The sequence below is a fragment of the Dermacentor albipictus genome, chromosome 5, assembly GCF_038994185.2.
Source record: "Dermacentor albipictus isolate Rhodes 1998 colony chromosome 5, USDA_Dalb.pri_finalv2, whole genome shotgun sequence".
Lineage (NCBI taxonomy): Eukaryota > Metazoa > Arthropoda > Arachnida > Ixodida > Ixodidae > Dermacentor > Dermacentor albipictus.
In genome coordinates, this window is record NC_091825.1 from 76135613 (window position 1) to 76207701 (window position 72089).

At 45.0% G+C, this 72089-nt stretch overlaps 1 protein-coding gene across 2 annotated transcripts; it reads left to right on the forward strand.

Moving 5' to 3' along the window:
- Positions 1-4401: 4401 nt before the first annotated feature.
- On the forward strand, positions 4402-44134 carry LOC135899750 (tetraspanin-33-like). 2 transcript variants are annotated; one of them, XM_065429081.2, is made up of 5 exons: positions 4419-4469; positions 4557-4636; positions 4916-5240; positions 33490-33646; positions 42984-44134. In XM_065429081.2, exons 3-5 carry the CDS (start codon positions 4946-4948, stop codon positions 43333-43335), a joined length of 804 nt encoding a protein of 267 aa, XP_065285153.1. In that variant the 5' UTR covers positions 4419-4469; positions 4557-4636; positions 4916-4945; the 3' UTR covers positions 43336-44134. The 2 variants fall into 2 exon arrangements, with proteins under 2 accessions (XP_065285150.1, XP_065285153.1); XM_065429078.1 differs by having other exon boundaries at positions 4402-4636.
- The last annotated feature ends 27955 nt before the right edge of the window (positions 44135-72089 follow it).

Here is a 72089-nt window from a genome sequence, read left to right on the forward strand (position 1 = left end):
CCACAGCTATGGTCATATTGTTGCTTCGGCTGAATGGAGAAGATGAAATAGCCACAGCAAAGTATTAGAATATTATTAAAGAAAGCAGAATCCTCGCGGCAGGCGCACGATGGGGCATCTCCTTCTTTAATGCGGGTTTTAAGGTCTTGCTCCTGTTTTCGCTTTGCCTCGGCATCGTGGTATCGAGATGCACGTCTCGGCAACTGCAGTGTTCCCTGTACGCGCAGCTAGCGTGCCACAGCTTCAACTGCCCTCCCCGTATATTGTGGTTGGATTCGCGGGGCAGGAAATGCCTCCACATTCTAATATTTTAAATACTTGCCTTGCCCAGAGTCGGTACACAGCAACGATACCGCCGCTTTGCTAGGATAGTAAGCATCACGTGGGCCCAGTAAACCCCCCAAAAAATGTGCCTCTGAGTCAGGTACACGTTATTCCCAACAAAGCAAAGCTTTCACTTCATCGGTGGCAAACAATTATTTTCAAGTCTAACAAAATATATGCATTTTAGGGGTGATGTAACTGTGAGTAATCAATGTAGTTCCAGCCAGAGTTATAGTTGCTTTGCAGGGGGACAATTTTGCCATTAAATATTTAAATGACATGTATTGCTCTTCACCTATTCTTTTAACTTCTTGCGATACTCGCATTAGCAACTGCTATTCTTTCGCGGCGCGTGGAAATCAACAATTTATCTTGCATCAAAGAAAGCTGGCGGGCACCTTCAAGAAAAACAAATGTTACGGCAGCACTCCTCTGAAGACGGTTCTCGATGGTAATGTGAATAGCAATCGAGCAATGAAGTGACAGACCATGTTCCTGTAGTCAAGTTTATTTAAGTTCCATAAAGGTAATTCTGGGACGTGGAATGCTTCGGCTATATGGCACATACTCCGATATCATCCCACTTTGCTTGGGCACTCGCTTGCAGATTCAGCCGGCAATCTGGAGGCGTGACCACAAATGTATGACGCCGACAATGGCTACGATGGTGTGGCAACACCATGAGCACTGTGGCACGATGACTGTATCACGATACCTCTATGACGATGATGGCGTCACGAAAGCGGCATGAAGAGAGTGACGGTGTTGGCGTGACCACGATGGCATTATGATGCCGGTCTGACAATGGAGGCATGATAGCGACTGTCTGATGGTGGCGATATGAGAAGAACGCCTTAATCACGATTTAATGACGAGAATGAAATCCCGATGGAATCACAAAGAAAGAATGGCTGAGAGAACGACGAAGTCAGTTTCACGACGATGGCATGAAGACAATGGGGCGAAATTACTGAATTCAGGACGATAATGATACGACAGCGTGCCAACTACTCTGAAACGGCGATGGCGTAGTGAAGGCGCCATTAAAACAGTCAGATGACGAAGCTGGAGTGATGCCGATTCAAGCTTCGCCATGGCATCACGAATCAGAACCCATACCTAATGGCCCAAGCTAGTAGACAACTTCAACCACTTGATGGGAGAAAAAGTCGGGACGATGACAGCATGACGACAGTCACATCTCGAAGCCTGAATAACGACGATTGGACGAGTACGGCGGCATCAGTTTGGCTGTGTGACAACGAATGCATGACGACGATCACGCGACGAGGGCTGCGTGACGATAACGGCGTGACGATTATCAGATGGCAAAGCTGCAATGACGGCGATGCAACAAGCAGGACGGCATCCAAGGACATATACCTAGTGGCCCTAGCACATACACAAATTTGGCCCTTGGGTCGGTGTAAGAGGACAGACAGACAGACAGATAGATAGATAGATAGATAGATAGATAGATAGATAGATAGATAGATAGATAGATAGATAGATAGATAGATAGATAGATAGATAGATAGATAGATAGATAGATAGATAGATAGATAGAAAACTTTCTGAAATGCCTTTGCTGACGTCAAGGGGGGCGGAAGCCAGAATACAAGCCCCACAGTGTAGCCCCACCAGAGCTCCTGTTCCTGCTCTGATGAGGGGTCACGCGCCCGGTCGACGATTTCTCGGACAGCATCGTAAGCGGCATCTTTTCCGGCAAGGTCCGAATGACCGGGGGCCCATATTATTTGAACGTTGCTGTGACGGTATGGGGATTTGCTTGAGAGCATGCGCTTTGCTCGCGGTGAGATGAGGCCCCTGGTAAAGCTGACGATAGCCGTCTTGGAATCTATAACGTAGCAAAAGGCCGTAGTCGTTGCGTAGGCTAAATCGATAGAAAGTAGGCTCAAAACGGCTCTAGTAGGCAAATAATGCTATTCCCATTAAAACGCCTGTCGTGAATGCATCATTACATGCTTTCGTTCAGCACGTCTTGAGAAAAGTGTTATCGCTAAATGCGCCCTGTCTTGCCCAGCTGACGCAGTTGTGGTGTCCTATGCAGAAGATGCCTTGCCCTTTATTACTGAGGATTGCACGCCAAAGAGCCAAACTTTGAGCGCATGCATGCCAGGGCTTGCATGCCAAGACATTCCGCAATTTTTTTTACGGCAACTTCTAAGGCAACCCGCACTGCACGTTATGTTAAGGACACCACTGTGGAAGATGAAAACTGTTTTACTCATTGAAGAGCTTTAGGACTGGTGCTTATATTGCTTTTGATCGCGCAAACGAGATTATTGTGTCACATTACAACAGCGACTTGCGAGCTCTCCATTGCCTTTCACGCCATGATGCCCACGTATATCCTACATCACATGTGACGTAAAAGGTGGAATGTCTGCGAAAGCACCCCTTCTGTCTGCTAGGGTACTGGCAGAATGCAGTGGAGAGTAATCACCAAGGCAAACTTGGGGTGGGCGGCTGCGTTTCCTGCACTATATTTCGGCGGAAGCGCACTAAATTCAAAATTATTAGGTGTTCGCTGACATTTATCGTGCTTGAGAGCACTGCGATCGCTGAGCAACCGTGTGTGGGGATGTGTCTTTTCTAAGGCAGATAGCAGCATTTGCCTACTTCAGCCGATTTGAGCCTGCCTAGCTATCTATCATAGCTATCTGTCTATCATCTATCTATTCCCCTGCTCTGACCCAGTGACCCCAGTTGTATACTTGCATGGGACACCAGGGATGTGCTTCTTGTCGTGATGCCGTCGTAGTCATTCCATCGTCGTCATTACATCTTTGTGACCTCCTTCTTCTCCTCTCTTTCTTTCCTCTCTTCTATTTCTCTATCTCTCCTCCCCCGCCCCCCTCATTATTCTCCTGCCGTCGTCGGCATGCCTTTTACTCTCATCGAGTGGTCCAAGTTCTCGAAAAGCTTGGGCAACTAGGTTTTCGATCTTGGTCGTGATGCCGTCATGCACATTCCATCATTCGTCGTTTCAGACTTGATATCCTGCTCTTATCACACCGTCATCAACACGTCATCGCCGTCACACAGCCGTCGCCACGCTGCAGTTTTAATGCTGTCATCAATCCAGCAATTTCATACCGTCCTCGTCTTGCCGTCCTCACCATCTCGCCTTCATCGTTCCTGTGGCGTCAATTCTTCTTCGTCATTGTTTTGCATTCATATCGTCATTCAATCGCGATTATACCGCTCTTGCCATGCTTACACGGCGAGACAAGCGCTTACCTTCGTTGTCAGACTCGCCGTCGTGGTATTTCCATCATCGTCACACCAACTTGGTCATCCGATTATCGTCATGCCGTCTACGTCCCGCCATCGTCGTCAAACAGGTTTTGTAACGCAGTCATTCATACGCCATTGTCACTACAGGCTCGTCGTCACCTCGCTGTCCTTATTTTGTTGTCACATCATTGCCGTCATTGCGTCGCCGCCATTCCGTCGTAGTCGTGCCTTCGTTGCCATATCGTCGTCGTGATGCCGCCGTGGTCGTTACACTGTCGTGATTGCCACGTTGATCTTTAAGCAATGCCATGCCGTTGCCGTCAGCATTGTTTTCAGACAATTGTTTTCCGAATGACCACTTCTCTAAAGTCACCCCATTGTCACTATTTGGCCATTATCATACCACATTCGTCGATGGCTCTGCGTCATTCCTTGTTCGTCATTTTACCTTCATCATTCTTTTGCCATTTTATCGTCATTATACCGCCATTGTCATACTATCGTCGCCATTGCGTCTTCGTAAGCCTCTTGTCTACCATCTTGTCATGCATCTCTTGTCTACCATCTTCGTCATGCCACCGTCATCCTGTGATCGTCATCATTCCAGCTTCTTCAGCTATTATCATCGTCGCCATACGTTGAAGTTATGTATGTGATGATAAATATGTTGCTAAATGTGTTGTTGCTAAATAAATTTGTAAATGCCAAATTAGTTCGTATGATGCTAAGTACGTTGACCGCGAGAGTGATTCCGAAGCTTAAGCCTTAAGCCAACAACGGTTGTGGGGCAGGTGATTCGAAAGGATGGAATTAATGGAAGAAGAAGACAATTCTCACAAGGGTCGGCTAGCCGGTTGACTGCAATCTGTCAGAGCCCTGATATTGTACGAACACCTCTTAAGCTTAAAAAGCAGAAACCCGCGTGCTGACCAGCTTCATGCCACGCGAAATTAAGGGACGAGGCTATGCAGGTTCTCGCTCAACCCAGCCGCCAGTGCCGACCTGCAGCCCAGAGACTGAGGAGACGCTCCTGCTGGACGTGAATCCGGTGGTGAGTTGACACCAGCTTCAATAAAAAGCTACATAGCCGAATCTTGGTCAAGAGGAGGCAAATTATGAACACTTCCACATGCCTCTCCCTGGAAACGGAATCATTCGAACTTCAGCATTCAATTGAAAGGGGTTGCGTTAACAGAAAATTAAATTTGTGACGACTTTCTTCATAGCTGAAAGCTGCTACCTCTAAACCAATTCAACGGCATAAAAAATACAGGTTTACTCTAATAACAACTTTACTAATAGATCTTACTTGTGCTTCTGTCTACCCAAGGTGCGGTGCCCGCTGCTGCTTCTCAACCTGATGCTGTGGTTTGCGGGTGCTTTCCTCATGCTGGGTGCAGTTGTGATGTTAGTGGAGTCGTGGGACACGGAGGAGGACGAGCGCATCCTGCAACAACTGGATATTTCCGGAATGCTGCTGTCGCACATGGAAGTGCTGCTGTTCGCGTTCGGACTTTCACTGTTCACGATCAGTTCATGCGGCTGTGTCGGGGCGCTACGCGAGAACACCTTCCTGCTCAAGATGTACTCACACGCACTAACCCTTCTCATCGTCATCAGCTTCGTGCTCGGCGTACTGGTGTTCTTCGTGCCCGGTAAGGAAGCCAGATTTTGTTAGGCGTGGAGTTTATGAGTGAAAACTGCAAAGCGGTGGCTTTCTTTGGTCTTTCCCTTCGCTTTACGGCTGGTACGTTTCTGTGTGGCCGTTTACGTTACTTAGAGAGCCGCCTGCCCACGTTTATATATATATATATATATATATATATATATATATATATATATATATATATATATATATCGTTTTTATTGAATAGTTGCGAACGCAGATCCCCATCCTCAAAGAACGGTCCTCTTAGCAATAGGCAATGAAATAATGCATTTAATTACGAATTAAAACACATTTAAGAAGTTACCTCGTGCAAGCCAGCACTTTAGGGCGTTGCCATTTTTATACGTTTTAAATAGATATGCGCGCGCATTTTTTTTACCTTACAAAACAGAGAGAGAAAAAAAAAACTTGTTTTGTTGCGCCAATGTCCTCAGCTCAACTGTTGTCAGTTGTCCTTCGCTCTTTACGCTTGCTGGGTGTTCAATGCAAAATAGCTACATAAACATTCGTGGATGAGTGTTCATTCTGACAGCATACTGGCTTCTCACGGCAGTGATGTACCAGAATAATGAGACCCGAGCGAGACAGCTTTTTACGCAACTTTGTGGAACAACCCAAAACTTTTTTAACACTTCGCAAAAGCTTAAGCAATATTTCTGGGAAATTTACTGATGTGTCAGTGCAACGGCACATGTAAGTCCACAGGCCTGTGGGCCACATTTTGTCACATAAAACGGATACGCAGCTATTCGCGCAGGTGGTATGATTTTGATAGGCGGCCGATTTTTAGGAGGCCGGTAGGCCGTTGATGGAGCCTCGTCGTCACGGCACAATTATAACAATTGGCCACATCGAGTTTAATACCAGTGTCGGTGCTATCAGCATTGCCGGCTTCAGAGAAGCACGATTGAATACCGCGCACGAGAAAAGTACAGTGTACGCCACTCATGCTAAAGTGACATACAATTTTAAAGTGTTGCGACGGAAAGCACTTCTGTCACGGCGTCAGAACTTATGTCGCTGCGACAGAAAGTGGCGTATCTCTAACGCAACGACAGAAAATTAGTAGACCCGACAGACAGTTCCTGTTTCGACGTCAGAATCGCTGTTGCGATATAAAGTTGTTGTTGTGACTTAAAGGGACGCTGAAAGGTTTTCCAGAAAAAATCAGTGAAGAGCAGTACGCCGTGGTTTTACACCCTCTGAATTCGAATATCGCATCGAAATTGAGTGAAAGAAAGCGCAAACATAATTTATTTTGACGAAGAGTGCAGCAGCAGACACGCCCAGCTCGCGCGCCTCGTTTCCGCCTGTGATTGGTCGGGCGCCTCGTGACGTCAAGAATGGTTCGGCTTGCAGACAACGAGTGAACGCGACAGCCATCGCCTCGCTTGCAGCGCTGTCGCTGTCGCGTGCAAGATCACTTGTAAGGGATTTGTACTTGTACATACTACACGTACGTACATACTTGTACATACTACATGTGCGATCCGATTGCGAAGAGCCGGCCTCTCCAAGAAACAAAAAATGCTGGTGCAAGCACTGCTTTCCACGAGAACGAAGGCGAAGTGTTAGTATCTCCTTGTGTTGGAAATGTTCTTTGGCGAGTATGTTTTTTTGCTAAGCTGCATTCAGCGTTCCAGTGAGTACGTTTCCGGGCAAACAACAGTAGTGTTATGTTCCTGCATGCCTCCTCGTAGAACGTAAGCGGTGATGCGATCTTCAGCATTTGTGCCCTGCCCCAAAGCTGTCGGCAATCTACACAGATGGTTTAAACGCGGGAGAAGTTTACCGGCTGTTGTAGCACGTGTAGTGTAGAACCTTCATCAGCGTGCCATCCGCACGCTACTCCTAACCGGCGAATTCCGTCGGCTACGTGAGATGGTCGGTTTCTTATGTGTGCGAGAGAAGGGAGAGTGCAGCTTCTTGACGTGAACAGGCTTTCCAACACATGCAAACTTTACGCTTGCACTGCGTTATGGTAGCTGCATGCAGGCTGTTTCACAACACACGTGCGAATAGAAAATTCGCGGCGCTTGGCAATGAAACCTGCGTCAAGGGTGGGTGATAAACATGCACCTTCCGTTCAGCGTTCTAACAATATTTTTTTAGGAGAACCCAAAGCACGCATTATTGATAAACTTCGCTAGTAATCGTCACGGATGTTGTTAGAGCAAAACACTTGTTCTTGAGCGCTTGAAGATGTTTCGCTTCACAGCAGCCTCCCACTTAGCTGAAAGCTCCTTGTCTTGCAGGAACAAATGGAACATCGGAACATCGTCGCGGCCGCTGGTGTTCGTGCAAGCGTAGGTTGCACAGAACGCCGGCATGATCGGCCTACAAGTTCAATTGATGCTGCGCACGTCAACTACCACTCCTAGATACACACAAATAAAGGAATGTAGGGTCGAGCGAAGCAGATTAGGACGGCACGCACGCAGAAATAAGCCCGATCAGGCACGGTCGCGGAGACTGCGAAGGAGCGGAACAGCAGTGTTGACGTCACTAAGCCACGGTTTCCGGTCTCCGCTCGCATCGTCAGTGTCAGCAGCAGCGTGCGACGCTCGACGGGGGGTGGAGCTACAGCGAATTTTTACTGACTATTGCGTCGCTCCTAAGTGAAAAATCACCCCCAAAATCTTACCTTCATGGTTTATAAGGTTCCCGCACCCGTATATGAGAGTCTTATTGAATTCGACAGACACTTCAGCTTCCGTTTAAAAAAATCTTGTCGCGACAGAACGTTTCTGTTGCGACTTCAGAATTCTTGGCTGTCGCGACCGAATGTTTCCGTTCCGACATCAGAATTGGTGTTGTAACGTCAGAGTCGCTCTCACGATAGAAAACTGTTCTTGCTACTTCAGAACTCTAGTTGTCGCGACAGAAGGTTTATGTCGCGACTTCAGAACTCTTCGTTGTCATGACAGAATTTTCCTGCTGCGACGACAGAATTTCTGTCATAACGTCAGAATCGCAATCACGATAGAAAGCTGTTGTTACGACTTCATAACACTTGTTGCCGTGGCAGGACCTCTCTGTTGCGACTTCAGAACTTTTTCAGCTTCACGACAGAATACTTCTGTTGCGACGTAGGAATTTCTGTCCTAAGATCAGAAATATATGTTGCAACTACAGAAACATCAGGAACTTCTGTCGTACAACAGAAATTTCTGTAGTGGCGACAGGAACTCCTGTTGTCATTTTGAACTGGGAAAAACATATCTCCTGGGCGCCGGAGGGCCACGGCTGCTTGCCTATTGGCTTTCGCTGCTGGCCACTTCCGCTAGTATGGCGGCAACCGGGGCGGCGGCCTCCGACGTTGCCTTCGAGATTTAAGCTTGCTTACTCTCCGACGCCGGGTTGCCGACACGGTGAACGCGATGAAGCAGTGGGCACTGACGCCCGTTTGGTGATGGGAGCACGCGTCGCTTGCATTTATTTATTTATTTATTTATTTATTTAAGATACTTTCAGGGCCCGAAGGCATTACAGAAAGGAGTGGGTGAACATAACAAAACATTTGTGCAATATACAAAGACAGGTTCAATGTGGCGTTTCATGAATGCTGGTTTTGAAGGTGTCGGTATCCAGGATGGCTGCAACGGTGGCGGGAAGGTGGTTCCAATCTTTGCTTGTGCTAGGGATGAATGCACTACTGCAAAGTTTAGTACGTGAAGACGGCACACCAACTTTGAAACTATGGTCAGAGCGAGATGATATGTATGACGGTTGGGTGATGAGCTGTTCTTTCAACAAAGGGTTGTGGTGGTATATTTTATAGAATAGCGAAAGGCGGAAGCATCTACGACGGAAAGAAAGTTCTGGCAAGTTAAGTGTTATCTTCATTGAGGTAACGCTAGCATGTCGGGAGTAGTTTGATAAGATGAAACGTGCTGCACGATTTTGAATGGCTTCTATGCTGTTTATGAGTGTAATGTTAGCTGGGTCCCAAATGGCGCATGCGTATTCTAGTTTGGAGCGAACTAATGTTTTGTACAGAGTTAGTTTCAGTGACGATGGTGCGGATGAGAAGTTTCGGCGCAAATAGCCCAACATGCGATTGGCATTGCTACATATAATGTCGACATGCATGTGCCAGGAAAGGTTGCTGGTGATGTTTAGTCCAAGGTATTTGTACGACGAGACAACTGAGAGAGGGCTATTATTCAAGAAATATGTATGCAGATTAGTAGTATTAGTACGCTGTGATACCCGCATGCATTTACATTTGCTTAGGTTAAGCTTCATAGACCACTTGTTACACCATAACAGAACGTTATTAATGTCGTCTTGGAGTTTACGATAATCATTGAGGTTAGTAATTTTATTATATATAACGCAGTCATCAGCAAAAAGTCTAATAGTTGAAAATTTCACACAGGAAGCAAGATCATTAATATAGATTAGAAAAAGTAGAGGACCGAGAACCGACCCTTGCGGCACGCCTGACGTTACCGCGAGGGGCGCAGACGACGAATTGTTAGCGATTACGTATTGTGTTCTATCAGCAAGAAAGTTTTTAATCCAGTCCAGTACTAGCGGGTCAATGTTAAGAAGGCTAAGTTTATAGATTAGTAGGTTATGGGATACGGTATCGAAGGCTTTAGCAAAATCGATAAAGATGCAATCGGTGTCAAATCCTAAGTCGATGTTAGAAAAGAGGTCGTTAGTAAAGCAAGCTAGTTGCGTTTCGCAGGAGAAGGATTTCCTAAAGCCATGCTGACTGTTGTTAAAAAAAGAGTTCGTCTCAAGAAAATCAACTATGTGGGAATATATTATGTGCTCCAGAATCTTACAGGGAATGCTGGTTAGTGATATGGGACGGTAGTTTTCGGGACAATGTGTGTTACCTGATTTGTGAACAGGAACCACCTTCCCCACCTTCCAGTCGCTTGGTAGTGATGAGCAGTGTAATGATTGTTGGAATATCCTAGAAAGAATAATTGATGAATACAGTTCAGTACACTTTAGTATTTTTGAATTAATTTCATCTGAACCCGCCGAAGAAGATATCTTCAAATTACCGATTAGTTTTCTAATGCCCACCCAGTCTATAAGAATTGAATCCATTGGGGTATCATAAACTGTCGTAGAAGGTGGCAAAAGCATAGGTGCAGCGTCATGAAAAAAGGAAGCAAAGATATTGTTAAAAATTGTGCAACACTGATCACTTTGAACAGGGGTATTAGACTGGGACAATTGTATTGCGGCTGGTGTATTACCACGAACAACATTCCAGAATTTACGTGGGTTGACATGTAAGTATGATGGTAATGTAATGCTGAAAAAGGTTTGCTTAGCTTGGGAAATGGCGCTACAATATTCATTGTTGATGCGGTGATATTCGGACCAACGAATCGGGTTGTTAGAGTTTTTTGCGGAACGAAATAACCGTTTTTTCTTGTTCCGAAGACGGCGCAAGGCGGCCGTAAACCAAGGTGACTGGGGATTACAGTGTACTTTTCGTTGCGGAACATATTTTCGAATTAGGAATAACAGTTTGCATTTATAAAGGGACCAGTTTTCTTCAAGTGTTCGTTGGTCGAAATCGGGCATCACTGCATCCATAAAATGCTCCATTTCTTGCGTAATTGCGGGAATATCAGCTTTGGAATAATCGCGAATTGTCTTGACCTTCTTTGTGTAAGAAATGCGTGTTTTTAAATCAAACTGCAGCAATGAATGATCACTTATCCCAGGAAGATAAGTTAAGGAGGAAACTAGGTCGGGGGTAGTAGACAGCACTAGGTCAAGTGTGTTAGAAGATGTTGGAGTGACTCGGGTTGGTTTGTGGACCAGCTGTGTTAAGTTGAAGTCAAAGCACAAATTTAAGAATGCAATGGACTCGGCTGAAGTACGTTTAAAATTAACACAGTCAGTCTCCCATATTATATCTGGAAAATTAAAGTCCCCCAAAATGAATAACGGAGAGTTGGGAAACCGAACAATCAGTTTGTTAAGGACATCATGGAAATCTGCAGAAACTGTAGAGGACGAAGTTGGTGGTCTATAACATGCACAGAATATAAAGGGACGGCCTGAAATGCTCACGCGCACACAGACTAATTCTAGGGGTGATGTAATGTCAATAACAGATGAATTTAGGTTGTCTTTGATGGCAATCAAAACGCCCCCTCCTGACCGGATATCGCGGTCACACCTATAGATGTTATAAGCACTTTCGCAGTCGAATATTTCACTGTTCTTTATTTTCGCGGAAAGCCAAGTTTCAGTAAGGACAATGACGTCAGCGGAGCAAGAATCGATAGTTGAAGATAAAGCTGTTCGCTTGTTGGAAACGCTACGCACATTAGTGAAAAGAACAGACACGCTATTTTGACAAGGTCGACTCGAAGATAGCTATGCAGACTGAGAGGAAGGATTTATAGGACCTGTGGCATCGTTATTTACTTCAGTGGCGAAATCGGAAGAATGGAGTTCGCAGATAGTATCGGTGACAGAAGAATACACATAGGTTTTCTTGTTCATGACTAATTTATTTGTCCGCAAAGAAAACGATTGCCCGCTAGCTTTTCCGAATTCAATTAGTTTCTTTCGAGATTGGCGTGTAGCCCTGCAGAAATCTTCTCCCACCGATATTTTTGTGGCCTTTAGTAGGCCTTTCAGTGACAGGATCTTTTCTCTTGTTTTGAATGATGAAAACTTGATAATTATGGGGCGAGTCTTGCCGACCACAAAAGAGCCAAGACGATGTGCCCTAGCAATCGCTTCATCAGATATTTCTAATTTTAGATGGTTTTTAATAAGATCGCAAACGAGGATTTCAGTTTGTGCCCATGTTTCCGAAGCGTTATCAACAACCCCATAGAACAAAAGGTTGTCCCTCCGGGATCGATGCTCTAAGTCGTCAAGCCTTGATTTTAATTCAGAGTTTTCGGTACTAATGGCAGTAGTAACTATTTTGGATATGTCCGTGGGAGGCGTGGAAGATTGAAGTGTTTCCACAACTGTTTCAAGGGTTAGCAATCTGGTTGCGGTGTATCCGAGGCACGTCAAGCAATTTTAAATACTTCAAGAAACGCCTGTGCAACGTTGCGCAAAGGTTACGTGTAGGCGTTTGACAACGCTACGCTTGACTGCCGACGTTTTCCGCGATGCTGAAAAAGCATTCATGTTGAATGTGGACACGCAGCCACAACGAGGAGGAATACGGCGGCATGATCGTGGAGTCATGAGTTTAGGCCACAAAAATAACTACACGGTAAGCTTTTGTTGCAGTGGAAAGCGCGCATTTCCGAGAACGCTGCTACGATCAGAAAAGACTTAATGCCGCATGCGCTACGCGGAGCGCGCACTTCTCTAAAATAACTCGACGCCGCACAGAGTGACTAAGTGCATGCCACACGGAATGAGAAGCGCGCGTACATTTGCACAGGTGCGTCGTTGAGCCTTCAAAGTATGCTTCAAACCATAAGCATTTTCCTGCTGCCGCACGTGCGGCTTCTTCGTGGAATATGATTTTCTTGTACGCGCCATGCGTGAATGGAAAGCGCATGGCAAACACTTCATTTTCTCATCTTTTATTACAATAAAGCGTAGACAAAGGGGGAAGCTCTACTAAAACGCCGAGCTTGCTGCGATTTTTCAGATACATGTAAAAAAAAAAAACGAAAACGGTAACTTCTAATGGCTTCAACGTACGGCAACTGTAAGATGCGGCGAAGCATTTAAGGTATTGCTGTGAAGCGAGTGAGAATTTGCGCGCATACGCACTGTAAGCAACGCGTTATTATAAAAACTGTAAACGGCGCTTGGCCTCGCTTCTAGCCTTCATTTTTATTTCAGGTGCTTACCTGTGGCCTCCAGGCTGAAGCATGCAGTGTGTTGCAGTGAAGCGAGGTGAGAATTTACGCGCGTACTGAATGTAAGCAACACGTTATAAAGACTGCAAACCCCACTCGGCCACGGTTTTAATCTTTACTATAGTGTCAGGTATGAACCTTAGGCATCTGTTTACCGGCGTTATTTTTCTTTTCGTTTGCTATACAATTTCACCGCAGTACATATACGCGTTGTTGAAGAGGTTTTTAAAGCACATTCAACTTCATGAAACGTGTATACCAATCCCTCCCATCCCAATCGAAAAAAAGCGGTACCTACCAGATCACAAGTGATGCCAAAAAGCATCCATATTATGGAACCAGGAACAGGAGCGTAGTCTCGAGAAATGACCCATCTTTCTGTATATAGACGAACGTGTCACAGTCCGTTTGACATTGTTTGACGCAATTTTTTGAATCCAATCCTTATTGAAACAAGGCATATAATCTGGAAAAAATGTGGAGGATCTTATAATGCTTGTGGTTACAAGGGCAAGCGGAAATGCATGAACGACATGTAATACAGTAACGAGAGACCTCAGAAAAGCCACTTTACAAAGCAAAGCAAGTGCAGAGGTTATCCCAATGATGGTAGCATATCGTTTCTACAATTGGTCTTACAACTCCGAGATCACTCACCTAGACTAAAAGAAACAGTTTGCTGACAGGGAAGTACTTCTTACCTTGCTATTAATTGTTAAGACATGCTGAAGTGCGTACATTAAAATTGTTTCATCCAAATATATGTTGTAGAGCCTTGAGCTCATGAGCAAGAGTAGACTGGCATGTTTTTTATTGTGCTATTGCGCCTACTTCACAATTTAGAGTGCAACAAGACCTACAAAAAGAAACGGATTTCTTGATGAATGTTCCTTAAAAAGTGTCTCCGCAACACTTATATATACTGTGGTGAAATTGTATAGCAAGCAAAAAGAAAAATGCCGGCAGTGAGATGCCTCAAGTGTGAACCTTGTGGGGCAGTGGGGTTTCCATTATGTATAATGTGTTGCTTACCCTCAGTACGCGCGCAAATTCTCACTACGCTTCACTGCAAGACACTGTAAGCTTCAGCTTGGATGCCTCAGGTGAGCACCTGAGACGATAATGAAGGCTTGAAGCGTGGTCAAGTAAGGATTAGTTTTTATACTAACGCGTTGCTTCCACTGCGCCGGCGCCCAAACTATCACGCGCTTCACTGCGAAACACTGAGTGCTTCGCCGCATTACAATACAGTCGTGCGTTGAAGCCATCAAATATCACCGTTCTTTTTTTTTGTAACTGAAGAATCGTAGCAAGCTCGCTGTTTTAGTAGATTTTCTACCTTGCTCAACGCTTTATTCTAATAAGAGGCGAGGCAATTAAGTGTTCGCCACGCGCTTTTCCTTCACGCATAGCGGGCATAGGAAAATCACATCCACGAAGAATTGGGCGTCAGAGCTAAGCCGCATGCGCGGAAGCAGGAAAGTGCTCATATTTTGACGCGTGCTTTGAAGGCGTATATACGCACATCTGCAAATATATGCGTGCTTCTTATTCCACGTGACATGCACTCAGTCACTCTGTGGGGCGTCGAATGATTTTGCACAAGTGCGCACGCCGTGTAACGTATGCAGCCTTGTCTACCTTATCCTCCAAGTGTTCTCGCAAATACGCACTTTGAATGGCAACAAATACCATGTCGTCGTTATTTTTGTGGCCTAAACACATGGCTCCACGACCATGCCGCCGTCTTCCGCCTTCTCGCTCTGGCGTGGGTCCACTTTCTGCATGAATGCTTTTTCAGCATTGCTGAAAACGTCAGCAGTGAGTCGTAGCGTTGTCAGAGGCCTGCACACAACCTTTGCGCAACGTTGCACAGGCGTTTCTTGAAGCATTTCAAGTTGCTTCACGGGCCTCGTGTACACCACAATGCAAGCAGTGCGTGCTCCTATCTACAAACCGGTGTGAGTACCCGCTGCAGCATTGTGTTCACCACGGCGACAGCTGGGGATCAGAGAGTAAACAAATTTAAACCTGGGAGGCAAGGCCAGTGGCCGCGGCCCTGGGTGCCGCCATGCTAGCGGAAGTGTCCTGCGGCGCGAGCCAATAGGCGGGCAACAATTTTCAATTGAAAGTCGTCTTCCTGAAAAAGAGGGCACATACCTTATCTGTTACTTTATGTGTACATTATTCAACGACCTTCGGGACTTTGCAATTCGATGATCTGCAGTCTCGTGTGAAGTAACTGTGGAGACCAATGCATGCTATTTTCAGTATTATTCATTTGACATTCCTTCAATTTATTCGGTCACTGTATATACACACACCTGTGTATCATTTTTATGATGCCAGGGAACGTGGTTATGGGGAACAGGCTAGCACCAAATGACACCTATTTGAGACTCAAGCACTTTGAAACAAGCACAACAATGTAACATTAACCATTCTCGCTATATTGCAGCACATGTCGAAGTGGTAGCCGACCAGTGGCTTTCTTATTGTGGTACGCAGAAGCAAAAACCATCGTCCAACATAACTCACAAACCTTTATATTCCAGTTCTCGGAGAATACGGAATACCGACAAACCGCACAATTCAGTATTGGCCTTTCTCCGTATGCAACGAGTGTGCCAGTTTATTAGGCGTTTTACTTTTAGTCTATAGATAACGTTAAAACTATTTGCGGCAGTCAGCGCACCTGTAGTCGTCAAACTGTGTGCTTCAATACACGGGCGTTATTTGCAAATAAATCAAAATTCAAATATTCACAAGCGAATCAATTAGTTATTACTGCTTCATAGCACATACTACAGTTTGGGAAATGTAACAAGTGGAAGAATCGGCTTTTATTGACAGATGCGGTGTTTCCACGGGAGCTTTTCTAGAAATTCATTGAATGTACTTCAAGTCGATGCCGATTGCGTGGAGAGATGGCGTTTTTCTGCAGAAATCAGGCATTTGTATTGGCTCAAAGGTTGCTCCTATTCTTAGCAATATTAACCTGAGTAACGTTGACAACTGCTTAGAGAAAGCCTTAGGTGATAGCGTTTTCAAGATATTTCGTTATGTTGATGATTGCCTGATTTTCTGCAATAGGGAAGAATTCGATTCCGCTGCTACCTCAGTAGGCGAGCAATTTAAACATTATGGAGAAGGATTAAAGTTTACCAAGGAATTTCCTCCGTGACGTGTAATTCAGTTTCTTGACATTTCCTTGGACTTCGAACAAAATCATGTTGGTGGGCAGTACTCCCCAAGACCTTTGAATCCGCTGCTAAACTTTCAATCCAAGCATTCCAATGTATTATAAAACGCAATTGCCATGTCGTGCCTTAAGTCTTCACCCACCAGAACCTGCATGCACAAAATGACCGCCAGTTTTAATGCGCAAGTCCGGTGCCTATTAGAAGCAGGTTATCCTAGTGTAGCAGGGGCCACTTTGGCTGAGCGCCTAAAGAAGTCGGTATCGAGGGGGACGGACGTGATTACAGAAAGCAGTAATAGCAACAAAAAAAAACAGTAGTGGCTATTCTGTATATTCATTCAGTGTCGCAGAGGCTTAAAAAAGTTGCAAGTAGCTATGATGTTAATGTTGCTTTCACTGCTCCCAATGAGCTAGGTAAGAGATGCGCTGCCGTACAGAGGAAAAAGGAGCAGGTAAAAGGCAAACAACGAACAGATATTTGTCCAGTGAAGCACAATAAGAACAACAGTTTTGCTGACTCTCGTATGGGTGTGGTTTATAAAATTCTCCTTAGCTGTGGCCAATTCTATGTAGGGCAACCGCGACGGTGTATCAATCAGAGGCTAATGGAACATAAAAGGCCGTTAACCGATGGATCGCCTTCAAATTATTCCCTACATTGCCAAGATTGTAACTGCATGCCAGAGTTAGATGAATGCGCGATATTGTGCAGGCATAAGAATGAAGATACGCGTCTTATGGTAGAGGCATGCCATATCTATAATGGTGTAAGTGCGTGCGTGAGTCAGCCTTCGATTACTTTACATAAGGAAGAGATTAAGTGCATTAACAGTTATCTCTCACGTAGACCAGCACGTGTACCCGACTGACACGTGGTGTTACCAATCCTGAGCTTGCGCAGATGAGTTCTGTGCCTTCTTTCTTTTTTTTCGCCTCAGTGCTCCCTTCAGTTGGTAGTCGGCGTTCGTGTTCTCCACTCCTCTACTCTCGTGTCCTGTCTGCACGCCTCACCTCTTTTTTGCATAATGAATCTTTACCAACTCGCTCAGCTTTCTGCCGTTCGTAGCTGGTGAGCTTTCTAGGCAAACGCATATGCAGCAAATTCGAAGGATGACACCGATTTTGACATATGTTGCCTTAAATATGTGGTTATAAATGCATTTATTTGCCATATATCTTTTACAAATCAAATGTAATTTGATGGGTTGAAGCAGCAAGATAACTTGAACGCGAATGTATTTTCTTGCGCATTGCGTAATAAACGTCTCGAAACAGGTGTCATCCTGAAAATTAGGCACATATGAATACACCTCTTTCAACTCGGCGGCTACGATTTGTGACGCAAATTATGTGCCGTAAAGTGGCTATTTACCACTTATTTAGTCACATTTCCTTAGGTAGTGGACCATCTCTTTTATTTACCAGGCCAAGTAATGTGCGCTTAGCAACGGATGTTAGATAAAATAAGTAAAAGAACACAAGAATTATTATTGTAATAGCTTCCACCACCGATTTTTTATTTTCTTTATATTCTAGAACAACCACATAAATACTGATCCTTTAATTTTAATGTATGTATAATTCAGAATAATGTCTATGTTTAGCACGTAAATACTGCGTGTGCACTAAGTTTATGCGCGGTATTACCTCAACTAATACTTGGTGAATCATTTTGCTACTTTCCCAAGTATACAATAGTCTTATATTACCAGTTGAGAACGTGTAATTTCGAAAGCATCTCCACTTAGCTTGATTCTTCTGAGCCATTTGTACATGCTCCGAGGTGATAAAGGTCACGTTTGACGCTCAGTATGAAAATTTCTGTCGAGAGGCGAGGACCTTGGCACGAGTAAAAACCCCTAAGTGACGCAGATGATTTCGCAGAAAAGGGGGAACAAAGACATGCTTTTGCAAGCCGAGCACAGCAGCGCACCTGTTATGAGCTCCTTCTGGCTCCTCTACTGCCGTGCTCGTCAAATTCACCTATGTCACATGGATAGCTGGCCTTTGTGAGTAGAATCTGCGATCCGAATGGGAAATCAGCTTAGTAAGCGTCAAATACGACCTTCATAACCTCTGAATGCGTGCTTGGAAGTATGAATCCAAATGCCTGGTGTTTGAACACGCTTGCTTTCAAGTTGCCAAGAGAAATATACACTACATTTATCAGCATTTCTTGATTAAAATTGTGGTAGCCATACCACAAACTGCCTGGGACCTCAGAATTTGCGTGGCTAGTGTGTCCTTTTTTAACCACGTTAGCAATAGTGTAACATTGAAGCGCTCTATAACCACGCCTCGGCTGTAACGTCAGAGCATGCTTCGCGAAGAAGAAGTAGCACGCGGCAAAGGCCGAGCCGAGGAAATGTCCATGCACTGCTCAAAGCATGCACGCCAACAACGTTTCTTGGCATCCCTTGGTCACGGCAGCAGCTCTGCACAGTCGACGACACGACTCCATGCCACGATCCCGGAAACGGTGTCTACTAGTCGGCGCGAGCAAGCGTCGTTCGCATCAACGCACCTTCCTGGCGAGACTCGTAGTAGCCGTCAATGACTACCGGCTATTTTTCAAGCCACGGAGGGTTGCGACCTGGACACAGGCGACCACTCAAGTGGCAGCGCTGACCTTGCTACAGGCATTTTTATTTGCCTGGAGTGGCTCCATCGTAGTCCGGGGAAGCAGCGCAGACCACGTGCAGGCGACAGCAAACTAGGGAGGACTCCACTCAGCTGCGTACTCAACGTAATCCGCAAACACTGAAGCAGCGCAAGGGTGACTCATTCTGCATAGGCATCCTCCACGTGCTACGATTTTGAATTCGGCTAGCGAAAGATCATGCGGCTACACAGACGCTAAGTTCACGCGAGCTAAGCTTTCCTTCTTAAGGCGAACGAGTAATTTCAATTCGTGCCAGGCTAACTCGAATTAGGCAAACAAAGTGTGACACCTCAACTCCACGGTCATCCAGATTGTCAACCTCCACGGGTGAAAGGCAGCGCCGAAAAGTCCTAAAGAAAGTCCGAAAGGGCCTAAGAAGTCACTACGTTGACAACAACCGCCATTCAGAAACAACGTCCAAAATGGGCGCATAACAGCGAGCTGCGAGGATGCGTCAGGTCTGTGGTGTTCCTACCCTTCTCGTTGCATACAGCATGCCAATCAGCGGCGCCCACCGTCCCAGAGATTGTCGAAGCACCCGGTGGCAAGCCGCAGTATCAGACAGCCGGTAGCAGCTACCGTGACCCGTGGCCACCCGGGTTTGAGAGCCGCGACTTCCAGAGTCAAAGGAATAGAAGAAGCTCTTTACAGAAGAAAGTCGGACAACCCACGAGGCTTCCATACTCCGTCGCTTTGGGCGTGCCAAACCTCCGCGGGCACTAAGCCTCACTCTATCATGCAGCATGCAGACGATGTGGGTCTTATACCGACAAATGTTCCTCAAAAATGCTTGCGATAAGGTATATGCTTTGAAAAGTACAAATACGCTGGAGGAACAGGCGCCCCCCTCAAGAAAGCATGCCGATGCTAACTATTAAAATCAACTCTAGACCTACGCATCGCCTGAAACAAATGTTCCTTCAAACCGAGCAAATTGTATAAACTATCGTCCAGTGCTCAACATGGCCCAATGGAGGGTGCCAGATGCGGGGTGTCAACGTGCTTTTGGGACAAAGGAAGGTCATCAAGTAGTGAACACAATCTAAAGGTCATTTATGGCACATTTCATACACAAATGCCTGCTAGCCTCATTACTTCCTGTCGAACATGCGATTGGCGCGCGACAAATCGAGGTCACCAGGTTCACCGCGACCGGATAGCGATCGAATATGTTCGCCCCATGCTGGACATCAGGCTAATGGACACCAGGCTAATGGATAGTGCGTAAAGTGACATGAAGGGTCGCGCGTTCTAACGGCGTGTTCGTCCATTCCCGTGTACTGATCCTTAGCATTTCGCAGGACAGTCCCGCGAATAGTGAAGGAGAACGCGAAACATGCGTGCCACTCGTCGACCATAAGCCAAAAGACTAGTACTTTTCACACCCCTTAACACCGCCATTAAGTGGCGTGATCAGCACAACACTCAGGCAATGTGTCTTAATGAGCTGCAACCACACCGACCACCACCCACGCACAGCTACGCGGAGAAGATGGATTGGAAGTGCTCCTGTTCGCGTTCGGACTTTCACTGTTCACGATCAGTTCATGTGGCTGTGTCGGGGCGCTGCGCGAGAACACCTTCCTGCTCAAGATGTACTCACACGCACTAACCATTCTCATCGTGATCAGCTTCATGCTCGGCGTACTGGTGTTCTGCGTGCCCGGTAAGGAAGCCAGATTTTTTTAGGCGTGGAGTCTATACCTCCTGCAACTTTGTGGAACAACCCCAAACTTCTTTATCGCTTCGCAAAAGCTGATGCAATATTTCGGGGAAATTAACTAATGTGTCAGTGTAACGGCACATGCAAGTACACAGGCCTGTGCGCCACATTTTACCAAATAAAACAAACGGATACGCAGCCATTTGCGCAGAAGGTGTGATATTTATAAGTGGCGGATTTTTAGGAGGCCGGTAGGGCGTTGATGAGCTTCGTCGTCACGGTACAGTTATAACAATTGGCCGCGTCGACATTAATACTAGTGTCCGTGCTATCAGCATTACCGGCTACAGAGAAGCACGATCGAATACCACGCAAGAAAAAAGTACAGCGTAAACCACTGATGCTAAACTGACAAAAGTTTAAAGCGTCGCGACGGAAAGTGCTTCTGTGGTGGCGTCATAACTTATGTCGCTGCGACAGAAAATGGCGCATTTCTAACGCCACGACAAACAATGTGTAGACGCGACAGAGTTAGTCCTGTTGCGACTTCAGAATCGCTGTTGCGATACAAACTTGTTCTTGTGACTTCATAAACTCTTGTCGCGAGAGAACGTTTCTGTTGAGACTTCAGAACTCTTGTTGTCGCGACAGAACATTTCTGTTGCGACTTCAGAACACTTGTTGCCGTGGCAGAACCTTCCTGTTGCGAGTTCAGAACCCTTCGTCTTCGCGACAGAATGATTCTGTTGCAACATCATAATTTCTGTCCTAACGTCAGAAATGTATGTCGCAACTACAGAAACATCAGGAACTTCTGTCGTACAACAGAAATTTCTTTAGTGACGACAGGAATTCCTGTTGTCTTTTTCATCTGGGAAAACATATCCTCTGGGCGCCGGAGGGTCAGAGCTGCGTGCCTATTGGCTTTCGCCGCAGGCCACTTCCGCTAGCATGGCGGTACCCGGGGCGGCGGCCTCCGACGTTGCCTTCGAGATTTAGGTTGCTTACTCTCCGACGCCGGGTTGCCGACGTGGTGAATGCGATGCAGCAGTGGGTACTGAAACCCGTTTGTAGATAGGAGCACGCACACCTTGCATTGTGGTGTATCCGAGGCACGTGAAGCAACTTGACATGCTTCAAGAACCGCATGCGCAACGTTGCGCAAAGGTTATGTGTGGGCATTTGACAACGCTATGCTTGACTGCCGACGTTTTCAGCGATGCTCAAAAAGCATTCATGTAGAAAGTGGACACGCGCCACAACAAGAAGGAGGGAGACGGTGGCATGATCGTGGAGCCACGGGTTTAGGTCACAAAAATAACAACTACACGTTAAGTTTTTGTTGCAGTTGAAAGTGCATATTTCCGAGAACGCTGGTACGATCAGCAAAGACTTAATGCCGCATGCGCTACGCGGAGCGCGCACTTCTCGAAAATGACTCGGCGCCGTGCAGAGTGACTAAGTGCATGCCACGCGGAAGGAGAAGCGCGCATACATTTGCACATGTTTGTCATTAAGCCTTCAGAACGTTCTTCAAACCATAAGCAGTTTCCTGCTGCCGCGCGTGCGGCTTAGCTCTCACGCCCGATTCTTTGTGGGGTACAATTTTTTTGTGCGCGCTATGCGTGAAGGGAAAGCGCATGGCCAACACTTCATTGTCTTATCTTTTATTACAATTAGGTGTAGACAAAGGGGGAAGCTCTACTAAAACGCCGAGCTTGCTGCGACTTTTTCAGTTATATGTAAAAAGAAAAAAGGAAACGGTAACTTCTAATGGCTTCAACGTATGGCAACTGTATCATGCGGCGAAGCATTTAAGGTATTGCTGTGAAGCGACTGAGAATTTGCGCGCATACGCAGTGTAAGCAACGCGTTATTATTATAAAACTGTAAACGGCACTTGGCGTCGCTTCTAGCCTTTATTTTTATCTCAGGTGCTTACCTATGGCCTCCAGGCTGAAGCATGCAGTGTGCTGCAGTGAAGCGAGGTGAGAATTTGCGCGCTTTAATTGAAATTCGACAGCCGCGGACTGGCATCGAACGCGCGCCTTCATGCTCAGCTTCAGAACGCCATATTAGGTTTCCGCAGCTGAATGAACACAACTGATTAACATTGAACATAATATATCGCAACAAATGTATCACTTGCTCCAAAGAGTTGCCGACAACATGTTTGGCTCACATACACGCATACTTCACAGGATTATTATTCAAGCTTGCCTGCAGTTAGCCGAACCACCTAATAAATGTCAGTGCAATACATGACATAAACGTTCGGGACTGCAAAAGAAATTTTCCGTGGATGCTCTAGGACAGAAACCTGCTAAAAGAAGAAACCAAAATTTTCAGTTCTACTTGAGTTCGAGCCTGGAAATCGAGTCCAATTGAAAAATAGCCGCTCTAAATTATTGTAACTGCCTCAAATCTATAAAATAGCACCTTAGACCTTTTTTTTCGCCACATATATGGCGTTTTTTGCATACATCGTGCACAACGCGCTGTGGGCGCTACTGCTTTAGTGCCCTGTGCCATATTCACAATAGCTGCTCTTCTATTCAACGGATGTTTGCACTGCTCCGTTTCTTCTTTCGCCACACTTAAGAGTAGAGCCGTTTTCCTTCCAAGTACCTTAAAAATAGTGAAAGGTATATTGTTTTACCCTATACTTTCCGCGTGTACATGACAGAACAAGATTGTAAAGACCGCCAAGAGGATTTAGGTGGACAGCGACAAAATTTAGCAGCTCCGCGTGCCGATATTAACGCGACAGCGTTAAGGGTGCCGTGTCGCAGAAATACCGGCGTCGGCGTTTGGCGTCGGATTCGCTTTCGGCAAGAAGATTTTCGAACCACTCATACCCACTCCTTCCATCGGACGCAACGAAGCTACTTATTAATTTAATTTCTCAAGCTAAAATACATAGAAAAACCGTGAAGTACGACTTACACACAACCTACAGACATCACAGCGTCAGATTGTAATTTTAATATACGAGAAGATATATTTCTGTTACGCAAAAACTCAAAGAAACACCATGTCCAGCGTTTATACCATACATAGACCGGCAACGGCGTCCACCACTTAAGCAGTGTAACTTGAACGGGGTAACTAAAAACTATATCTATAAATGGTGTAACTAAAAACCTATGTGTTAAAAAAATGCTCTAAAATTTTTCATCAAAATACTGGTATACGAGTAACTTTCCCATTCACATATTTTTCATGTACTGAAAAGCAAATGTTCATTTTGTTTTCTATTTCACAATTTATGAGTTCTTGGCGACCCCTACCAACTAGTGTTTCTATCGCAAGACTTGGCAAGGCTGTGCAAGCCAGCTATTATGTCATGAGGAATGGCGTTGCTCAACTGAACGCGGCGGTTTCGTCCGAGTTTTTTTATTATTATTATTATTATTTTCTTGCGTGTTGGTTAAAAGTGTGGCGTGCGCTTCACTTCAAATTTTGCGAGACTGAGTGCACTGCATTCGATGGTGAAACGTGCGACTGCAGGTTTTTTTGTTATCGCGAAGTTCACGCTGCGGCATCCGACACGCTTGTCTCGCCGCGACGATAAATGCCGAATGCCCCGCGAAGAAATGTCGCGCTATGTTCGTTTACTCTCCGTAACACAGGCTCCGAGTGCCTGACGGGCAGCAAAATCGGTAAGTGGAATGTTTTCTAAATGATAATGTGGGGCAATGTGATCTGACAATTGTTGGCTATGAATGCATGGCGTCGCAAGGAATTACGAATGATTCTGTGAAAAGGATTCGCATATGTTGCTATGCCTTACGACTGTGTGCTGGCCATAGTACTTTTTATCACTGAAACATGTTTTGCTTGGTCAGTTATATTGGTTGCAATATTCAAGACGAATAATAGTGAAGTTGATTTTGAAAGCTCTTTGGCAGTGTCATTTATTTCCATTTTATTCGCTCACCATCCTAAGGATGCTACTGGTGCAAATACCGTCGATAACAGCTTAATTACGTTCACATTAAAGCGTACGCCACACCTAATAGTTAAAGGACACGCTGGCGTGTAAGCTGAGGCGTGTCACATGCCCGCCTCAGCATCAAAAAAAAAAAAATAACAGCTGTCATAGTGGCCGTAATGCCGGACGCTAAAGAAATTCAAACATTCGCGCCAAGCAGCATAAGATCTTGACGTAACTTCCATTTCCGGTTGTGACGTCACTTTTTTAAAATTAATTTTTGCGTGCTGTTAGTTGTCGCCACCATACGTAGATTGCGACGGTTACAACCAGCCCACTTTCTTGACATGTGGGCTTATATGGAAGTTTCGCTACAAGCTTACATGTACCTCGATGCATGCGCGTATTCTGTGTTGCTCCCTCACGCCCCCGGCGAGAAAAACGAGAACCACGGAAGTTTCTTCTTTTTCTTGTTTTTATTTTCTTGCATATTCTTCCGAAGACACTGCCTCCAGGAACTGTTCATAGTGAGCAAAAAGAGAGAGGAAGGAAATTAAGGGCTTTCGTACAGTGTACTACAAGTATCAGCGCCGCGCGACCGTTTTCATTTTGCTAGCTCCTTAACCTTGTTTCCACGCTGCATAGGGAAGCCTAGATGTTCTGTGATAGCTTGGGCGACATATGCCTAGCGGCTGGTGTTCATTACACGAATTGCCGAATAAATCCTGGTCCTATCACTGTAAACAATCAGTATGTACACCCAGCTGCCTTCGAAGGTATTTCCTTGTGATAAGTCAGCGTTGATAAACATGGCGTTCATTCGTGCCCAGCACGCCACTTTGCGCGCACTCACTTTATTAAGACAGCAATTATATGGACACTCCAGACGCATTTTTTTGCCATTGTCGACGCCGTCACGATGATGTTCCGTGTAAAGTGCAAGGGCGATAACAACGTCGCCGCATGCTGTATGCTGTATGAGCGAGTTAAACCAATCTGGTGTACACAAGAGAGGAAAGCGGGGAGTAGGTGAGCCATCCTCATTCGCGCGCAAGATTCCGTGGGAGGGGAGGTAGGGGAGCAGGGCGTTGTACTTCGGCAGCAATTGTGTAAACCACGGCCACCCGGCGTTTATCTTGAAAGCGATCTGCGTTGTGGGAGTGTAGGTGGGCCGATGGCTCGTTCCTTTGCATGGGCTGTGTTCTCGCTGCTCAATTTGCGTTAAAGCGACTATCGCTTTAACGCAGATTGGACGAAACGCTTTTGGGTGAAACCGCGACTATTCTCATCACGTGCTTAAATTTCCCATTCAGGTTTCGCTGATAAGGCTATTCAAATTTCAATCTTTCTCCTCTGCTACTGTAAAAATAGTACTATTGTCGCGCCCCGTATTCTTGAGGTTCCTTTCGCAACTCTTGGAATATCACTAAAGTCTGCAGGTTTTCACAAGAGCGAAAAAAGTTTCAAAGATGTGTTGGAAAGGATATGAACATTCGAATTATGGGCTTTTACATGCCAAAACCACTTCCTGATTATGAGGCACGCCATAGTGGAGGACTCCGGACGTTTGGACCCCCTAGAGTTCTTTAACATGTACCTAAATCGAAGCACACAGGTGTTTTCGCATTCCACCCCGATATAAATGCGGCCGCCGGGACCGGGATTCGATCCCGCGACCACGTGCTCAGCAGCCCAACACCATAGACACTGAGCAACCACGGCGGGTGGATGTGAACATATAACGATACATTTGTTCTCTATATGGAACTTACTTAAATCAGCGGAGATGAAGGATAGTTTGATAAATTTCTCTTTTGAAGAAATATTAGGAACCTGTTTCTCATGAGGTTCATTGTAAAGGCGAAGAGAGCACAAGTGTTGCATTGCTCCTGATATGAGCAAGACAAAGACCAAAGGGTCGGTCACGCTGTTTTTGCTAGCGGTTCTCGAGGCAAAGGGTGGCGTCAACGCACGAATCAAAGATCTCGGGAGCCAATTAGGAGCTATCCGGAAATGGTGCCATGGCGTCGACCGAAACTCCAGGAGAGGAGCCCGCCACGTCCAAATGCTTAGATATGTCAATCGGCTCGACACAGCCGAGGGACATTTCGCGAAGGATTATAAACGGGTATGCTAACCGGTTGTGCGATAGCATAATTCTCGTTCCAACGGCTACATCACGAATTGTGAATGGAAGTGGTAGAGATCTGCGGTGAAGGAAAGCCGGTGACGGCATGAACAGTACATGGGCGTCGGGCGCAGATGGATAAAACAAAGGGACTGGTGTTGAGGTGCTCGGCGACAGTAATCTTTCAGGAGGCGGGAGAGGTGGCCGGAGGAGTAAGGATAGACAGAGCAACCTCAGCACAGGCGCAGTCAACGACGGCACTGTGGCCCGAGAGAACTCCCCATTCCAGGATGACATGAGAACAGGAAGGCAGCACAAGGAACATAGTCGCGTAAGGTACGTCCTGAGGAACGATCCTGGCAGTAAATGCGGCTGAAGGTTCAAAGGGCTCCGTGGTGGCATTGCAAATTACATTGCCGCAAAGTGATGTGGTGACCTTTCTCATATAACGGCAAAGAGACTCGCGTATGATGGAAATGGCAGCGCACATGTCGACAAGTGCGAATGTAGCGACTCCTCCAACTTGTGTTTCTAGAATATTTTGCGGTGATAGTAGAGGCCTTGGGCATTTCAACAAGCCGCTGCAGCTCTTGGCTTCGAAGCTGCAGCACTTAGTTTCTCTTGCTGGAAGGCGGCCGGCGATGCATCGGCTGTATTGAATGGTGATGTGGTGATGAAGAACGATGGCTGCTGAAGTTCTGCTGTACAGCTGAGGATAGAGGTTAGACAGGTTCCTGGTTGAGAGGCAGCAGCGAGAACTGGCGGCCACCTCTTCATGAATGAAGACTATGGTTTGAGGAAGAAGAGACCCATCATCAGTCGGTCCGGGAGAGGTCACCAAAACAGGAAAGTGAGCTCACTTGAGGGACAGCTTGGCAGGCGAGCACTCGTTGCTGGCGTAATTTTACAAGCTTTGGCAGTAGGTCACTGCGGCTGCAACGGCAGTAGCATTCTCATTCATGTGCTTTTGAAAAGTGTCGTCTTCAATGCCCTTGAGAATTTATTTAGTCTGATGTTTGTCGGTCACCGCTTGGCTCACTCGGTTGGAGAGATCGATGATGTCCTCCATACAACTAGGGAAAATCTCGCCCGGCAGTTGCGCTTGTTGGCGCTGGTGTTGCTCAGCGCGAAGCTTTCGCACGACCGTCCCGCCAGATACCTCCACGAAGGCTGTCTTAAAGCCATTTCATGTCGCAATAGTTGCGTCCTGGTTTCAGAACCAGAGGCTGACAACATCCGCAATATAAAGAATTCACACAGGTGAGCTTTGTCTGATTGTCCCATTTGATGTGGTCGCTCACCCGTTCGTATGACGAAAGCCTGTCGTCGATCTGAGTATCAGCGTTTTCACTCAACACAGCTGCGTCTCGTTGACTAACGACATCGGAGGCATCGTCTTGGCGGTAGCGTTGGAAAGAGTTCGGCTCCGGAGTTCCATGACGAGGCACTAGGGTACCCCGCACCTACACCGAGTGCTACGAGGTTCATTGACAGTTAGCCGGAATCTCAGTCACGTCCAGTGCAGAGAACTGCCGTGCAGTTGCAACCAAGCTCCAGCGCGAGCAAAGACAGCGACACTGACCACTTGGTCTTCCTCACATTAAGAGCCACGTGGCCACAGAAACGCTTGTGCTATCTCCGTCTTTACACTATGTATATGTATGCATTCGAGCACTCCAAGGGCCTGATATTCCGGTGCAGGCCCGGCCCAGGCCCGCTCTATGAAACCTGAGTCCAGTCCAGGCCCGTGGGTCTAAGCCCGGGCGTGCCCCGGGCCCGTATTATTGAGTCAGGACAGGTCCGGGCGTTCATTACTAAGCTTAGCCAGGCGCCTCGTGGGCACGACCTGGCGGGGCCTGTGTGTAAAAAAAAATGTTTTTTTACTTACAGATTATACCGTATGTGTCATCCTCACCCTGTCGAGGTCTAATCAGCAGCACTCTATAAGGAATAGTAGACTGAAATCTTTGTTTCTGCATTGCGATCCACAACCGGACAGCCAGATACCTCCATGAAAGCAGCCCTAAAGCCATTCCATGTTGAAATAGTGCCATCAGTGGCCTGGCGCATTGGCTTTGCTGTTGTTTGTTCCGCCGGTGCGTATACATTATTCTTGATCGTACGATTTGATCCTATGAGGTAATTTAGCAAGCGATTATGTATTAAACCCAATTAGGCAATTTCACGAACATGCAGCATAAAATAAACGCACAAATACAGAGACCCCTTGAGTAAGCAATAAAATAATACAATATCCTCAAGTCTAATAGTGCCATCGAAAAAACGGTAAAGGTAAAATGATTTGAAGAACGGTTTTTGTACAATGCATTTTTTTCTTGCGTGTATACCATGTTCGTTTTTGTGGAGAAGCAAAAGTCGAGAAGCCATCTCGGCACTGTTAAAGTAGATGTCCAGCGAAACTGGCGAAAACCCCCACTAGATTTGCTGAGGGGGGGGGGGGCGAGGTGTAAAATGTTTTGATTGCTTTAGAATAACCTTGGTAACGGTAATTTACAGTGACGGTAGTAATGGCAGTGATGTTATTTTGAATGCACGCCGCGGCCAATAGCGGTGCTGCAACAGCATTAAAATAATTGGCTGGTTGGTTATTTGATATGCCGAAGGCTAAGCACATCAATACCCACGTCGCAAGCTGCCGTCGCCGCGGCAGCTTGCGCAGCGATAGTCTTTACCGGGAAACGCATGCGGCAAGCGCTACGCGCTCCACATGGTTGTCTTAAGCACCTTATCATCAATTATGTGTTTAGGATGTTTGTTTCGCGCTTGTTATTTATTGAAACATGTTTACCCTGTATGTTGTATGCGTGATTGTACGCGTGACTTTGCCGAGTGCTTGAAGCCTCTGCCTTACGGGGGCCTGAGCCTCTGCTCCTAGCCTTCAATGCCACCGGGACCAGCCCCGTTTCTGCTAACAGACGTGGACACGAAATATGCCGACCACGAAAAAGTTAGCCGCATCGCTGTAAAAAAATAGAACTTCATCTGTTTCTTTCTCTATTCTTTTGCTGAGGTATTCAAGAGCCAGCTCTTTGCACGTGTAACTTCAACTTGGCATCTTATGCCTTGGACCATGCGATGCACAATGTTGGCGTTTAGTCGAAGGCATACATAGGCCCTTTAATAGGCGGGCCCAAGCCGGGACTTGGCCCACAGCCTCATGCCCGTGCCCGACTCGGGCCCTCAGAAAAACGCTTCTGACGGCCGGACCCTATCTTTCGGATCAGTCCAGGCGCGTGCAGTGCTGGGGTAGGCATTCTGACTTAGTATATTATGATGTCAAATAAATAAACGGGTTTACCATACCAAGAACTTCAGTGTGGGTTATGAGGCACGACTTATTGTAAAGGGCTACAGATAAAATCACGCACACTTTTGGTTGTTCAACGTACACCCAAAGTAAAGTAGACACTTTCTTTTTATTTCATGTCCATTTATATACGGCCATTACGGCGTAGATTGAACAGGCGACTTTGCGCTCACCAGCAGAATGTCAAATAGATTTCTCCACGGTGGCAACTAAAGGAGAAATAAGACAATATAAGACAATAAGACAGGAAATACACATGAACATCCTGGCGCTGCTTTAGGGAATCCGCTTACCTCCTTGCTTATTGATTTAGATGAAGTAAGCGAAAATATATTTTCACAAAATTCGAAGGCCGTCCGCTAAATAAGGGTATAAAGATCTTTTAGCCTGTTAATAAAATGATTAGCTGAAAAGAGAGCCGACTAAAAGAAAAATCTCACTGTAGGGGTAAAGGCGTGGCAAAGACATAGCGACCAATAGCGGGGCGGATCACTAATTCCAAGAAAATGTTTTTGATTTGCACCTCGCGTAGCTTACCTACAGATTGGATACCTGAAACACAACATGACAAAGAAAACTTACGGATTACTGGCTGCGCTAAATACATTAAAATTGATTGTTTATTTGAGTGGCCCATGTTAAAGGTAACTTTTTTTTTTACAACTCGTGTTATTACGTTTTAAAGGGACAGAAAACTACTCAGATCATACATCGACATAACCCCGCTGATGGAATGATTCCCTATCGCAGTGTCTCAAACAAGCCATGTTTTTTCTCAATAAATGTGGATGTATATGTTTAAGTAATTAATACAGTTGTGAAAAATGAACTTTGGTGCTGTACGCGGCAAGAATATGAAGCTACATAAGAGGTCCACCACGTGGCTTTCTACTAGTGTACACGGTTACTGGTCTTTTTAATAGTATTTAAATGCAGTATACTCTTTATTATTATAAGTTTTTCCTGACCTACAATGTGCAAATAAGCCTTCGTTTGCATTGAGCAGACAAGTGGCGCTGCCTACGCCGCAGCATTCGATCAGTTGGCTCGGCTCGTCTATCGACAGAACAACGATGACGGGTGCCAACTAGTAGTGACGTAGGCGTGTACACGGGGAAGAACGCTGTACAAATATAAGACATTTCTGTATAACAAAGGTAACTTATTGCAGGAGCTTGTTTTAAAATGTGGGGAAAGGGCCAAAGAGAGGTCGTTAACCACTGTTACACTTACTCCTGTGAAACCAGAACGATGGGCAGCTTTCACAACTTTGCGAGGCGGTCTACCGACTTCGCTCTCACTTCTCATCCTTGCTTGAGGTGGGTTTCTTACCTTTCTAGAGGCTGCTCGGATCGAAAAATTCTGCTTAGTGAATATTCGCGTAGTTTTGGAAGTAATCGCTGCAGGTGTAAAGACTACCGAGAGTGAGGTTTGCGTTGCGCCATAAAAACTAGGTCCTTAAAAATCGGTTGTCAGTCCCTTTAATCCATTATCGGAGTTCCGACGCACGCTTTGCTGCCAGCCATTCTTTGACAACGTCACCGTTGACAGCCTTCAGGGACGCCAGCTCTCGCCACGGCAGCAAAAAAAAAAAAACAGCTGCGAAACTCCAGTTTCGCTCTTATATAGACATCTCGAGATGTAGCACGCCAAAAATTTATTGCTACCACACCCGTACTTCGAAATTAAAAAGAACGGGGTAGTACAATTAGCAATCCTTTCGATCAAAGCGTCTCTGAAAGACTCACGTGCAATAAATTACACAATGGCACTAACGCGTGATTGAAAGAGCTGACGTAAACTGCTCTATCTAAATAATAATAATATCTGCGGCATAATGTAGGAAGCATTTTAGCGGCAGCTGCTCATGTGCGGTCTGGTATTGTTGTCACGTTGATATCGCATTTTGTGGTCGCCTTGCCGTTTCAGCAGGCTGGTACCGCCATCTGCGTGTAAAAAGGAGAACAGCATTTGTAGAGAGGAGAGCCGCATTGTTGCGGTTCACCTTTTTAGCATAGATGTCGACGCTGATCCATGCAAGCGGCAATATCGTCCTGTTCTTCAACGCTGTACACTAGGCGACATATCTTCTTGTTTATAGCGAACGTCAGCCAAAATATTACGCACCAAGAGGCAGCGCTTTGAAAGAGAACCTAATGTCGCTCTCCCAGTAGAAAGAAATGAGCGATTTTATTTCAGATCCATACTATGCAATCGAAGTAGCTGGAAGGAGTTCAAAACAGGAACTAGAAAAGTAGTTGCATAGCTGCAAAACATTGCTTTCTGGTGCAAGAGGACGCAATCAAAGGAAGGACACAGACACAACAGAGCCCCTACAAAGCTCTCTATTAGTTAAAGGACGAAACATAGTCCACACGCTGATAGCTCGGTTGCGATGGGGTTCCGCTGCTGAGTTGGACGTGGATAGCGACCGCAGGGGCCGCTTTACGATAGGGGCGAAAAACGCAGATGCTCGTGTACTTAAAATGAGTTGCAAGTTAAGGAAGACCAGCTGGTAATACTTATTCCGCCGCTGTATCGCACTATGACCTTCCTCATAAGCTTATTGTGGTTTGGCACATAAAACCCAACCAATTGTATATCTTTTTATCATATAAGGCGCAATTTTTGCACACACGCAACACAAAACGCGGATGTTTTGAAAGCGCCTCTATGCAACAAATTTGTCTGCGACGACTGCATCTCAGCTGAATATGTGGCCATCGACGCGTCGCTCACACATGCAAGAGCGTTCGTGCTAGTAAAATAGGTGTCCGTGAGCTGACGTGCCTCTTTACGGCCCGTGGTTCCCGAATACTAACCACCCGAAAATACCCCGCTGCGCGCCATAGATACGTAGTCGCTTTGGTGTTGCACACGGAGGCCGCATATAGCTGGAGGCGAAATGTAAGGACGCCCGTGTACCGACCTTTGCGTACTCTCGAAATAACACCAAGTGGTCAAAATAATCGGGAGCCTACAACTACGGCGGGCTTCAAAAATATTGTTTTTTTTTTCATTTTGATTGTAACTTTTTAATGTGTTCGTGCATGATATTGGAGATTGGGTGGGCGTACGGGAATGTGAATTAAACGTTGTCCACAAATTATTTATTATGTCTGTTTTTCTCGGACGCAGAAATTATAAACCTGGTTACTCAGCGCACCTCTATTTTCGAACGTGCTGCTTAACGCATTGTGATCGGGACAGAGTCACCACTTCGTAGCTACAATTCCAGCTTGCTGCAGATCTCATTTTCTTTAGCTTATGTGAAAGTTAAGATAGAAATCGGTATGCAAGAATATCTGACTCCTTCCTACAAAACAACTTTCTGCAGAAGCACATATCTCTCAGCTGGCGTACACACACTGCTCGAGCTTTGGTGAAAGCATGGGGAGGGGGAGGCCAGTACGCGTTCCTATTTACCTAAAACAGCTCTTGAGCCCAAAGTGTACTTCTCGATCAATAGCTTCCGTGGTACCGTCTTTTTCGCAGGCAGCATCAAGACCGTAATAACGACCACCATGTCCGATAGGCTGGTGGTTCACTACCGTGACACTCAGGACATACAGCACTTCGTCGACGCAATACAGCGCTACCTCAAGTGTTGCGGCATGACACAACGAAACTTTCGCGACTGGGACAATAACATGTAAGAAATACGACTCGTAATTTTTCGTGACACATTTGCAGTACCACCGAGTTTATTACAATGTTCATAACTCATCGCTCTCTACCTGTATATTCGATTGAAAATGTATTCGTGCCCATGGGCAAATCTTGTTATAGATAGAACAGGGCCGGTATTCACAAGACTCCCTCACGCAAGCGTTGCTCTTCAGAGCAAATATCAGCCACACATAATGCTGCAGAGATTATTTCCAGAGGCAGCCGGCCAATGACGGAAGGCGCTAACAGACGAGGAACTTTGCGAATTCGGCTTTAGATGAGCTAGAAGTCACCTACAGTAACAGAACAATCGGAAACAGATGAGAACCTCAGTGCTTGTATAAGAAAATGTGCAATCCTTGGACGATATTGGTTACTGCCCGAGAGAAACAAGGAGTCTAGGGATATCCAGTTTATGCACTCGTCCTGCCGTGTACGCCAATATGGGAATAATGATAGTGATATTAAAATCAAATAAAAGGTGCCGCAACGCGATACCCATATTAAAGAGCGTGTGCACAATACAGATCTCCTAGCGGATTTCTGCAGCAGAATACGAGTTGTAACCGGCACTGTATTGCCGCTCAAATGAGATGTTTTGTAATACCAGATGTTACCAGCATTGGAGCGCCATTGATTATCTGAATTGTCGCCAAATGCGTATTTGAGGCTTTCCACAAACAGTACAGCAACAGAACAGAGTAAAACGTCCCAGGGCTAATGGAATTTTTGTCGTAACACAAAAATATTTGAATTTACTTTTACCGTGTCTCTGCGTTCGTGCGGTTACGTTAACTACTCCTCTCATAGTTAAGTAACCGTCGCTATGAAGCCTTCGTCAGGCCACCTCTTCCTCGCCTCCGCCTTCGCAGCATAGGCTTGCGTTGACAGAATAAGAGAGTACTTTTACCTTCGCCGCTTCATTCTTCGCGCTGAAGAGAATACTAGCCACAGCGAAGCTGCTTATAGTGTAGGTTCCCATAAGGAGCTAGAATTATTCGCCAGAAAGTTGTGCCAGCAAGCGAATCGTTTTTGTTTCTATTCAAACAAAAATCACGACTTTTTTTTGATGGATGGATGGTTTATTTCATCATCAGTTCAGCATGCATATCCAGTGGTACAGCGGGAAGGGGTGGCAAAAAGGCAACTGAATGCCTGACAATGCGCCAATCCCCGCCCAGAGCACGATATTGCGCAACACTCAGCGAGTCAATACATAATTCATCAATGTAGTAAAAAAGGAAAAAACTGAAAAGAATACAATTATTGCAGTACATTCAGCCTGTAATGCATAATACATAAATATAACAGTACATAATGACACATAATGTAACACTAATTCATCATGTAATAGATAAATGCAGAAGAGAAAAAAAAAAGAACTAAGCCGTGGTTTTAATAAGTGAACTAGAACATAATTGATACGAACAGCTTATTGACAAGAAATTTTCATGGCTGAATTTTGAGGCACAATGCAGTTCTGGAAGAAAACTTATACAATATAAGGAAGTCTTACACGGAAGAGAAAGAGAAAAAAAAATGTCACGTTTGAAGCGCCCTTAGATAAGCATGTATCTTTTTTTTGAAAATTGCTACTGATCGACTTTCATTTACTATGCTCATGGCCGTCATGTTAGAGTTTAGAAATGAAGGTATAAGGTGCGTTAGTTTTTGCTTGCCGTAGTTGGTTCGAATCCTTTCACTGTAATAGGTGGTTTTCCTAAGATTATACGTGTGTGTTTTCCGCGAGTAGGTATCCTGAAATATACCTGCGTCCAATTTAATTTGATTGTAGATGACTGTCGCTAGTTTTTTATGGAATATGTTTTGGAATTTTAGTATGCTGTGTTTATGGAAAAGTGTAGCAGAAGGCGTTCGGCGCGGAACATTTTCGATTATACGCAAGATTCTTTTTTGGAGCCTGCGAATATTATCTTTATTTGTTTTTGTTGTTGTGCCCCAGAATAATAGGCAGTAATGTATGCGCGAGTAAACTAAAGTGTGGTAAAGCTGCTTTGTCACCCAGAGGGGTAGTAAACATCTGATTTTGCCAATTATGCCAATGGATCGTGATATGTGGGTGCGAAGATTATCTATATGATTGGACCAACTCAATGTTTCGTGAAAAATAACGCCTAGAAATTTTTGAGTCTGGACGCGCTCAATCAAAGCCCCTTGGAATGTGAGCTGCGTATTGTGGAGAATACAATGGTTCCGAGGTTTAAAAATGATGTATTTTGTTTTCTTAATGTTTAATTCCAGCTTATTAGTTCTCAGCCATAGCGACAAATTGCTAAGCCAAAGGTTGGCTTCTTGTACTAGAGTAGACATATCCTGACCCGAAATAAAGACGTTTGTGTCATCGGCATATAATATAATATCTGGTGCTGGAGGCACGTTTACGATGTCATTTATATAAAATAAGAATAGAAGTGGCCCAAGTATAGAACCCTGTGGGACGCCGTACTTGATCTTGCCCATTTGTGACTTCGAGTGCTGCATGTCTGTATACTGATACCGATTTGTAAGGTAACTTCTTATTAAATTAAGGGGCGTACCTCTTATTCCATATTCATCAAGCTTTTGCAAAAAAAATTCATGCTTGATCGAATCAAAAGCTTTCTTAAAGTCGAGAAATATTCTAATTGTGTGATGTTTTTGCTCAAAATGTTCAGTAATTTGATCTTAAATAGATAATAAGGCCTTTTCAGTACATTTGTTCTTCTGAAATCCGTATTGATGATCGGTTATAATTTTGTTTAAGCTACAAAAGTTTGCAATTCGTACATATATGACACGTTCTATAATTTTTGAAAAAATGGGCAAAACGGAAATGGGCCTGTAGTTATTCATGTCATTTTCATTACCCCCTTTGTCAACAACGGATACTCTAGCAATTTTCAATTTCTCCGGGAACGTTCCAGTGCTCAAAATAAGGTTGCAAATATGTGCAAATGGTGCGCTTATGTGTTCTGAAACTGCTTTTAGAGGTTCTGCTTTTATATTGTCAAAACCCACAGCACATTTGTTACTTAAATTCTGTATCAGCGAGGCTACTTCCGATTCATTCGTGGGAGTTAGGAAAATAGATTCCGAGACGTGAGTTTTAATATACGATTTGTAAGACTGAAATAGCATTTGAAATAGCAGAAGCTCCTGAACGCAAAAATTGCTCATTGAACATATCGGCAATTAGAGTACCTGAACAAGATCTGCCCTCTATTTGAAGCTGAGAGATAGTCTTCGTATTTTTCCTTTGCAAAAGATCGTTCACAGAGTTCCAAATTGCTTTCTGATCATTGAGTATGTTTGCAAACTTTTTTTCATAGTAGCTAAATCGCGCCTTTTTAATGTCAGATCCTATCTTATTTCTGACCTGCTTAAATTCAACCAAGTAGTCTAAGCGCTTTGTTTTTATGAATTCGGTGAACAACTTATCTCTTGCTTTCATCCTTTTCAAAATTGAAGCGTCTATCCATGGTTTTCTCGCCCTCTTGTTTATTTTATGCACCACAATCGGAAAAGCTAAATTATAAAGGTCTGCTAACTTTGTTATGAATATGTCGTAGGCATTCACAGGGTCAGTATTATTGAAAATACAGCTCCAATCAGTGTCAGCGACAACATTCTGAAAATGCTTAATTGTTTCTTGGTTAATCTGTCTACGCTGCGTAGGATTTGCTGGATTTCGTTTTTTTACGCACCACGGCAAAAATGCGAAAATCGGCAGGTGATCGCTGACTCCAGGTGTTAGAACCCCTGTGCATATTTCATTTTTGTAGTTAGTGAAACATAAATCCAAGGCAGTTTCAGTCAACTGTGTTATCCCTGTAGGTACATGAATTGTGTTTTCATAGCCAAAAGAGAGCATTCTGTCAAGAAAATTTTGTTTGTTGTTGCTTGGTGATAGCATATCTATGTTGAAATCTCCTGTAACAATCACGCGTGCGCCATTCTGTTCACAATACTCAAGCATTTCATCCATGAAATTAAGGAAATGAGACACAGTTCCAGAAGGGGGCCTATATATAGCAACTACTAAAAGGCTTCGACATTTTATCATGACAGATTCACAGTGAGAGGATATTACAGTATAATCTTTGACAATATTGTATTTAACGCTGTCATGAACATAAATCGATACACCACCACCCCTTTGGTTTTCCCTGCAGATTGATGCACAACTGTAGTTTGTAAATGGCACGGTATCATGGTTATCAGTAGACCATGTTTCAGTGAAAGCTAAGAGATCAAACTGGTGATTTAGATTGTTCAAAAAGAAGTCGACACATTCTTTTTTGTTTTGAAGACTTTGCGCATTAAGGGGAATCAGTGATAACTGTTTTTTCTGGCGTGAAGCAATTTCCTGGAAGGCCTCAGCGTCATAGTAGTTTGTTATGTTTGTGAAGAGAACGTAATCACTTCTTGCGATCAGCTATCTTTCATTTTATCGTATTTTTTCTAGGTCATGCACTGTTGCAATTCTAATCACCCTGTCACTCGGGCTGCGGCGCACGAAAAGTTTGCCATTCTTGTGCCATGCGAAATCGTACTTATTTTCAAGAGCCCTATTTTTCATTTCCCAGAAAAGCTTCTTATTGCAGGCCGGGAGGTTTTCACTGAAAAATATAGCTGACTTTGTTTTCTTCAATTGCCATTTCTGTGCAAGCCATTTTTCTTTAGTTTGACCAGATGAAAACCTGACCATCACAGTATTGGGCTTGTCTCCCTTCCTATCGTTTCTAGAAGCTAGTCTGTGGGCGGCTTCAATGTCAGACTCGGAAAGCTGTGGAAGCCCGAGTTCAGTTGCTAGTTGGTTGAGCTTTACCAGAAGGTTCTCATTTTCGTGATAGGCCAAGCCGTTCACTTCAAGATTTAGGCGCCTGCTGTACTGATCTAGCTCCTGCAACTCATGCTGAAGTTTTTCCACGTCTGTTTCTTTCGCGTGGGCCTCAAGCTTCACAACCCGCTTTCTGAGGTCTGAGATGTCTGCGGACTGCCGTGTCATCTGAGTAAGAACTTCATCGTATTTACTGGACATAACTTTAATAGATTCCTCAATGCTATCAACAGTTGTTTTAATTTGGGACAAATCGTCAACCTTTGATTTGATGTCCAGTAGCTCAGTAAGCTTGTGATGTATTGCCGCAAGCTCTGAGGTGAACTTCTTTTCTAACGTCTCATTCTGTATTTCCGCGGAATTGGCGCCTCGAGTCGACGCTTTGCACGTCACGCATATCCAAGATTTTTTTGCAGCAACAGACTTCTTTTTGTAAGCATTGTCAGTTACCGCAGACCAAGAGCCGATATGGTAACTACACTTGCATTCTGAACACAGCAACCACGACTCCGATTCGTGAATCCTGCCATCGCATGCTGGACATGTCATTCATAACACCCAGCACACTAGTAAAGTTCGCTCACAGAGTGCACCCAGCAGCAGCAGGAAACGTAATAGAACAAAAGTGCCACCGATAGGCTAAGAGAACAGACAAACCTGTAACGTTCGTCAAAAGCGTCTTTAACCGCCGTACAACTGTCAGCTCCACTGCTGCTGCTGAGTGCGTGTGCAGTTGTCCAAGGGGGGCGATGTCCTTTTGTAGGCATCAGCGGTTGGTGTACCCCACGTAATGGTCCGCGTGGCCTCCGGTTGATCTAATCGATCCTGCTCGTCCGCTCCAGCTTTTGTCGTCTGAGGCACTGGTTTGAGGCTACGGTTCCAACCTGTAACGTTCGTCAAAAGCGTCTTTAGCCGCCGTACAACTGTCTGCTCCGCTGCTGCTGCTGAGTGCGTGTGCAATATGCCTTACACAAGGCGCTTTTAGCTTTACATTGGGGAACTTAACGAATACAACATAACGTAACGTAACGAATGGTATGTACATGTGTACACGTTGTTTCTTCCAGCTACACAGTATATAAAAATATGCAGTATTGGCCATTTTGTTGTTATGCTTGTCATTAGTGTGCCGAGATATTCGAAAGAATTTCAACAAATTGTAATTTGTGTGAGAAGCGCAAGAATGAATGTGCCGACTTGTGTTCGTACTTTAAGGAGTGCTTTCTATTAGCTCATAAATGTTGGCCTTACTCAACTAATGCATCCAAGCAGTTTGTAGGCCGAGCTCGGCAAAGCCTTGCGCAACGGTAAAAATTTTCAATAGGCGAGCTGTTTCTCAGAGCTACGCGAATATTTTCCGAGTGCAGGCGCACTGAAATCAATCCCAACTTTTCAGGAAAATGCCGACCACACGTCACTCTCCATGCCTGTTCCTCACTTCATTATGGTTAATTGCTGATTTTTTGTTTGCATGAGCGTTTCTAGTGCCGGGGGTATTTGAACTCTTTGTGCATGACTGACAGTCATCCTGCTGTTTTGCCAACTGTAAAGGGGTGGGACCTCGTCAAGCTGCTCAAGCTTTTAGTACCGTACTCCTCCTTTTCTAAGGGAAATAAAGTTGATTGATTATTTTGACTGCCTGACTGACTGACTGGCTGGCTGGCTGGCTGGCTGGCTGGCTCGCTGGGCTGGGCTGGGCTGGGCAGGGCTGGGCTGGGCTGGGCTGGGCTGGGCTGGGCTGGGCTGGGCTGGCCTGGGCTGGCCTGGGCTGGGGTATTTTCATTGTATAACATAACCCATGATGAACACGAAGTTATCGGCCTTTAGAATGCTCTAAAAACTAATGCAATCAGGAAAACAAAACACCCCGTATATGCATACAGTAGCCTCACATACATATTCAGGGCACACCAATCTACTGAATTAGTGCGTAATATGCTAATAAATTGATGAGCTTGGCACCTGATGTTTTAGATTCGGACGTTTTGAAACGCAAGAAGCCCAGCCATAAGAGTGCTAGCAGTCTAATAGTAGATTATGGTCGTAATCACTACTGGGATTTTAACTGCGGCAACGTGCGCTCCGCATCACCACGCAATAAGCACTGTAGTATCGCGTGATAGTCGAGCTTTTTTCTAAAGTGAAACTTTCTTCGATTCTTCCTTCGACTTTTCCACTGCTGTTGCTGCTTCTGTTGCTGATGCAGCTGTCATGCAGGCTGCATGGGAAGGTGGCTCAGAGCGTTCATATACATGTCAGGAGCATCGCAGAGAGAAAATCCAACGCGAGAAGCTGGTTTGGGCATTTACACCAGGTAGCATGTGCGCAATGCTCTCTGCAGCTCCCTGCGCGTTGCAACAATACCGTCTTGACATCCGTAATTATGCGACAACCCCCCACCCCGCAAAAGCTTAGCGTAAACTGCAACGCTTACCTTCCTACTGACGTGCAACTCTCCAGAGGGGACATACAATGGCAAAAAGGAGGTAGGGAGAGGAGGCAGAGAATTGGTTCGACCGACGAAGCCAAGAAACAAGTGAATTTATAGCCACCCACCGCTCTCTCTCAGTTACCATTCATTGGGGCACGGTGGGAGAGGTAAAATGGGACGGGAGAGGGCGAGGAAAGGCTACTGTTGACAGTGGCTGTGGATAAACTGGATAATTTGAGTTCTGGCTAAGGTACGGTATGTTTCTGCTATTTCTGAGGAATGAAGACCATGCGCCCCTTTCAAGCGGACCGATGACGGACGGCGTGTGAACGTACAGCCGCATTAAAGCGTACTAGCGTCTATAGGTGGCTTTAGAGAACAAGCCACACGTCAAATTAACACTTCGGTGGCCACCGAGGTAGCTTTGCGGCTATGGCATTGCTCCAGTTATCGGGTTGGATCCTGAACGCGGCAGTCGCATTGCGGCGGCGGCAAATACAAAAACGTTTTTTTTTGTACTTGTCTTTAGGTTCACGTTAAAGAAACCCAGGGGCTCAAAATTAATACGGTGTCCGCCACTACGAGATGCCTCCTAATGTTACTGTGAGTTTGGCACGTCGAGCCCGGTAATTCATTTAACGCTTAACACCTCTGCCGTGATGCGATGGACAGTGTGAGGCAATGGCAATGCTTATCTTCTCGGAGGTGATGTACAATGTCCCACAACGCCTCGAGCAAGCACGTCTCGCTGCGTGTTCGGTGTATTAAGCAAACAGCAGTCTTGCACTCAAAGTAATGTTTAAGATCAACTCACCACTCTAGGAGCGAACTAAAAGTAGAAGAAATTAAGCACTCGCCATCAACATTACCGATAATTATCCTCAATCAAAGCAAACTGCAAAGGATCTTCGTTAACATCGATTCCCACAACGCGTGGGATTGGCATAATTTCGTCTTTGGAGACCTTACGTGCCAAATACACGATATGATTATAAGGCACGCCGTAGTGCACGTCTACAGAATGATTTTGACCACCAGAATTTATGTAACGTGCACAAAGTGCGTGGTACATAAATGCTTTTGCAGTACGCGCCAATCGAAATGCGGCCGTCGTTCCCAGATTTGATCCTGTGCTCTCAGGGCTTTGCAGCGCACGGCCATAGCCACTAGGCCTCCACAGCGGGTAGCATTCACGCTTGATAAGGGTAACTGGCTTTGGTAAATTCTGCTTATAGTGTATTTTGAAAGTAATAACAGAGAACACTATAGCCGAGGAAACTTACATTAGGTATATCACAATAAGCTTCTTTATAGATCGGTGTCCACTGTGTATAAATGCTGCTCTAGAAATCAGTTGAGTTTAAGGGGAGTCACTAAACACTGCAAATTTCTTCAGTTTTTGACAATTTTCTTCATTACTATAGGAAAGCCTCGTCCAACTTGTGTTAAACAGCTAATCAATGTTTATTGAAAACATTTCGTGTAAGTGTAAAGTACTAGACTGCGGAATTACACAATCAAACTCAAACTGTAACTACTATCTTATAACGGGAGCTTTGGGACTTGTATATCGTAGATCTACAATTTCTGCATTGGTAGCCATTTTATTCCCTCTCAGGTTATGCTACAAGCTATACATCATGCATGTACACTGTGTCAGTGCTAAGCAAGCATTTGGTCCATTTTGAGGGCATTATTTATCCAAATACCAGCCATTTTTATAAATCTCAAAATAGGCATTTGATGGTATACCACTGCAACTCACATATGGCTCATTGCGGTATACCTTTCATTGCTATTTTACTGAACGAATAAGATGGGCACATTTGGAAACAAATGGTGTCGTTGCTATTCCAGACACCAGCCGGTGTCGCTAATTAATTCTCTTTGACAGTGCTTCATCGCCGCCAGAGCAGACGTACCCGTCCAGTTTATACATTTCCAGGACAGCGTCCACGTCAAACGTGTTGCGGTGGTATTCAGCAATTAGTACAATTCGTCAGCGTGCAATCCAGCAGCCTATCTGCGTCATTCGCCTTGCTTTTACAGCTACTTCCATTGTGACGTGACCAACCCGAGCCACGAGCGTTGTTCGGTACCACCGTCATGCTGCCGACCCGAATCAGCTTTCACGGGCATCTTCTGTGGGCGCAGCGTGCTGAACCTGTCCGACCATGACGCTTGGTTCCGTGTCCACATTGGAAACTGTCCGGACGCGACAAACCGATACGTGAAGGAGCATGTCATGGTCATCGGAGGCGTCTGCCTCATCGCCGTCATTGTGCTGGCGTTCGTCGACATGGTCACGAACGCCGTAATTGACGAGATCGATATCATCCGCAAGATATATGATCATGTCAGGGGTGCCCCCTCTGGGATGTCAATTGCCTTAACGTCCTAAGCAGCAACACTAAGCGAGCTTTGTTTGTAGGATACAACGCAATAATTACTGTGACGTAAAATATTTGATGATGCCTACAAAGAAGCAATACATATTTTCAACAACACACCTGCGCTCAAAAGTAAAACAGACATCTTAAGCACTGGCACAGCGACAGTGAGAGGGAATTAATTGGTAGTGAGCTGGCATTGCATTCTATAAATAGCAGATATCTTTGTGCAACAGTGGGACCGTTGCCTATGCTCTCTGCTGCATACTTCAGGTCGCAGTGGCAATTGAATGACGCCACTTGCATGAGATGACCCTACATCGAAAACACTTGACGAAAAAGGGTAAGGGCACAGATGAGCTTGGAATACTTTTCCAGGTTTCTCTCATCCTCTACCAGTCGTCTTCTGAAAATCTGACTAACACCAACTTCCTATTTTAATGACGTCCATAACTTTATTACCTGCGTAATGTTATGCAGCCTGTTTGTTGCTTGACGATGCTTGACGAAGCTTATGACGGCTTTAGGAAAGAGAGCAACAGCTGAGTGGTTGCCCCCAAGGAAAGAGAAGCCCCAGCATAAATCCGAATGCGAAATGGCATATAAAGAACTTATTAGCAGTTTCCTGGCACCTTCGGCACACGCGTCAGTTCATAGATAGCTACTCCAACATAGGCCGTAATTTGAAATAGCGCTCTGACGAACGTCCCAGAGGGCTCTTGATACCTCGACTCATTTGCATTTTCTTGTTTAGCATATTGTATGCAATTTAGCTTTAAATTCCAGAATATATATGTACATGCTGTTAAATGCACTGTCTAATATTTACTTTTTCAATTATGTGTAGCCTTTATTTGAATGCTCTAAGCTCTTGAATAAAGTTTTTTCACTCTGTTTTCCTTGGGGCCGAAAAAATAAACGATTTTTTAGGCCATGCAAAAGCACCATACGTGCAAGTTGTCTAAAGGCTTTGGTAATTACTGAAATCTGTGTGCAAATACTAATTCCACTAACGGAGGTCGCTGATTTGATTCAATGAGCCGCTGCGCTGGCTGCATTGCCGCTCAAACAAATATCGCCCCGTGTCAGTGAGTTCACCGTGAGAGGACGAGTTTGTATACGTAGAAGGACCGGAAGTATCGAGAGGTACACTCTATGATAGAAAGTGAACCATTATCGAGCCAATATTCGTGCAAATATTAAGGAGGGCCATCAAAGATAGACAAAACACAGCCGTCGGTGCCTTACCTATTTCTGTCACGAAGATGGGATGCCTAGATAGGATGCGTAGACAAGCAACATGCTCTGTTTTTATGAAATTTAAGTATTAATGTGCTACCAAGCACTTTCATCTTCGACATAGCCTCATTCCTCAGCAATAAATCGCACCCAGTGTTCCTGAAGATGTTGTATGTCCTGGACGTGTCATCCATAACGAAACGCTTGATTTACTCAATCATGTATGAATGGCGTTGTTTTGGCTGGCTTTTTAAATTTATAAAGAGAGTGAACTAAACGGAAAGTGAATTCATACGAATTATCGAACTTCATATCGGGGGTCATCCTAGAGAAGAGACACAAGTGTCAGGATACGACCCCTAAACTACGTAACAATCGTCATGATTGCATTAAGCAGATACGAATCGCAGAAAAGTTCCCGTCTCCTTCCGGAAGCATGACACGCAGAATTTTTTCTGCAAATTGCAAATAAAGCTGAGAGCACTGTGCCGCTGCGCAGGAGGTCTAGTTCAAAGGTGTGTACATGTACATCAAAAAATTATTTTTTTGCGAACAGATACACTAGATAAAACTGGTACTTGTGCCGACGTGATTCCTAGTGACAGAGACCACCTAGCTGTCTGGTATTTGAAAGAAGATATCTAGTGGAAGTCACGGTGATCAGCTTGTTATGGTAACGATGCTTCCAAACAAGTAGGGACGATGTTTGGGGACATACACATCAGTAACACCACCCATTTGATATTTTATTGCACAAGTCCGCTCTGCTGTGGAAAGGGGACACTTGTCATAGGCACTTACGCAATCGTGTGTGTACTCGACCAGAGCGAGGATGGCATCGTTTCTATTACCGCTGGAATCAACGGAAAATTCCTTCGATGAAGTCGGATTAAAATTCAATGAAATCAAACGATCCACAACGACAACGATCAAAGGGCGAATTTTATTGGGCTTGCATACAAAAACCACTTCTGTTTCGGAAAAGCAAGGAACGGTTTTGCAACATCGGCGAAACTGACCAACCGATCAACCACACCTGTCGTTCAACTGTTCAGCGGCAATGTTGCCATATTATTTTAAAGAGATCCTGCCAGAAACAGTTGTCACAAGGCCAAATGATCGGAGTGAAAATGCTTAGTACACTATTTCTTTCTTTAAAAACAGACACAACTTGGTGAAAACAATAAATGTGAGTGAAGACACCAAACACCGAATCGAACTACATTGCTTAATCATGGCAGCGGTTTGCACAACACTCATCGCACACAAAAAATTGTGCGGGATGCTTGACTCGGCTCGACAATAAAATACAGCGTCCGCGGCATGCTTTTTAAGCTGGTTTTGCGGTGGAAATCAAGCACGTTCGTGAAGTTTCGGACAGAATACGTACGTCTTGCATAGGATTGGTAAGCTAGTTACGCTAATCATTCTGAAAGTGACCACTGGTAAATAGTAGAGCAACGCACGATTTGGAATATCTTTTTTCGTGACGACGTACCTACGGAGAGGTTTCTGGTATTCAATAAATATTCCGTCATTGCATGTTTTTATTCCAAATATTGTTTACAGGTAAATTTCAACTCGCTTAATGTTAATATTTATTGGCTGAGCAAAGCTTAAGTTTCCGATTACATATGCTCAGCTCCGGCTGCTGACCGAATCTTAGGTGGCGTAATTACAGAAGGAGGTTAAAGAGATTGGGAAATGTAACGAGTTTGCATTTTTATTTCATATACTGATATTTTTCGTACGAGCATAAAAATGAAGTACCAATTATTTAGTTTTATAACAGCATCTAGTGCTGTTGCGCACAAGATCAGATAATTTAATACTATTGTTAGTAAATTTAAAATCATAACTTTTCCGTTTTTTCAGTAAAACCTACTTTTTATTACTTGAGATCACGTTCTGCCGAAGATTACAGGTTCACGAACTCTTCCGAAGTATAACTATACTATGTGCAAGCCCTTCGAAACCAGAGAAATTTTTTTTGTGTTGGTAGTCATACCATCTTAGAGATGGCAGTTTCGTACTTCTTGAGTAACGCAGACACGCGACCTTCATAAACGACTGATAGAGAAATTTCGTTTGTGCTTTGATTTTCAGAAGTTTTATCTTTCTTTTCTTTGCGAGAGAGTTACTGCCATTTTTGAAGCGTTGCTTCACGTGTTTTCCGACAGGATATGACATCCTACACACGCAACATAACCTAAGTCATTAAGCAACTGCCAGCCTCATCTTGCGACGAAGTTAGCAAAGCCGTGAACCAGGCGAGATTATGCGAAAGCGGGAGAAAATGCAAAAGACGGCTGGCTGACGCTTCGCTGGCTGTACCTCTACTGACGGTCTTAAATTAAAACGAGTCTATAGTGGTAACATATTTTAGCGTTTCCCCAATCCTAGGCTTTAAAATAAAGGTGGAACATGGCCGCCGCTTTAGCCATCATTACCGAAACTGTTTTACAGATCTGTTACCTTCAATGTTTACCTTTCATGCGAAATGTATAGAAAGTGAAATTATGGGAAGTCATTGCACAAACGGACTATGTCTGCTGAACTCAAATGTATTGGGTGTATTTATCCATTCTATATATTCAATATTAAACAATAGTCGATGAAGCAGATGGTATGCGCTGAATGGCAATCGCGTCACCCTGATGTGCGTTCTTTCAAACGCTTGCTATTTTTTTTGCTGTAGTTGTTTCTATTTGTTTTTGTTGTTTGGTCTGCTTTCCCATACGGTACCAACAGCAGAAGATTTATACCGTTTTTCTGCGTGATGCAATACGCAATATTAATATGTCCATATCCAAGCTGCGGAAAAGCGTCGGATAATCTTCACAGCAGCCCGAATTTTTTTCAGGGATATTGGAAAATCTAAGTATTTTGTATATGTTGCATACGTTGCTTATGAAGGCTAAAATGTGGCTTGTGTAGTTCTGCTGATGCCAGCTTTTTAGTCGAGTAGTAGCCAGAATTCATATGTTCTTTCGCTTTAGTATGCCCTAAGTTCAGATAGAATGGGCCTTTGTGCTTTTTGATAAAACCTTAAAAAGATTGCTCAGCCTCCGCCCCTAAAAAAAACGCTGGAGTTAATCTTGAATTACGGAACACGACAAAAGAAGGCGCACTAAAATTCAACTATGGGCAAACATACTTCTGATAAATCACAACGAGAATGTCCCTACGCTGCCTATAGAGCGGCATGTGGCAATTATAGCAGTTAAACAACTACCTGGTTATGCATGAAACATAACATACTTGATAAGATTGCGCAAGCTCACGTTCCCCTGATTAACACGATATAAATAGTTGATACACTTAGATTCATGAATTATTTCTTGTCCGTAGTGGGGTATATTGGCAATTCTATTACTAAGAAATACTAATAACTCACAAAGATGTGCAAACTAACCTTGAAATATTCAGAATTATAAATATATTGTTCAATGCAGTTGATGGATGTCACTTGAAGATGGGAAGAACAAGATGTCGTCTGGACAAACACAGCTGCATGCCATCGAAAATGGGAATTTCACCTATCAAAGTGTTAACTTGTGCTCGAGACATAACATAACTTTTCCAGCTCATCTTGACTTATCATACTTTGACGACGAAAAGCTACGCTGGGGACAACAGGGTGCACGACATCTCTCAATATTCTGTTAGGATGGATCAAGTAAAGTATTATGCAATGGAAAAAGAAACACGATCAAGAATTTTGACGCTCCCAAGTATCACAATAAATATTAGTACCACATAAATCAGAGCTGCGCGCAAGCTGCTTGCTCGCCGTAGTATGCAAAGCCGCAAGTTGGGCTGAATGCCTTGTGTGTATTGCATTTACGCGTAATAATCGCCTCGTCACACTTAAGACGCGAATAAGGACGTGAGAACCGCGACAAAAGTCGCCACACTACATTCTATATTGTTGCGAGAGGAAAGGCGAGAGAAACTGCCTGGCAGAGAACAGCATTATCATCTCTTCAGACTCGATTTCGGATACTGACAGTCCCGACATTACTGAATATCTATGCATCTCCCCAGAGACGCTTCTCCTAAGTGTTCATTCGAGAGCCGGCTGCATTCTTTGCAAATCAATGGTCTCGACTGCACGGCCCCCAGGTAATTTTGGTGCAGAAGCTGTTGGAACCAGTGCAAGTATCAATTCGTGATGTGGTTTTCTTTTATTTACCCACATGGGAAAGTAAGCTTTGAATTCAATGAGCTTTTTGCTAATAATGCTAAGCTTCTGTCTCTTAGATACATAAAGCTTTGTCAGATGACCACCGTGAGAACCTCCCTATAATTACAGTATTCGCCTTAGATGCTTATGTCAGGGAAGAGAAAGCAGGCGTGAGCATGTTTTTGTCAACTATAAATTGGTCTTTGTCTCTTGACAGCCCCAGTTTACACCAGTATTTCAGGCAGATTTATTGGCTATCATTCTAGCTCTACGATTACTTCCCTCATCTATTTATTGATCCGTAACAATGACCAACACCTTGTCGTTAACGTAGTCTTCTACACCGAACCAGTCTAAAATGGGCGCTTGATTTGATGACGATGGTTAGGGAATGAAGAATTAACAGAGGCGTGGCAATATTCTTTCCTCTGAAAATGGACGGCCCCGATAGTAAAACACGTTTGAGTCAGATCACAAAAGAGGCAAGTAGATAAAATAAAATAATGGTTGGAAAGAAGCTGATAACTAGCGTCAGCACGAGAGTAGAGAAGAGGTAACTCATCGTGATTAATACGGCCTCATCCCAACTACGTGCACAATTTTTGGCTCAGGCTTAAATCGGGAGCGTCATGTAGAGTCTGCTGGGATCACTCTGTAGTTGGCATAGTTTTGTCGTTGAGAAATTATGTATGTACCTAAATAACGGAGTAGGAGTATTTCGAAGCGGCCTCGTTGAGGTATAAGGCTGGACTACCAGACGTGATTGGCCGCTCTGTACACGACCTCTCAGCGCAGGAGGCTGTAATGGTTGGCATCATAACTTTTCTTACAATGACTACGCATTCGCGCAAGATGACGAGAAGCTTCTTCTGCCCGTTCGGCGAAGGAGTCTCTATCCGGGAGAGCAGCTGCGCATGTGTGAGGAAATAAAATTGCGTCCAACGTGGTGGTAACTTCGCGCCAGTACAGCAAGCGAAATGGGCTGAATTCTGTGGCTTTTTAAAGCGTAGTATCATAAGTGAGATGATGTACAAGGACACCCTGCCAGCAATTGTCTTGTTTAAGCGTTCGGTCAGACCATTTGTCGACGCATGGTACTCAATAGCATTTCGGGGCGCAGTGCCACTTAGTTATAGGACTTCGTGCAGAAGCTGTGCTGGTAAGGGTGTGCCACGATCTGTGATGACTACGACTGGCGCGCCATGGCAGAGAATGATGTTATGAACAAAGAATAACGCAATGCCGGGTATAATCATTATTCTTCGTAATACCCAAAAGAAATCATACTTTTCGTCAAGGGAGAACGGTGTTATGTAGATGGTAGAGTTCATTGGGCTCCGGGTGTGACGTGTGACAAAAAAAAATATGTTTGTTGAACGCAGGCGCACGACGATGAATGGATAAACCAGACAGACCACTTTTCCTTTCTAATTCAAATACTGGCACCCAAGAAACCTTTCTATGTAAACGCGCATACAGCGATAAGCCCGAACAGTGACAATCTAGGTGCGCAATGAATGAGACGCCTGGCTTCGCTGATATGAACGTATGTCCGTGTGAGCGTCGTTCACAGGGCTATAACGGTGGTATGGTTGCTTAATTAAACAGCAGGTGAAACAAACTGGTAGATGAACTCATACTTCACCTGATCAGCTATGATTCGATGCGCGGTCGGGCTCACTGCACTGGAGCTTCACGAAATAGGGCTGCGCGTTAGGGAGTTCACCAAAACAGGATGACCTCGTGCATAGAGTGATCGGAAGTATCTAAAGCTACCCCGAATGGCACAACGTGAACCATTATCACTCCCTTATTCATCCTTGTATTGTGGGAGTCCATCACAGATGGAAGTGCATCAAAGTCGTGGAATTACGAGATACAGGGAACGCCTAGACAACCAACGGTCTCTGCTTGAAGTAAGTATGTATTTACGTGCCATCAAATGCTCTTATCTTTCTAACAGTCCCATCACAAAGGATTACAACACTCGCAGCGCTCCTGAACATTTGTGAATATATTCTGGAAGTCTCTTCCAGAACTAGCGAAGCACCCTAGTATGATGCGAGCTTGATTTCGGCAGTCTTGTAAAAAGGCCAACCTTGAACTCTGAGTTTCATTGTTTAAATAGAGCGAAATAAATGGCTGATCTTCACATCGAGTGTCATCGCTTGAGACCAAACTAAGGGGTAAAGGTACTACCCCTATACATTTAATTCGTTACAATTGCCTTAATTAAGCATGAACCATAGTATGGTGCCAGTTTTCTTCCAGAAATAAGACGTTCAAGTTATCGTTATGGTGCAGTTGGACAGGACCGTGCACGCAGGAGCGAGACGAGGGACAAGTCATAGACTATCTCTTAGAGCTGCGACCTTTGTACCAGCCTTACCGAATATTATCGCAATATTGAAGGAACGCTTGGGAAGCTGTATTGTATCGCAAGCAGGCTATTTGAAAGATGTTTGAATGTACATAAGTAAATAACTTTCTTGAAAACAGTGACACGCTTGAATGTTTTTTAGGCATGAAATGCTTTTAGCTCCCGTTGTCGGCAACCTGCAATTGGCTTAGAGCCAAACGCCAGAGCTGTTATCCCGGCTCTCAAAGGAGAACATCCAGGCAAGTTGAGGAAACAAAACGAGGTCATCCGGGCTACCAGTTAAGCCCACATTTCATACGCAAGTTACTTCCCAAAGAAGTTACGAAAATATTGCCTCTGTAAAGGAGCGAACTGAGACAACACCCGCTCACTGGGCCGGCTGCTCTATTATGTACCTCGTCGTCTTCCCTCTGCCCACGCCTACAGTAGGAGCGCGTGAGCCCAAGTGCATCTTACTCGTTATTACACTCGGCCACGCTGCAGAAGATAGCTCATGTGATTGCGAGGGCGCGCTGGTGATCAAAAACCGTTAGTTAACATAAAAGCCGTCAACCGAAATTCGTTAAGGCCGCCCTGTGCGCAACGAGCTTTTCGGGCGGCGGCAATGAGTGTTGCGCTGGGGTCGGATGTCTCGCCGATGGTTAACTGATTGCACCTGGCAAAGCACGACAGGAGACTTTGTACAGTGAACCGCGGCAGGCCGCACTGACGCGTCGTGCAAATAGTGAAGTCCTGTGCTGAACCATAGCGTGCTTCTTCGCTACGTTGCCACTGACTGATCGCGGCTCGTAGTTGCGCGCGATTCAGTCAAGCTTGACGAAAAATAGCATGCGCTGTTCGTCTGATCTTTTTGCGCGTCTTTTGCGGTGTTTTTGCGCGCCTTGTGTGTCTTTCGCGTGTGGGGAGGTGTTTGACGAGGATGCCCTTAAGCGAGGCCTCCCTAAGCGCGGCGTGAATGGTCATGAGTTTGGCAAACGACTGCATGGGCATAGAACCATGCGGCTCCGGCGAGTCAGGTAGCATACGATCCGTGGAGAGGACGGGTTCCTGGAGTGGTAACGTTGGCGCCTCCGTGCGCGCCGGCGATGATTTGTTGTGGAGCAGTTTTACTCGCTACTCTGGCCCTAAAGTGGTCTCAGTCTCTGAGACCACTTCCAAACCGTCCAAACCAAACCCGCGGTGGTATAAATGCCTCGTATTCGGTGTGTGCAGCGTAGCAGCTGACGAGGCAATTTTTCAGAACCTTCCCGAGTGCAGCTGCACAGGCGAGGTGCTGCACATTCCGAGCTGCGCATCACTGTTGCCGTGTGGAACTAGCAGCGGTGACTTGCTGCGTGTTTAGAGGTTGCGATGGAGCCGAAGTTGTCCGTTTGTGATGCGCCGTCCGGTGGTGGGTCAACGGGGGAGCAGTAGTCACCATGCGTTTCCCACTGTCTTCAGTGGAGCCGACGGAGACACCCGGTGAGCTGGCGTTGGCGGCGGGGCAGCCCGTAGCCTTCTCTGTGAAGGCGCTGCTGGGCCCGATTTCCGCGTCAAGGTGGTATAGCGCAGAGGATCCGGTAGCAGAGCAGTGCTGGTCCGGCTTGTCGCAGACATACGCGAGCGAATGGAAAAGAGCCATCAAAGCTGCGCTCCAATCTGCCCAGGGCCGACAATTGTGTCCTTCGTAGTTGTCCCACGTCTTGGCACCACCTCGAAGCCGCCGCGCTGCAACCAGTCATAATGCCTTGTCGGGCCAGGCGTGGCGAGTACCCAGCGCGTTGGCTGCTTGCACCCACAGAAACGGATCATTATGCAATCCGTTGAACTGCGGTAGTTCTGAGGCAATCGATAATGCTACGGTTGCAGACGGGAAACCGGAGCGGGCAGAAGCAATGTGGTTCAGCTGCTGCGAGAGCAGTGAGATTGCTCGTATGACGTCCGTCAAGCTGCCGGCTGAGCTGCCCGGTGAGCCAGGGGCGGAACCTGTGCGCAATGAGCTGGGGGAAGCGGCCACTGTAGTCGTGGCAGCCGGACTAGTGGCCAAGGGAGCGTGAACAGCATCCGTTGAGCCAGGGTTGGTGGTGGCCGCGGCACTCACGATAGCAGGAAGCACGACCAGAGAAGCGTGTACGGTATTCCTTGACGATCTAAAGGTGAATAGGACGTTCAGCTATTGTTTAAACTTGAACAAGACCCGGGCAAGGTTGGCGGTGCACTCCTGCCATGAAGTCGCCGTGGAGGCTTGAATGCTGTCCGCGGGCGGTAGTGACTACGAGCCCGAAAAGTATCGGCTGATTCGAAGGTTTGCGGACGGAGGCGGATTAAGACCTGTTTGCTCCGTGTTTCGCAATTAGTTTGCACATGGCTTAAAGGCAAACCTGGTCGAGCGGTTGAAAAGCGCGGAAGCGTACGAGAGCAGAGACATGATTATTGAATGCATGTGTCTAGAGCAGTTTTACAAAAGCATTCCACAATCTGTGAAGCTGTGGGTGCAAGACAGAGAAAACGGAAACACTGTGGAAGGGGCGGCTGAATTATCCGAAGAGTACGCAACGCGTAGAAAGCTGAAAGCCGAGGACGGAAATTGGGATGGTCGAAATCGACCGTGGAAGCCATTTCCGCTCTATAAGGGTTCGCAGACTAGACAACCGGAGCCTGTAGACGGGGAGAAAAAGACCTCAGAAAAGTGCAAGGAGAAGAGAAACGGGGAAACCGTACGAAAAGGGCAGAAAAAAAATCGAATCCTTTAGACCTAGCCGCTGCTACGCGTGCCACAAACTCGGACATATCGCTGTAATCTGCGGGAAGCCTAGCGTAGTTTTCTCCTACGTTGATGAAAAAGACGAGAATATGGAACTTTTAAGCCCATATCTTCACGACCTGCAAGTTAATGGCAAACCATGCCGGGTGCTGCGAGAGAGTGCCGCCACCACGGAGATTGTCCAGTCGTCTTACATAATGGTAGGTGACTTCACTGGAGAAGTAGCATGGATCAAACAGGTTGTAGAAGGACACAGTGTTTGTCTGCCCATGGCCAAAGTCAAAATCAGTGGACCGTTCGGGAACCTCGTGACCGAGGCTGCAGTTTCCAAATTTTTGTCGTTGCAGTACCCTTACATTTTTTTTTCGAATCGGTCGGATCAGTTACTCCGTGACAAACGGCTTAAATTGGGACAAGGCGTAGTACAGGCACCGACGCGAGGCGAAGCTCGTAAAATCGCGTCCCTTTCAGCTGAAGATTACAAAGCTGCTCCAGCAGAAGTAGCAAAAGAGGTAATTTCAATAAGCGAATCTGAGCTAGCCTCGAGGGTCAAAAGAACGGTTGAGTAAATCCTACCAGTTGACCAGCTCAATAAGAGCATATAATAAGGGTGTCAAATGTTCACGCCTGCAGCAAGAGCCAGCTGACGCACTCGCAAGCGAAACAGGGTATTCACTATCACTGGCCTCAAAGAACGTTGATCGGCTCTGACGTGTGGACAGAGGGTCACATTGCATCGCACAGCTAAAGAAGGTATTGCTAGGTGCAACGTGACGATACAAGACAGAGGAGGATTGTTGTATTGGCACTACAGCGACAGAAAGGGGAGAAGTCTAGATCAGTTAGTCGTACCTACTAAGTACAGGGAGGATCTTCTGCGTCTCTGTCAAGGAGATGAGTGATCTGGCCACCTAGGAACAAACTAATCTAAAGAAAGATAGCTTATGGAATACCACTGGCCTGGCTGTTTCAAACATGTAGAAAATTTTGTAAGATAATGCCACACCTGCCAGCGATCGGGTAAACCAGGAAAAACCTGGAAAGCTCCAGTAAACGTAGTGCCCTTATTTCAGAACTTTTCAGACGACTTGTGATAGATATGGTAGCGCCTCGACCAAAGAAAAAGTCGAGTTACAGGTACTTGTTTACTATGCTGTGTCCGGCGGCTACAAAGTTTGCGGAAGCAATCCCTCTGGAAGAGCTCTGCTCCAGAATAGAAGTAGACCCGCTTTTCTCAGTATTCGGACGTGTTGGGTTTCCAGTAGAAATTCAGGTGGATCAAGGGTCAGTATTCACCAGCTCACATACTTCTACTTTCTTACAAAAGTGCGGGGTAAAGTTGATACACAGTTCATTCTATCATCCTCAGTCAAATAGTGTAGAGAGGTGGCATTCAGTGCTTAAGCGAGTTTTGCGGGCGCTCTCTTACGAGCACAAGGAGGTCTGGGAGAATTGTCTTCCAGCCCCTTTGTTTGCTTTGCCAACGGTTCCTCATGAGGCTACAGGGTTCTCGGCATTAGAACTAGTGTATGAGAGGACACTCCGTTCTTCACTGAGAATGTTAAGGGAAATGTGCGAGGAAAGAGGAGAGAATCCAACAGTGGTACAACACGTGCTAAATCTGCTGGAACGTATAAGTGCAATTCAAGAACTAGTCGAAAAGAACATGGGAGTAGCTCAGAAGAACGCCAAGTTCTTTTACGACAAGAACGCGAGGCTTCCTACGTTTACCACCGGATACCTCGCAATGATCCTCAAACTTTCAAGAAAGAACAAGCTTGAAGTTCACTGGGATGGACCCGTTAACGTGTTCCACAAACTTTCAGATACTAACTATGCTCTGAAAATGCCCGTTCGCAGGAAGTAGGTGAGGATATACTACTGCAATTTGTTGAAGCCGAACGCAGAGCGGAGCGGAGTCGTTAACTTTACTATCAATGAGCAGGATGACACTAGTACCGATTTTAATGAGTATAAGGCGACCTCCGACTCCGAAGTCAGCCTGACAGAAGTGGTAAAACATTCGGTAAGCTCGCACGCTGTTAGTGCGGAGCAGCTAGCTGAGCTAGGGAGGCTGTTAGGGGAATATCTCGACAGATACAGCGATCGGCTTGGTAGAACCGACCTAATTACGCATGAAATAGAGCTGACATCAACCGAACCCGTAAGATGAAAGCCTTACAAAGTGTCTCCCCGACAGAGAGGAATTATGGAGGCAGAGGTACAACGCATGCTAGAGTTGGGAGTTATGGAGCCCGCTGAGAGGGACTACACGTGCCCGCGATTGCATTTAGAGACGCCTATAAGGGCCCTCGTCCGTGTGTTGACAAGATGAAGTTAAATGACATCACTAGGGACCAGGGGCCCTATAACGTAAAACTATTCCAATATGTTTCTATTCCAATCTCCTGACGTCAAATTTGCGTAACCACCAACGCAAGCACCGGGCGGTCACCCGCAGGGTTGTCTGAACAGACCAATCAAACGCTCTCCTCGTTTATAGGAGGTCACTTTTGTTTGCTTGAAAAACGAATAACATTGCCTACACTGAGCGGCTTGTCGTATCTAATTGGCTGACAAGAGGCGAGGAGAACGCTCAAGTGGAGAGGGATTCGATGGGGCCGAGCCACTGCACTGAAAGTCGATAACCGTATGAAGAGGGTGGTGCTGGCGTCTACGATTGGTCGGCTTTCCCTTACTTAGCTTGTGGTGGCTGGTCGAAAATCGCGGCGGCATGCAGCGTAAGCTCAAGAATGACGCTAAAACGGACCCTCAGCAAAGAAGAGTCAGCAGAACGAGGGGGTAAACGTGCCGAAAGTGCTCGAAAACGTTACACGGCCACGCAAGAAGTTTTATTATACGCAAATACACCCATGTTCTCCGGCAGGTGCAAGTAGCCAGCATCTGAGCGATCGGCGGCAGCCATCTTCTATTCCTTTCGGAACGGGGCAGCCTGCGGCTATACCGCAGAAAATCTAGTTTTGTTCGGCATATTAATGCATCTTTATCGCGTGCACGTCACTTTGACGCGGTGAGTTCTTGCGGTTTTGTGACGTCACGTGACTGGCAGGTGAAGTGGGTGCAGCCCGAAAAAGTTTTACCAATAGCCGAGGCCTAATGGCAAAAAGGGGTCGAATCAGAAGTAACTGTTTTTCTTTTTTCTGTCAAATCATGCCTAATCAGTCTGTACACATCATATCAGATGGGGAGGTATCGTGGTTTTTGTGACGTCGCGTGACAGACAGGTGAAGTGGGGGTGGTCGAAAAGCTTTTGACCAATCGTGGAGGGCTGATAGCAGAAATGGAATAGAAAAGTTTGGAATAGTTTTACGTTATAGCGCCCCAGCTATACTCGATACCCGACATTGAAGAACGAATCGAACGAGCTAGCGATGCTAAATACATTTCAACTATAAATCTCGTGTGGGGATACTGGCAAGTTCCCCTTTCAGAAAGTGCCAGCCGCCATTCCGCATTTATCACACCTGTAGGCACTTTTCGCCCTCTCGCCCTCAGTTTCGGGCTGAAGAACGCGCCGTTTGGCTTGTCTAATTTATTGGAAATTGTTCTAAAAGACTTGCAGAAGTTCTTGCCAGATCTTGCTGATGCAGAATTTTTTCGGACAGCTGGAAACAGCATGCATCGCAACAGGTGTTCTCACTGTTGAGGAAAGCAGGCTTAACGATGAATGCGGGAAAGTGAAGTTTTGGCTGCTCACAGGTCACTTATCTGAGCCAGCTTGTCGGTCAGGGCACGAGACAGCCAGCCTAGCTAAACATAGATACGATTGGATATTTTTCACAACCGCGCACGAAAACAGACATTCGTTCATTTTGGGGACTTGTGGGGTACTACCAACGGTACATTCCGAATTACTCGCAAAAGCAAGTACTTTAACGGACGCCCTTCGAAAGGAAGCACAGAATATCGTGCGCTGGGATAAGGACAAAGGGAATGCTTTCCAAGGTTTGAAAACGCTATTGGTTTCTCGTCGTGTGCTTAGTGCGCCAGATTTCAGAAAGGAATTCATAGTTCAGTTCCACGCAAGCGACAGGGGTATGGGGGTGGTACTTAGTCAGGTCGGCGGCGATAATGAGGAAAATCCTATCCTCTATGCCAGCCGTAAACTAACTGTAAGAGAGGAAGCCTACAGTGGGCTTCGGAGAAGGAATGTGCTTGTTTAGTTTGGGCAGTCCAGAAGTTGTCGTGTTACTTGCACGGAGCGAGGTTCATCATCGAGACGAACCACTGTCCTCGGACGTGGCTCAATCAAATGTCACTGAAAAATTGCCGTTTGCTCCAATGGAGCCTCACTCTCCAAGAGTACAACTTCGTTAGATGGAAGAAGGGTCAGTTACATAGCAATGCGGATAGTTTGAGCAGGCTAATTTGAATTCTGCGTTTAAGAATACCGCCAAAATTTTGGGGTTGTTATTGCTAATCTAGTTAAGCCTAGAAGATCTACTCTCATTTAGCAGGACTCCATCAATCAGTGCTGAATTCGTCAGTAGGAAATTCCTTCGAAAATTGGCGTAGCGAAATGCAGCATTTGTCGTTTCTGCACCTTTGTTTTCTTTGAAGCCAAGCGGGTCTAAAGTCAGATCCAAGATATCTCATCTCGGCGCAGATCCGTGTTGTGGGGTTCACTTTGCAGTTACCTGTCCTTGTTGGATGTTTTGGGGTGGTGTCATCATTTCACAGCTGGTCACTGCAAGTCAAGGCAACCCCCCTTGCCACCAACAATTCTCTTCCTGCCCAGTGGTTATCAGCACTGGCCAGTTGAGATTTTCGGGGCGATGGAGGGGCTGTTACGATTAGCCTGCGCGGGCTGGCGATTTTTGGAGAAGCGACCTTCGAAGCCTTCCCAACCCGCTGCGACGACTAGCTTCGCAAGGACAACAATGCACCACCTCAACAGCCCAGTGGCGCCGACAAGTCTAGCAACGTTCGGCGGAGCGAGTATTGTTAGTTAATTTGCTGTCACCTTCACGATTTGCTTGGATCAGCGGAACTCCTGGAAGGAGATGTATAGCGGTGCTTTCTCACCGGCCCCACGGGTGGTCACAGTCAATAGACAGACGCAGCGGCTACTGAATGCGTGGTCAGCTCTGGGATCAAGAGGCGCCTGCTTGAGTCAAGACCTCTATCTATGACAACCCTCTCACCTCGGTGTGTTCAGTGAAACCAATGGACGGAAGTTAGTGTGTGAACCCTCCTCATCAATGGCCGGTCGTCTACGATGATTTGAACGCTCCCATTGGTCGAAGGTTCAACAACAGTTTTTACTCACCTAGGGATCTAGGGAGGACATATTGTATTTAAGCAGCCGTTTACGGCTGCTAGGTGTGCATTTTCTTTCAGTCATGATAGACTGATGACCTGTAACGTTCCCCACCATTATTGTAGATATTTTAAATAAATCCTCCAATATTCCTCATTCTCTATGAGAAGAAGTCCCTTTCTTCAACAACCACCTCAGCGTGGATGAGTCGGACGACGGCATGGGCCAGCTACCATTCATTTCATGCCCGACCCCAATTCCTACAACAGGGAGAGCTGAAACCTTTCACCAGCGAACTTTCTGTAGAACGTGTGTCGTCCTAAAATGCAGCAAAGTAATAGTGCATGTGATCATGTGCAGAGAGATGCTAGAACGCATTGATGAATGCCACATGGGTCTAAATAAATGTAAGGCGAGGGCACGAAGATTTGTGTTTTGGCCGGGCATGAATGCTGAAATCGCTGCTATGACCCGAAAATGCGGGGTGTGCAGACCCTACGCTTACATACAAACTGTAGAACCACTACTTATGATACCGGCACCAGACTACCTGTGGTATACAGTCGGCGTCGACTTATTCCAGTGCATCGGAAAATTGTATCTGACTGTATATGACGCTCACCCATATTTTCCAGAAATCGAGGGGCCTAACGACATGTCATCGGCAAGAGTCATCGAAAAACTGGGTGCCATATTTACAAGATGGTGTATCCCCGTAGAATTTAGACCGATAATGAACCCCAGTTCTCTAGTTGAAACTTTCACCTTTTCGCAAGCAAATAAGATTTCCCATATGTGACATGGAGTTTGGAGTTCCCTCGTTCTAAAGGCTTAGCAGAGAATGGAATGCAAATAATGAAGCGGATCATGAAGAAAACGAAGCAAGCGGATGAAGATTTTTCGCTGCGTCTCCTTAGTTACACGTCAACTCCTCCTGAAAACGGACGGTCACCCGAAGAAGTGTTAAAAGCAAGACAGCTGAGGTCGACTTTGCCAGATTTCAACGATCGAACAAACACGCAAGTACACAAGCATATTCAGACGGATCGTTCAAGAGGTCCACCTTCACCACTTGAAAAAATCTAATTGTCAGGGTGAAGAAAAATGCGGGTCACAGAAAGCAAACGTTATTACCAGGACACTCCCGAGGTCTTACAAGATCCTAACCGAAGAAAACAAGGTTATTCAGCGCTACTGGCAACATTTACTTCCCACAGGCAAACCTTTCAACCCGGAGGTGTTTGGAAACGATGTCGCCGACGAGGCTAATCACCAGATCAATCCGTAAGCACCAGTTCCTGCCACTTCGAGTGCCTCTGTTTCCGCTACAACGTAAGCTTCCACTCCTTCCCCTAGACGATCCAGCAGGGACAGCCGGCCTCCCCAGCACCTGCAATATGACAGCAACATTAAGCAAATCACTTGAAGCAATTTGTTTTTTCTTTCTACGTTGTTTTTTTTTTCAAGAGGAAAAATATGTATCGCGCTGCGATAACACATGCGCTGATATAAGCCGCGTTACGCTTGGCCCTTGGCACAAGGCGTGCCTTTCCAATTCATTCCTTCGTTAGTCTGGTTGGCCTGAGTGACATAATCTAGCACGGAATAAAGGCTCCTGCATTTTCGCCTTCCTGATGTCGGCCTTTCATTTCATTGTCCACGGAACGTCGATACATGAGGGTGACAAGCGGGACATCTATATTGTGGCAACGCCAACTAGCTATTTGTGATAACGACTCCATGTTGATAAACATCATGATTTCCATACGATTACCGTTAGTCACAACGGAGCACATGTCACAATGGAGCTGGTACGTTTTAATAAAAAAAATGTAGCAGATCCGACCTGCTCTATTGCAATCAATATACAATGAAGCTTACGAGGCAGTGTTCACGAACACCTTCGCATCTAGCTCAATATTGCCACGAGCCAGGAGCAGTGTAATAAAATGCACCTTTGAACGCAACCAGCGCAATATGCGTTGTAAGAGGCACGCTGTCTTTCTCCGCAATTTATTTCTGCTGCTTGGTCTTCCCTTTGAGGCTCAAATAAGGCCGTACACACGGTTGCCTGGCGCGCAACGAATGCCCAATGCGAGGCCATGTCCGGTGCCCTTCTTCCCGGCTCATCGCGGCTCATCAGGTGGCCACCCCCTTGCCCTCTCCGTCAGCGGCCAACAACCCGCATGGCCAGGCCAGCCTTCCCCGCCCCCCCCCCCCCCCCCGCTCTACCTTCAACTACTGCGGGTGAAGAAGTGTAAGCCACCGCTCTTGATGGCGCCGCCATCCGTAGCCGAGCGCGAACTTTTTGGCGAAAGCACGAGCAGCAGAAGGCGGGAACCACGGTCGAGGAAGTCCGGGATAGTCCGCAAAGAAATCGTCACTTCGACAAGAACAGGCATACCCAACTCTATTTCGCATATACGAAAGCAAATATATTGGCCCATTCACTATGTGTCTGTGGACATATCAAGTGTAGATTTTGCGGTACAAATATTAGTAGCAATCAGCATGATATTTGTTTATTACTATTTATCTGCCTTAATGGGCATCAATTTAAAAGCCTTAGTTTCAGATCTATACTTATCTCAATGCAGACGTCAATAAGACCCTGCGAACACACATAATCGCCACTGACTGCAGCGGCAACGCCTGTCGAGGTGGCTAAATCTGAACGCGCCAAACGCCTTCACATGCTAGCTTTTTTCCCCGCGAGAAATGGTTTTCTATGGCGCTTGTCGACGCATACTCCCGTGACATAATCATTTCAATATGAGATTTGTGTGTCAGAGGTACTGTGCTCGAATGTTGCCACTGTACGATCTTATTAATGTATATTTAGTTATTGATAACATCGTACTGATGACAAAAGTAACAATGCCGTTTGAAGGCAAAACGATAAGGTTTACGTAAGTGGATGTACTAACCATCATTCCCGTGTTAGATGAATTGCCCTGCTCGCAGCTCCCGTAGACACTAGCGCCACAGTTCACTCTAGTATATACTGTATCAAATGCCTATGTTTGAAACCGTAAGCTACTTCTTGGCTGCACGCTTCCTATCTGGCACCACCTTCGAGTCAAACACGTTGCGCATTAGAGACAAGATACGAGATACGAGATACAGGACAAGAGGAGGCAAGGTGCGCTGCAGTGACCACAGGATGGTAAGAACTCGAATTAGCCTAGACCTGAGAAGGGAACGGAAGAAACTGGTGCATAAGAAGCCGATCAATGAGTTCGCGGTAAGAGGGAAAATAGAGGAATTCCAGATCAAGCTAAAGAATAGGTACTCGGCTTTAACTCAGGAAGAGGACCTTAGTGTTGAAGCAATGAACGACAATCTTGTGGGCATCATTAAGGAGTGTGCAATGGAAGTCGGTGGCAACTCCGTTAGGCAGGATACCAGTAAAGTATCACAGGAGACGAAAGATCTGATCAAGAAACGCCAATGTATGAAAGCCTCTAACCCTACAGCTAGAATAGAACTGGTAGAACTTTCCAAGTTAATCAACAAGCGTAAGACAGCTGACATCAGGAAGTATAATATGGATAGAATTGAACATGCTCTCAGAAACGGAGGAAGCCTAAAAACAGTGAAGAAGAAACTAGGAATTGGCAAAAATCAGATGTATACGTTAAGAGACAAAGCCGGCAATATCATTACTAATATGGATGAGATAGTTCAAGTGGCTGAGGAGTTCTATAGAGATTTATACAGTACCAGTGGCAACCACGACGATAATGGAAGAGAAAATAGTCTAGAGGAATTCGAAATCCCAAAGGTAACGCCGGCAGAAGTAAAGAAAGCCTTAGGAGATATGCAAAGGGGGAAGGCAGCTGGGGAGGATCGGGTAACAGCAGATTTGTTGAAGGATGGTGGGCAGATTGTTCTAGAGAAACTGGCCACCCTGTATAGGCAATGCCTCATGACCTCGAGCGTACCGGAATCTTGGAAGAACGCTAACATAATCCTAATCCATAAGAAAGGGGACGCCAAAGACTTGAAAAATTATAGACCGATCAGCTTACTGTCCGTTGCCTACAAAGTATTTACTAAGGTAATCGCAAATAGAATCAGGAACACCTTAGACTTCTGTCAACCAAAGGACCAGGCAGGATTCCGTAAAGGCTACTCAACAATAGATCATATTCACACTATCAATCAGGTGATAGAGAAATGTGCGGAATATAACCAACCCTTATATATAGCTTTCATTGATTACGAGAAAGCGTTTGATTCTGTCGAAACCTCAGCAGTCATGGAGGCATTACGGAATCAGGGTGTAGACGAGCCATATCTAAAAATACTGAAAGATATCTATAGCGGTTCCACAGCCACCGTAGTCCTCCATAAAGAAAGCAACAAAATCCCAATAAAGAAAGGGGTCAGACAGGGAGATACGATCTCTCCAATGCTATTCACAGCGTGTTTACAGGAGGTATTCAGAGACCTAGATTGGGAAGAATTGGGGATAAAAGTTAATGGAGAATACCTTAGTAACTTACGATTCGCTGATGATACTGCCTTGCTTAGTAACTCAGGGGACCAATTGCAATGCATGCTCACTGACCTGGAGAGGCTAAGCAGAAGAGTGGGTTTAAAGATTAATCTGCAGAAAACTAAAGTAATGTTTAACAGTCTCGGAAGAGAACAGCAATTTACAATAGGCAGCGAGACACTGGAAGTAGTAAGGGAATACATCTACTTAGGGCAGGTAGTGACGGCAGATCCGGATCATGAAACAGAAATATTCAGAAGAATAAGAATGGGCTGGGGTGCGTTTGGCAGGCATTCTCAGATCATGAACAGCAGGTTGCCATTATCCCTCAAGAGGAAAGTGTATAATAGCTGCGTCTTACCAGTACTCACCTACGGGGCAGAAACCTGGAGGCTTACGAAAAGGGTTCTACTCAAATTGAGGACGACGCAACGAGCTATGGAAAGAAGAATGATAGGTGTAACGTTAAGGGATAAGAAAAGAGCAGATTGGGTGAGGGAACAAACGCGAGTTATTGACATCTTAGTTGAAATCAAGAAAAAGAAATGGGCATGGGCAGGGCATGTAATGAGGAGGGAGGATAACCGATGGTCATTAAGGGTTACGGACTGGATCCCAAGGGAAGGGAAGTGTAGCAGGGGGCGGCAGAAAGTTAGGTGGGCGGATGAGATTAAGAAGTTTGCAGGGACGGCATGGCCACAATTAGTACATGACCGGGGTTGTTGGAGAAGTATGGGAGAGGCCTTTGCCCTGCAGTGGGCGTAACCAGACTGATGATGATGATGATGATGAATGACGTAAGAAAAAGTGCGCCTAACTTCGAAAGAAAGACTCGCTTTGACATTAAGAAGCGCAAGACTAAAATATTTGTCGCATTGATTAGCACACGTATGCGACAGCACATGCGGGCGCCAGTTTCTTTTCCGCGCAAGACGCAAGAATGAAATTTATAGCATTTGAATGACCCTTTCAGGTAAGCTTCGGTTCACGTATATTCAAATATTTGCGTTTGATCGGCATAGCAGTAAGTTCACAGAGTGTTTGAAAGTCGCACTATTGCGGTATGTAGGCGAAAATACCAGGCCAACATTTATTTCACGGGCGCCTTGAAAAACCAGGAAAGGCTACAGCAACAGAGCGCGGTGCAAAGAACTTAAATTGATGCTTTAGAATGCGTTCTAAAATGTAATATTTTATTACCTGCCACAGACAGAACATTTTGAAAGTATTTTTTTTAAATAAAGAAACTAATAATTTTTAGCTGTAGAGTTTCTGAGATTGACATTATCTCTTTCGTTACCGGGGCCTGATTTGTAGTTTTTACTATTGGAGTAATTTGAACAGTTATGTGGTTAGTTTGGGTACTTGGATCATTATTGGCTGAATAACTAATCCCGTTGTCTTTTGAATTTGACCATTTAGATGCTAGTCATCATAGTACTAAGCTGAAGAATTATATTTTTCTATAAGGAAGTTCATGTGAGAGTCACGCGAAGAATTATTAGAAATTTGCAGGCTCACTCGAAGCAATATATTACTCGGAAATAGAACGCCTATGACGTCCATTTCATGGCAGTCTTCACGCCTTTAACCTTCTGTAACCCTGCCACCATCACTAACGGCACAGCGCCGCATTGCAGCCTTGAAGCTAGCCAACATTTGTTTCTTTATTCGGTTACTTTCTACGTTTATGACAAGCTGTTTCGGTATTTACACGTGCGTTAATTGGGTCGAATGCTGACGGCGGAAAGGTTCCCGCGGTACAAATGCAATACAGCATGGAATGAGGGAACAGAATGAGTGAGTCACTAGTAGATAGATGATGAATGCGCATACGCTGCTTCTCAAAGCAACGAACGTAAACACGGCAATCTACGAAGCACATTCTTCATGGGGCAGTGTAAATGATGTTGGTGACAGAGAGGGGATTTATGTGGGTGGCCGGGTTCACGTGATAACTGCTGTTTATCTGAATCGGTTTGAATTCTAGCGACCCTACAAAGGTGAAAACAAATTATTATTGGTGTTTTCACATATTCTTTATTGACAACATCAAAGGTTGGCTAGTAAATGTCGAGGACATTGTATTAGCTACCTCAGTGCGTTAAGAACCAACTGTTGATACTTGGGAAGTTAAATATATGATCGTATTTATGCACGCAAGCTTGTTCCTTATCAAGACACAAGAAGCTTGATGCTAGTATGATGAACGTGACCGATACTTTTAAAAATCGTTCGATTTGGTATTGCTAGGCAATCTATGCTATGTACATAAAGACGCATATATATATATATATATATATAAATATATATATATATATATATATATATATATATATATATATATATATATATATATATATTTCCCCGGACACGTACTGTGACAGTAAGGAATCAAAAAGCATTCGTCACTAGTAGGAACCAAGATGTTTACTTACAAAAGATTTTGCTGTTGCACGGCCTTCCTAATTGCAACTGCAAAACAATAAAAATGGCGCTTTATGAGTTGTCGCATTACCAGTGTAGAAGTAGGCTTCGCTCTTTCCTAACGCAAAATAATCACCTAGGAAAGCACACGTAAAAAAAAAGATTGAATGGCGAGTTTACATCAACAAGGCTGTTAAGCATGTTCCCTTCGTAATGTATTCTTTACTTTTGACTCACAAACATACTATAGACGAAAGGACAAAGAACACGCATCAAATTCGCGTAAATTAGTTGTCGAACAACCAACGTCTAGTGCACTGAACAATACACTTCCGATTCAAACGGAAAACACGAATTTATCTATGCAGAATAGGACAACTACAGAAGAATGATAATTACATTTTGGCCAATGGGAATGGAACCATTTTCAATCAGGAATGCAAATAGAGGACGGAAGTGTGAACAAGCCAGGTCACTTGCGTTGTTTCTTGGCAAGCAACGCAAATTCACCGGCAATTCTTGTATGCAAAAGTTGACAGTGTTAAACGTAATAATCTGGATAGGAGAAAGAAATTTGTTGTTATCGTGTATTATAAATGTAAATGGTTATTGAAAATTTCGTTTCTCTAAAAGCGGGGCCTGACATTTCAACAATCTGAAAATGAGATCTCAGGATTCTTAAGTACATGTACCTTGAGGTTTTAAAACGAGATCATGTGTAGCAAATAATCAGTTCTTTACTCAAGCGTATGAAGGGAAACTTGGCTCACAAAAGCGGGCTGTTGGCTCATTTATTATCATTATATATATATATATATTCATTCATTCAAAAATGTTCGTGTGTACCCCTCTCCCCACATAAGGGGAGAGGAGTACACACGAACATACTGTCATCACAATTTGTGAGAAAAACAACGAACGCGGCAAAATACGAAGACACCACTATGCGTAGCAAAATGAAAATTCGGATAAAACCAGAATAAGCGGAGAATTAGAAAAAATGTGAAAATTTAGACAACTAGAAACCAGAGTACATAAAAGGCACATAAAAGAGAATAATTGGAAAACCAAAAGTGGACGGTTAGCAAAGGTACCATTATAGAAGGAAGATGGAACAGAATGTAGAATATAACTCATGCGAAAGTTGAGGAACTGAAGAAATCAAGCACTCGCCGTCAACATTACTGTAATTATCGCCAATCACAGCAAACTGCACAAAATTTTTCTAACATCAATTCCCACACTGCGTTGGATGGGCATAATTTCGTCTTTGGAGACCTTACGTACCAAATCCACAACATTATTTTAAGGAACGCCGTAGTGGGGGTCTACGGAATAATTTTGACCACCAGGATTTCTGTAACGTGCACAAATTGCATGGTACATGAATGCTTTTGCAGTACACCCCGATAGAAATGCGACCGTCGTGTCCAGAATTTGATCCTGTGCTATCGGTGCTTTGCAGCGCATGGCCTTAATCACTTGGCCTCCACAGCGGGTAGCATTCGCGCTTGATAAGAGTAAGTCGCTTTGGTAAGTTGTGCTAATAGTGTATTTGGAAAGCAACAACGAAGAACACTACAGCGGAGGAAACCTACATTAAGTGTATCACAATAAGCTTCTTTATAGACCGGTGTCCGCTGTGTATAACGGCTGCTCTAGAAATCAGTCGAATTCAAGCAGAGTCTCTGAACACTGCAGCTTTCTCCAGTTTTCGACTATTTTTTTCATCACTATAAGAAATCCTCGTCCAACGTGTGTGAAACAGCTAATCAAAGTTGCTTGAAAACATTTGTGTAAATATAAAGGACCACACTGCCGAATTACGCAATAAAAACTCAAATCTTAACTACTATCTTACAACGAGAGCTTTCGTACGTGTATATTGTAGATACACCATTTTTACATTGGCAGCCACTTTATTCTCTCTCAGGTTATGCTACAAGCTATACAAACATGCATGCACGTACACTGTGTCATTGCCAAGCAAGCGTTAAATTTGGCCCATTTTCATGCATAATTTAACCAAAACTACCAACTTTTATAAAGATTAACATAGGTCGTTGATGATACCACTGCAAGTTCCTTATGGATAATTGCGGTATACCTTTCATTGCTTTTTATTGAATGAGTAACATGGGCACATCAGGGAACAAATGGTATCGTTGCTATTCCAGATGCCAGCCGGTGTCGCGAATGTATTGACTTGGACAGTGCTTCATGGCTGCCAGAGCAGACGCACCTGTTCAATTTATGCATATCCAGTGCAGCGTCCACGTCAAACGTGTTGCGGTGGTATTCAGCAATTAGTACAATTCGTCAGCGTGCAGGGATAATCCAGCAGCCTATCTGCGTCATTCGCCTTGCTTTTTCAGCTACTTCCATTGTGACGTGACCAACCCGAGCCACGAGCGTTATTCGGTACCACCGTCATGCTGCCGACCCGAATCAGCTTTCACGGGCATCTTCTGTGGACGCCGCGCGCTGAACCTGTCCGACCACGACGCTTGGTTCCGCGTCCACACGGGAAACTGTCCGGACGCGACAAACCGATACGTGAAGGAGCATGTCATGGTCATCGGAGGTGTCTGCCTCATCGCCATCATTGTGCTGGCGTTCATCGACATGGTCACGAACGCCGTAATTGACGAGATCGACATCATCCGTAGGATATATGACTATGTGAGAAGTGCCTCGTCTGGGATGTCAAATGCCTTAAAGTCCTAAGCAGCAACACTCAGCGAACTTTCCTTGTAAAATACAACGCAATAATTACTGTGACTCGAAATATTTCATGATGCCTACAAAGAAGCACAACATATTGTCAATATCTCTCGTGCGCTAAAATGTAAAGCAGGCAACTTAGACACTGGAACAGTGACAGTGAGACGGAATTAATTGGTAGTGAGCTGGCATTGCATTTTGTATTTTGCAGATATCTTTGTGTAACAGTGAGACCACTGCCAATGCTCTCTGCTCCATACTTTAAGTCACAGTACTAATTGAATGATGTCACTTGCATGAGATGACTTGACATCGAAAACTATTGGCGAAAAAGGGTAAGAGCACAGATGAGTTTGGAATGCTTTTCCCCGCTTTCTCTCATTCCCTACCAGTCGTCTCGTTAAAATCTGACTGTAGCACCAGCTTCCTCTTTTAATAACGTCCATAACCTTTATTACCTGCGTATTTGTTGCTTGACGATGCTTATGAGAGCTTTGGGAATGAGAGCAATAGCTGAGTCGTTGGCGCCAAGAAAAGAGAAGCCCCAGCATAAATCCGAATCAGAATTGGCATATAAAGAACTTATTAGCAGTTTTCTGGCACCTTCGGCACACGCCTCAGTTCTTAGATAGCTACTCCAGCATACGCCGTAATTTGGCATAGCGCTCTGACGAATGTCCTATAGGTTTTCTGATACCTCGAGTCATGCGTATTTTCTTGTTTGGCATATTGTCTGCAATTTAGCTTCAGATTACAGAATATACGTGTGCTTGCTGATAACTGCACTGTCCAATATTTTTTTTTCAATTATATCTAGCGTTTATATGAATGCTCTAAGCTCATGAATAAAGGTTTTCCACTCTGATTTTCTTGGAGCAGAAAAAGAAATGAGTTTGAAGACATGCAAACGGACCAAACGTGCAAGTCATATAAAGTCTCTGGGAATTACTGAAACCTGCGTGCAAACACTAATTCTATTACCTGAGGTCGCTGATTAAATTCAATACGCAGCGGCGCTGGCTGTATTGCCGCTCTAAGAAGTATGGCGGTGTGTCAGTGAGTTCGCCGTGAGAAGACGAGTTGGTACGTAGGGGGACCGGAAGTATCGACAGGTACACTCTATGATAGAAAGTGAACCATTATCGAGCCATTCTCCGTGCCCATATTAAGGAGGGCCATCAAAGATAGACAAAACACAGCCGTCGGTGCCTTACCTATTTCTGTCACGAAGATGGGGATACATAGGATGCCTAGACAAGCGACAGGCTCTGTTTTTAGTATAGTAAAGTATTAATGCTCTACCAAACCCTTTAACGTGTCATCCATAACGAACCGCTTGATTTACTCAATCATGTATGAATGGCGATGTTTTGGCTGGCTTTTTAAATTTATAAAGAGAGTGAACTAAACGGAAAGTGAATTTTTACGAATTACCGATCTTCATATCGGTAGTCATCCTAGAGAAGGGACATAAGTGTATGGTTACGAATCCTAAACGATGTAACAATTGTCATGATTGCCTTAATCAGATACTAACCACGGAAATGTTCCAGTGTCCTTCTGGAAATATGAAACCCATAATTTTTCCTGCAAATTGGAAATAAAGCTGGGAGCATTGTACCGCTGCGCAAGGGGTCTAGTCGTAAGGTGTTTGCACGTACATAGAAAAATTATTTTCTGGAAAACAGATGCACTTTGGAAAGTGATTAATGCCACCTTGTTATTAGAGGTATTTGTGTGCTAGGTAAAACTGGTACTTGTGCCGACATGATTCCTAGCGACAAGGACCACCTAGCTGTCAGGTATCTGAAAAAAGATAGCCAGTGGAAGGCACGGTGATCACCTTGTTAAGGTAATGATTCTTCCAAACAAGTAGGGACGATGTTTGGGGACATCAACAGCAGTAACACCGCTCAGTCGATATCTTATTGCACACGTCCGCTCTCCTATGGAATGAGGACACCTGTCGTAGGCATTAACGCAGTCGTGTGCGTACTTGGCCAGAGTGGGGATGGCATCGTTTCTATTACCGCTGGAATCAACGGAAAATTCCTTCGAAGAAGTCGGATTAAATTTCCCTTAGGAGGAAGGTTTAGTTCGGGTGCTCCTATCTAAATACGTGTAAAAGGAGAATTCATTTTTCTCGGCAACCACTGCACCAAATTTGACGGTGATTGTTGCATTTAAAAGAAAAAACTTAAAATCTTGTGACTGTTGGTTTGGAATTTTCCATTTAGGTCATCAATTTTTCATTCAAAATTGACAAAAATTGCAAATTTTCACAAAACGACATTATAAAGATTACAACTCTGTAACTCAGCAAGAAAAAAATGATACCGCGATTCTGTGAATCGTACCTAATAACACATCTAAAGCGTACAAATTTGACATCTTACACATGAATCTCAAGAAATTAATAATATGTAATTACAACTTTTGCAGAACCCTCGTAAACAGCGTAACAAATTAACGTAAGGTGTAAAATAACATAAGAAAATTGTCCGCTTTGAATGATCTAATGGATGCCATTTATAGAACCACGATATCTGTTCTTGATGCAGAGCTACTAGTATGTAAACTTCCTGCTTTTATATTTTTCAAACTTCTGAAATTTTGAAAATCTTTTTAACAAAATTCAAGCCCTAAATCAAGATTGCACTTCCAACAGTCACTAGAATTTACCTTCTATCTCAAATGCAAGAAATTTCATTAAAATCTGTCCAGGGGTTATCTCAGAAAATCGTTTTTGTGTTTTGACACGTATTTGAATAGGCCGCGTTGAAGTTGAGCCTGAGCTAAAGCTTCCTCTTAAGTCAGGGAATTCTCGACGACAGCAATCAACGGGCAAATGATATCGGGCCTCATGTAAAAGCAACATCTGTTTCGGAAAAGCAAGGAACGGTTTTGCAACATCGGCGAAAGCGACCAACCGATCAACCGCACCTGTCGTTACACTGTTAAAAAAATTATGGGGTTTTACGTGCCAAAACCACTTTCTGATTATGAAGCTCACCGTAGTGGAGGGCTCCGGAAATTTTGACCACCTGGGGTTCTTTAACCTGCACCTAAATCTAAGTACACGGGTGTTTTCGCATTTCGCCCCCATCGAAATGCGGCTGCCATGGCCGGGATTAGATCCCGCGACCTCGTGCTCAGCATCCTAACACCATATCCACTAAGCAACCACGGCGGGTGGTCGTTACCTTTTTCAGCGGCAATGTTGTCATATTATGTTGCAGAGATCCTGGCAGAAACAGTTGGCACAAGGCCAAATGATCACAGTG

Excerpts from the sequence above, each read along its gene's own strand:
- LOC135899750 (XM_065429078.1), top strand. The coding sequence starts at position 4,523 with ATGCCACGCGAAATTAAGGGACGAGGCTATGCAGGTTCTCGCTCAACC. Across the intron at positions 5,241-33,489 it reads ACTGGTGTTCTTCGTGCCCG|GCAGCATCAAGACCGTAATA; the intron begins GTAAGGAAGCCA and ends TCTTTTTCGCAG. Across the intron at positions 33,647-42,983 it reads CGCGACTGGGACAATAACAT|CTACTTCCATTGTGACGTGA; the intron begins GTAAGAAATACG and ends TTGCTTTTACAG.